At 43.2% G+C, this 72,089-nt stretch overlaps 1 long non-coding RNA gene across 1 annotated transcript; it reads left to right on the top strand.

The window, feature by feature from the left end:
• The first annotated feature begins 37,629 nt into the window (after positions 1-37,629).
• LOC143784952 (uncharacterized) lies at positions 37,630-38,219 on the top strand. Its single transcript, XR_013217929.1, has 3 exons — positions 37,630-37,785; positions 37,883-37,942; positions 38,052-38,219. It is a non-coding gene; the product is annotated as an uncharacterized LOC143784952 (long non-coding RNA).
• The last annotated feature ends 33,870 nt before the right edge of the window (positions 38,220-72,089 follow it).

The following is a 72,089-nucleotide window of genomic DNA, read 5'->3' as shown; positions in this document are numbered from 1 at the left end:
TCCCCATCAACCAACACAGGGGTCGGAGGATCAACAGAGGGAACAACGGGCACCACATATTTCCGCAATAAAGATCTATGGAAGACATTATGGATAGCAAAAGAAGCCGGAAGGGCCAATCGAAAAGACACCGGATTAATAATCTCAGAAATCCTATAAGGACCAATAAAGCGAGGCTTAAACTTAGGGGAAGAAACCTTCATAGGAACATGACGGGAAGACAACCAGACCAAATCCCCAACCCGAAGCCGGGAACCAACACACCGACGACGGTTAGCAAAACGTTGAGCCTCCTCCTGAGACAATACCAAATTGTCCACCACATGAGCCCAAATCTGCTGCAACCTGTCAACCACAGAATCCACACCAGGACAGTCAGAAGGCTCAACCTGCCCCGAAGAAAAGCGAGGATGAAAACCAAAATTACAAAAGAAGGGCGAAACCAAGGTAGCCGAACTAGCCAGATTATTAAGGGCAAACTCGGCCAATGGCAAGAAAGCCACCCAATCATCCTGATCAGCAGACAAAGCATCTCAGATAAGTTTCTAAAGTCTGATTAGTTCGCTCAGTCTGGCCATTTGTCTGAGGATGAAATGCGGAAGAAAAAGACAAATCAATGCCCAGCCTAGCACAAAAGGCCTGCCAAAACCTAGAAACAAACTGGGAACCTCTGTCGGACACAATATTCTCCGGAATACCATGAAAACGAACCACATGCTGAAAAGACAACGGAACCAAATCAGAAGAGGAAGGCAATTTAGGCAAAGGCACCAAATGGACCATCTTAGAGAACCGGTCACAAACAACCCAGATGACCGACATCTTCTGGGAAACCGGAAGATCAGAAATAAAATCCATAGAAATATGCGTCCAGGGCCTCTCAGGGACTGGCAAGGGCAAAAGCAACCCACTAGCATGGGAACAACAAGGCTTGGCCCGCGCACAAGTCCCACAGGACTGCACAAAAGAATGCACATCACGTGACAAAGAAGGCCACCAAAAGGACCTACCAACCAATTCTCTGGTACCAAAAATACCAGGATGGCCAGCCAACACAGAACAATGAACCTCAGAAATCACTCTACTAGTCCATCTATCAGGAACAAACAGTTTCCCCGCTGGACAGCGATCAGGTTTGTCAGCCTGAAATTCCTGAAGAACCCGTCGTAAATCAGGGGAAATGGCAGAAAGGACCACCCCTTCTTTCAGAATGCCGACCGGTTCAAGGACCTCAGGAGAATCAGGCAAAAAACTCCTAGAGAGGGCATCAGCCTTAATATTCTTAGAACCCGGAAGATACGAGACCACGAAATCAAAACGGGAAAAAAACAAGGACCATCGAGCCTGTCTAGGATTCTGCCGTCTGGCAGACTCGAGGTAAATCAGATTTTTATGATCGGTCAAGACCACAATACGATGCTTAGCTCCCTCAAGCCAATGTCGCCACTCCTCAAACGCCCACTTCATAGCCAACAACTCCCGATTGCCGACATCATAATTGCGTTCAGAAGGCGAAAACTTACGGTAAAAGAAGGCACACGGTTTCATCAAGGAACCAACAAGATCCCTCTGAGACAAAACGGTCCCTGCCCCAATCTCAGAAGCGTCAACCTCAACCTGAAACGGAAGAGAAACATCTGGTTGACGCAACACCGGGGCAGAAGTAAATCGGCGTTTAAGCTCCTGAAAGGCAGAGACAGCCGCAGAGGACCAATTCGTCACATCAACGCCTTTCTTCGTCAAATCGGTCAAGGGTTTAACCACACTGGAGAAGTTAGCAATGAAACGGCGATAAAAATTAGCAAAGTCCAAAAATTTCTGAAGGCTCTTCACGGATGTGGGTTGAATCCAATCATGAATGGCCTGAACCTTAACTGGATCCATCTCTATAGATGAGGGAGAAAAAATGAAGCCCAAAAAAGAAACCTTCTGCACTCCAAAGAGACACTTAGACCCCTTCACAAACAGAGCATTATCACGAAGGATCTGAAATACCATCCTGACCTGTTTCACATGAGACTCCCAATCATCGGAAAAAATTAAAATGTCATCCAAATATACAATCATGAATTTATCAAGGTAAGTCCAGAAGATATCGTGCATGAAGGACTGAAAAACAGATGGAGCATTAGAGAGCCCGAATGGCATCACAAGGTATTCAAAATGGCCTTCGGGCGTATTAAACGCAGTTTTCCATTCATCACCCTGCTTAATACGAACAAGATTATATGCCCCCCGAAGGTCAATCTTCGTAAACCAACTAGCCCCATTAACCCTAGCAAACAAATCGGAAAGCAAAGGTAAAGGGTATTGATACTTGACCGTGATCTTATTCAAGAGGCGATAATCAATACAGGGTCTCAAGGAACCATCCTTCTTAGCAACAAAAAAAAATCCTGCTCCCAAAGGTGAAGAAGATGGCCGAATATGCCCTTTCTCCAAAGACTCCTTAACATAACTCCGCATGGCGGTATGTTCAGGCACAGACAGGTTGAAAAGTCGGCCCTTAGGAAACTTACAGCCTGGAATCAAGTCAATAGCACAATCACAGTCCCTATGCAGTGGAAGGGAACTGGACTTGGGCTCATCGAACACATCCTGAAAATCAGACAAAAAACTCTGGAATTTCAGAAGAGGAAGAAGAGGAGATTGACATCAAAGGAACGTCATTATGAACCCCCTGACATCCCCAACTAGTCACAGACATAGACTTCCAATCCAGCACAGGATTATGTACCTGCAACCACGGAAAACCCAGCACGATAGCATCATGCAAATTATGCAACACCAGAAATCGACAATCTTCCTGATGGGCTGGCGCCATGCACATGGTCACCTGTGTCCAGAACTGGGGCTTACTTTTAGCCAAAGGTGTAGCATCGATGCCCCTTAAAGGAATAGGGTTCTGCAAAGACTGTAAGGGAAAACCACAGCGCCTGGCAAACTCAAAGTCCATTAAGTTCAAAGCGGCGCCTGAATCCACAAACGCCATGACAGAAAATGATGACAATGAGCAAATCAAGGACACAGATAACAGAAATTTAGGTTGTACAGTACTGATGGTAAATGAACTAGCGATCCTCTTGGTACACTTAGGGCAGACTGAAATGACATGAGAAGCATCGCCACAATAAAAACACAACCTATTCTGATGTCTGAATCCCCGTTGTTCCAGTCTAGACAGAATCCTATCACACTGCATTGGCACAGGAATCTGCTCTGAGGACAACGCCACAGCGCGCACAGTTCTGCGTTCCCGCAAGCGCCGATCAATCTGAATGGCCAGAGACATAGAATCACTCAGACCGAAAGGCGTGGGAAACCCCACCATAACATCTTTAACGGATTCAGAAAGACCCTTTCTGAAAATTGCCGCCAAAGCATCATCATTCCATTTGGTCAACACAGACCATTTTCTAAATTTCTGACAATACAATTCTGCCGCTTCTTGACCCTGAGACAGGGCCAACAAGGTCTTCTCCACTTGATCCACAGAATTTGGTTCATCATATAATAATCCTAAAGCCTGAAAAAAGGCATCTACATTAAGTAAGGCCAGATTCCCAGATTCCAGGGAAAATGCCCAATCCTGAGGATCGCCACACAGCCGGGAGATGACAATTCTAACCTGCTGAATGGAATCACCAGAGGATCGAGGTCTCAGAGCAAAAAACAGTTTACAGTTGTTTTTAAAACCCCAAAATTTGGACCTGTCCCCAAAAAACAAATCAGGAGTAGGAATCCTAGGCTCTAAAACTGGAGTCTGAACAATATAATTAGAAATACTCTGTACCCTAGCAGCAAGCTGGTCTACACGAAAAGCTAATCCCTGAACATCCATGCTAGCACAAGACTCCTCAGTCACCCAGAGAAAAAGAGGGAAGAAAAGACAAAGCAGGCTACAGAAAAAAAATGGCTCAACACCTTTCTTCCCTTCTTCTGAGATGCATTTAACTCATTGCTGGCCAGTTGTACTGTTATGATCTGGTGACCTTGGAGCCGCATGGACTTTCTCAGGAGTAGGTGGAACCTGTACTGACCGCAAACCCTAAACTGACACCGCAACTAGAAGTAGCCGTGGGGTGTACCTAACACATCCTAGACACCTCGACACAGCCGGAGGACTAAATATCCCTATAGATGGAAATGGGAATTCTATCTTGCCTCAGAGCTGAACCCCAAAGGATAGGCAGCCCCCCAAAAATATTGACTGTGAGTATTAGAGGAAAAGACACACGCAGGCAGAAATCAGGATTTAGCAAAAGAGGCCACGCTAGCTAAATAGGAAAGGATAGGACAGAATACTAAGCGGTCAGTATTAAAACCCTAAAAATATCCACAGCAGATAATACAAAAATTCCACCATCTAACTAAAGACATGGAATGTACTGTATATCTGCTTCTCCTGAGAATCCAACTTGACTGAAAATATCCTAACACAGTCTAAGCTGGACAAGAAATAACCATGAATAGCACTGAATTGTAAAGCACACAGCATGTGTGCTGTAGAAACAAAAACCAGACACTTATCTTTGCTGATTTGGCAGCAGGGCTGGAGGAACCAGACAGAGATGCAAAACCTCCAAGAACAATGGACAACTGGCAAGGGCTAATGAATCCTGCACACCTAAATATCCCAGTCAGAGCTGCAATCAGCAGGGACACCTGCCCAGGATTGCAACCCAGGGACAATTGCATTACTATCAACAACCACCGGAGGGAACCCAAGAGCAGAATTCACAACAGATATATCCCTCTTGGTGAATCTGAGGGCACTGAACTTCAGATCATGGTGTTTTTTTAAATTAGGAGGTTGCCTGTAACATAGCAAGGGGTCATCCTTGTGTAGAATATGGTGAAGTTTCTTAGCTATTTTTCTCAGTATTTCAAGCTGTGGGTTGTAGGTCACTACTACAGGTACACGATGATTTTCCTCTTTTTTTTCTGTATTGAAGTACTTGACTTCTAGGGTTCTAATCATCAATAAAGGTGGGATGGTAACCTTGATTTAAAAATTACATTTTAAGCTGGGTTAGGTGTTCATCCCTATCCTTAGTACTGGGACAGATATGGTTATATCTGAGGGCCTGGCTGTAGACAATGGACTTTTTAATGTGTTTAGGATGGAAGCTGTTCCATCTGAGGTATGTGGGACGGTCTATTGGTTTCCGATACACTGATGTTTGGAATGAACCGTTTTGGACTTTTATGGTGGTGTCTAAAAAGTTGATTTTTGTTTTGAGTGGTCCAATGTCAAGTTTATGGTAGGATTAAATGTGTTGAATTTGTCATGGAATTTTAGAAGTTCTTGTTTGGGCTCAGTCCAGATTATTAAGTTGTCATTGATGTAACGGAAATAGGCAAAGGGTTTGATGGAGCAGGATGTTTAAAATTCATTTTACAGTTTAGCCATGAAGAGGTTGGCGTACTGGGGTGTCCTTTTACTTCCCATAGCAGTGCTGCTGAGTTGGAGATATAGCTCCTCACCGAAAGAGAAAAGGTTGTGTGTGAGGATGAATATGGTGTTATTACAGACTCGGAAGGGATCCCATTGGCCTCAAGAAACATTAGGCAGGCGGTTAGTCCATCTTCGTGTGGGATGTTAGACTATAAGGATTCGACATCCATAGTGGCTGGGATGGTGCTGTCAGGGAGGGGAACCCACAAGATTCCTATTTTGTTTCTCCAACTGAGAGCACCCTATATCTTTTTTTCTACTGGCTAACACGGTACCAAACCACTTTTTTTCATTTAACTGTATGAGGCTCCGCGCAGTAGGTGCAATCTAGTGAATCAAACACATGGGCTGAATGGTGGAGCAATAGCTCCATCCTCATTCATTTTATTCAACTGTATCTGTGTCCCAAGGATGCAGATACTGTTGAAATCCATGAGTCAGTTGGTGCTGTTTGGCATCAGGCCTCCCAACTCATGAGCCCATAGTGGCCACATGGCCTGCCACTATTAGTAGTACATCACTGCTGTTTTTATATCTGTCTAATTATTTCTTTGCATATGGTTTTATGCGTTTTTGTGAGCATGTATGTATTGTTACTTGTACATGGATGTGGATCAGTCCATAGATAAGAGTAGGTCTTTATATATTTTGCTGAGGTTGCACTTTCCATACAAAGTTTAATTCTTTTTTAATTGAACTAATAAATGGACTTAACTACCAATTTCACTGTTAATTTATGCAAATCGTTGATGCTGAAACTTGCCAATTCTCCTCTCTGCATGTTATTTTCCATCCTGTTGTATTGTTTGCCCACTCTAATTCGTAGTAAAAGCATAGATAGTTATATTAAACATTAATGAACTGATCCGTAGATTGCATCTGTTGAGGGCTTTAAGAAGAACATTTAGAGTTGTATTGATAGGGTGAATTTTAGATGTAATTTATCTTAATGATTCTTCTACTTTTGGTAATATTGAATTTCAAAAGAAAGTTCTTTGAATTGACCATTTATAACCTGCCTAAAGTATGACATTCAGTTGAAGTTAGTCATTCCTGACAAATAATTGGATATCAGCATCCTATGATTTTATTACGAAGAATGCTTTTCCTTACCTGGCATAGTAGAAGTGCTCAGTAGGCATTTATTGGCCTCCTGTACTTTCAAAGCAGTCATAAACTTTAAAATTTAAAAACCTCTGTAATAAAATATTAAAAACCCTAAAGTTAGAAAGCAGCAGACTATGCTGAGCATCTAAAAATTGCTGTTAGTTACTTTGTCATCTGCTTGCTTTAATCTGATTAATTCACAGTACAAAGAAAAGAACAGAAAATAATATATCCTAGAGATATAGTCTAAAGATGACTGTACTGTAGTGATGAGCGAGTGTACTCATTGCTCGGGTTTTCCCGAGCATGCTCGGGTGACCTCCGAGTATTTATGACTGCTCAGAGATTTAGTTTTCATCTTGGCAGCTGGAGGATTTACAGCTACTAGCCTGCTTGATTACATGTGGGGATTCCCTAGCAACCAGGCAACCCCCACATGTACTCAGCCTGGCTAGTAGCTGTAAATCATTCAGCTGCCGTGATGAAAACGAAATCTCTGAGCAGTCATAAATACTCGGAGGTCACCCGAGCCTGCTCTGGAAAACCCAAGCAAGGAGTACACTCGCTCATCACTGCTGTACTGCTCTTTACTTTGCGCATGATTGTCTACTGCTTAATGGTTAAATGTGCTGTCTGGCTTAGAAACCAATTTTCAAATTACCTAACAAAGAATTTACAGAATTTCAGAGGGGATCTCTATTCAGCTCATAGACTCTGCACAAACCAGCTACAAATAGCATCTCTCTCTCTCTCTCTCTGAAGGACCTGGCAGGCCCATGCATTAATGTATGCAAATACAATGCTTTGAAAAAATATTTATATCTTGTGAAGTTTTCCATATTTTTTGATGCTACACACACAAGCTTAAATGCATTTTATTAGACTTTTATGTGATAAACCAAAAACAAGTAGCAAGTGTGACGTGGGGAGAGTGGTGTCATGCTTGGAAGCGATAAAGGATATCTTTCCCCAGGTAAACACTACATACAACACGTTCATTCTCCAGGCCAGAAGGGGGAGATCTGAACCCGGATTAAGGGGAGCTGCCCATATATATTCTGGCTGGAGGGGAAGTTAGTGAGCAGTGAGTGCCTGACAGCAGACTGGAGCAGTCTGAGGCAGAGAGACGGGTTTGGAGCCGTGCAGCCTGAGGTGCTGCAGCTCCAGGATTGAGAGAACTAGGAAGAATGAACAGCTTGTAAGAAGATTGCAGGAGGGAGAAAGTGCAGGAGAATAACACCAGTGGTGCAGAGCTGAGAAGTGGCTACCTCCCTGGCTAGTGCAGATTCCAGTAGCCGGAAGACCATGGCCGTGCTGAACTATATAGTGGCATAGCTGAAACTGGCAGGACAGCTGGATTGTACATCACCTGTCCACATCGATAGCCAGGAGACACAGTGATATCTATAGGAACCGGTTCATGATAGAGACCCTGTAAAAAGGCCCAGTTCACCTGTCGTACGGGTTGTGTCCTAACCTTTATGGAGGACAGTGAGGAACTGTGAGGACCTTATTGGAAGCCTTAGGCAGTAAGGGACTACAACACCACCGCAGTTGGAGGAAAGCTTTGATCTCCACCTGGTAAGGGAGACTCTGGATTTACTTACAAGTCGGCCGGACTCTGCCTCTACCTGTGATCTGGTACCCTGGACTGCGGTTGCCTGAAGCTACAGTAAACCAGGTAAAGACATTGCAAACCTGTGTCCTCGTTCTTCATCACACCACCCACCATCTTCACCATACACTGGGAGCCCTGGGGACCTACTTCACCTGTGGGAAGTTATACCATCTAGCTGCCATACCATCACCCCAGAGGACCCCTTTAAGCAGCGTCGGTCCCTACTGACCGAATACCACAGGTGGCGTCACGAACTTTATTCATAAAACCCCTAAAAGACTTTTCCTTTAATTGGGCGCCCAGGGCTATGGATCGGGTCGCAGCCACCGTGACATCCCCTTTAAGTACCGGAACCGGTACCGAGTGCCCCACGGCCCAGGCGGGCGACTCACAAGTATTTATGAAGTGTTAGGGTAAGTTCACACAGGGCGTTTTTGCTGCATTTTTTAATGCTAATTTTCAGCTGCTTTTTACAGTACCAGCAAAGCCTATGAGATTTCAGAAATCTCATGCACACACATTGGTTTTTTGTATGATCAGTATTTTGTGCTTTGCTGCGTTTTTTGGACATAGAGAATGTCACTTCTTTCAGCGTTTTTGCTGCGTTTTTTTCAGCCTTTTTTCACCCATTGACCTGAATGGCTGTTGAAAAAATGCAACAAAAACGCAGGTATCATTATTTGCTGCTTTTTTGCTGCTGAAAATCCAAGGACATTAGCATGGACAATGAGTAAAAAAAGCGCACAAAAAAACTCACGAAATATGCAACAAAAAAAACGCATCAAAACCACACCTAAACCTGCATTTTTGATGCAGCTTCTTTCCTGCCAAGAAGATCAGGTTTTGCTGCAGAAACAAAAGCAGCAAAAATGCCCTGTGTGAACTTACCCTAAAGGAAATAGTACATGGTTTTCTAATTGTGTTAAAAATATAAATCTCAAAATTGTGATGGGCATTAGTGTTCAGTCCTCTGTAGTCTTATACCCTAGATAAAATCCAGAGTAATCAATCGCTTCTACGAGAAGTCACATACAGTAATTTGTAAATTGAGCCAATCTGCAATGTATTCTCAGTATAACTACAGCTGTTCTGTGAAGGCCTCAGAGGTTTGGGATAAAACAGAATAATGAAAACTAAGGAACACACCAGACATTTATGAGATAAGGTTGTTGGAGAAGAATAAAGAAGGTTTGAGTTATAATAATTATCCCACGCTCTGAATAACTCACAGAGTTTTGTTCAATCCATCATCCAAAAATGGAAGGCGAATGACACAGCTACAAACCTACTAAGACATGGTGGACTACCTCAACTGACATCTCAAGAAAAGAGAGCACTAAATGAGGGCGCAGCCAAGAGGCCCATGGTCACTCTAGAGGAATGTCCGAGTTCTACTGCTAAGTTGGGAGATTTTGTCCACAGGACAACTATTAGCTCTATACTCCACAAAGTTGGCCTTTGCAGAAGAGTGACAAGAAGAAAAACATTTTTTAAAGCAAGCCATATGAAGTTCGATTTGCAGTTTGCAAGAATCCATGGACGGGACACAGCTAGCATGTTGAATGAGGTACTCTGGTCAATGAGACCAAAGTAGAACTTTTTGAGCTTAATGCAAAACACTATGTGTGGAGGAAAGCTAACACTGCACATCAGCCTGAAAACACCATCCCTTCTGTCAAACATTGTGGTAGCAGCAGCATTTTGTGAGGATGCTTTTTTCAGCAGGAACAGGGAAGCTGAACAGAGTTGAAGGGAAGGTAGATGTAAATACAGCGCAATCATGGAGGAAAACCTATTACAGGCTGAGAGGATTACCTTTCAGCAGGACAACAACCCTAACTATACTGCCTAACTATACTATACAATGGAATGGTTTAGATCAAGGCATATTCATGTGTGTGAATGTTGCATTCACAGTCCAGACTAAATATCATTGAGAATCTGTTGCAAGACTTGAAAATATCTGTACACAGATGCCTCCATCCAATCTCACTGAGCTAGATCTAGTTTTCAAAGAATGGGCTAAAATATCTGCCTCTAGATGTTCAAAGCTGGCAGAGATATACTCTAAAATTCTGGTCCTACAAAGTATTAACTGAATAAAAATGCACACCACAATTTTCAGATTTATATTTTTAAAGCATAATTTCCTTTATGCTTCACAAATATTGGCTACTGTATGTTGGTATGTCACATAAAATCACAATAAAATGCATTTAAATTTGTGGGTGTAAGGGGGAAAATGTGGAACATTTATGAGGGTATTAATACTTTTTTCAAGGCCCTGTATACCATTGAATTTAATACGAAATGCTCCAGAGAGGCCTGACGCCTGTGCACTGCAGTACTTTGCTCTGCCCTCAACAGGGCAGACAAAGTACGCCTGCGCAGCAGCCACGGCAGGAAGAAAAAAAGAGGACGTCATCGCATGAAGATGGGAGGCGCCGGACCCGGACCACGACACCCACCAGACCTGAACCAAACCGCCCCTGGGTGAGTATAATCTAACTCGTTTTTCTTATCTGTTAGGGTACATCAGGGGCTTATCTACAACATTGCAGAATGCTGTAGATAAGCCCCTGATGACGGTGGCCGCAGCTCATTCTCGAATTTTGGGGAGACAGGTTCCCTTTAAAGACTGTAGTATGTAAAAAAAAATTACAAAATTAAAAAAATTAACACAAAAATCTTATTTAAACAATCGGCATTTTATTACAGCACCTCCCATTTAAATCAGGCTCAAAGCCTCTAATATTATGTTAGAAGTAATATTTGCCTTATTCAAATCCAGTTTTTTACTTCGTGTTCATTATCTAAGAAATATTAGATACATAATACAAAGTTTAGCTGTTTTGTTGTCCCACTATAAGAATATATTAGAACAGTCCATTATTTCCTAATATTGATATTATCATAATTGTTAAATTTAGTAGCACATGTATTTATGTAACTGCATTCAGTATTGTGAAGGAATTTTCGCAGGTACGCCAGCAAAAGGTTGACATTCACTTTATGTCAATAGCATGAAGAATGTCATATTTGCTGAACAGAAAGCAAAGATAATTTATAATATCTTCTATTCTCCGATGATAATATTTTGTGATAAAAGCTGTAGAAGGAAAGAGCTCACAAAATAGGGTAGATCTATAAGAGGAAAATAAAAAGTAAAATTATGGTAGGGCTCACCTAGGGGATAGCTTGGTAACTAATGGCTTCAAAAGGTCGAACTGCTGCTGCCTCATGGCTGGGGGAGACCCCCCAGGTAAAATTCACCAGAAGGAAAATAAATAAAACACTTTAACCCCTTAACGACCGCCGATACGCCTTTTAACGGCGGCCGCTAAGGGTACTTAAACCACAGCGCCGTTAATTAACGGCGCTGTGGAAAAAGTGTATAGCGCCCCCCACAGTCCGATTTTCTCCGGGGTCTCGGCTGCCGGGGGTAGCCGAGACCCCAGAGAACATGATTCGGGTCGGTTTTTACCGACCCCGCTTTTGCGATCGCCGGTAATTAACCGTTTACCGGCGATCGCAAAAAAAAAAAAAAAATCCGGACTTGCGCTTTCTTTCTCTCCCCTCTAATGTGATCGCACATTAGAGGGGAGAGAAATAGGGTCCCCCGAGCCCCCCACGGTACCTTATGTACCGTAAAAGTCCCCCCTCCGGTCCCCGACCCTCCTCCTTCCTCTCACGGCTCCAAAATGGCGGGCGCATGAGCAGATGCGCCCGCCGAAAGTTAACTCCGGCCGCCAGAACCCAGCCTCCCCGCATTGTATTGGGGTCGGTTTTTACCGACCCCTGGAGCGATCGCAATCCCGGGGGTCTTTACAGACCCCCGGGGTTGCGATCGCTGCATATAGTTTGTAAAAAAAAAAAAAAACAGTGTGCTTTTCATTTCTCTCCCCTCTGATGTGATCGTACATCAGAAGGGAGAGAAATAGAGTCCCCAGAGCCCCCCACCATGCCTCCGGTGTGTCTCCGGTCCACAGCCCACAGCCCACAGCTCCCGGGTCCCCAGCCCACAGCTCCCGGCCCCCCTTCTTCTTCTCTGCTGGAAGAAAATGGCGGGCGCATGCGCAGTACGCCTGCCATGATCTGCCAGCAGAGACCCAGCAACCTGTGAGAATTTTCTCATAGGCTGCTGGGTTTTGATTACTGTGATATGTCCTATCACAGTGATCAAAACCCCAAATGTTTTATAAACATGGCAGCACTTGGGATGTACCTCTCTCTTCTCTCCTTGTAGTTGTTCTGGGAGAGAAGAGAGAGAGACTACATATCAAGCGCTGCCCTGTCAGTAATAAAAAAAGCCATTTCCATATCCGCCAGCATCGAATTTATCCACCCCCGTTCTCCGTAATCCCTGCATCATAAGCAGGGGATTATAAAAAAAAAAAAAAAAAAAAATATATATATATATAATTTTTTTTAAAATTTTTTGTTAGGGTTAGGGTTAGGGTTAGGGTTAGGGTTAGGGTTAGGGTTAGGGTTGGTGTTGGGGTTGGAAATAAATAAAATGGCCCGCAGAACGTTCAGCGCGGAGCAAGCTTACAGCCTGCTTTGCTCCGGCAGCTCCGGCAGTGAAACAGAATCTGCCTCTGAAGCTGAGCAGCTTTCAGACAGTGATGACGACTCTTCCTCCACGGGATCCCCCGGCCCGATGGTAGCGGAGTCGGTCGTCACTGCTGAAGCTTCAGAGGCAGGACCAAGTACCGCAGTGCCCCCACCGCTGTGGTATAATGACACCTCATTTTCCCCTCAAATTCCCCCTTTTTCTGCAGTCCCTGGAATAAAAGTAAATGTCGCCAATTTTACCCCCATTGATTTTTTTGAAATTTTCATTAGCCCCGAAGTCCTGCAATTAATCGTCCACCAAACCAACCTATATGCCCGCCAGTATATTTCCCAAAAACCCAATGCCTTTCATTCCCGTTCCTGGATCCCCACAAATGTCCCCGAAATAAAAAAATTCTTAGGCCTCACCCTGAATATGGGTATAGTCAAAAAACCCACTCTCCGCTCTTACTGGGCAACAAAAGCTGTCCACTGCACCCCTGTATTTGCAGCCATCATGTCCCGAGTCCGTTACGAAGCCCTGATGAGATTCCTCCACTTTAGTGACAATTCCCAAGCCCTCCCAAGAACTGACCCCAACTACGATCGGCTAAATAAATTAAGACCCCTAATTTCCCTCCTAAAAACTTCCTTTCTAAATTCCTATACCCCAGAGCAAAATGTGGCAGTCGACGAGTCCTTGATGAGCTACAAGGGCCGTCTGTCATTCCGCCAATTTATTCCCTCCAAGAGAGCCAAATACGGTGTAAAATTATATAAAGCATGCGAGAGCTCATCAGGGTACACGTCCACCTTTTTAATTTATGAAGGTAGGGACCGCCAAATTAACCCCCCAAACTGCCCCCAGACAATTGGTATCCCAGGCAAAATTGTCTGGGAGCTAATGACGCCCTTTCTCAATCAAGGGTACCACGTGTACACGGACAATTATTATACGAGCATCCCCCTATACAAATCCCTCCATGCTGCAAATACAGGGGCCTGTGGGACAGTGAGGAAAAATAGAGTGGGGCTTCCGTCACAGTTGGTGTCCAGACGCTTGGAGAGGGGGGCGTCATTTTCACTTGCAAGCGACCAACTTCTTGCAGTGAAGTGGAAAGACAGGAAGGACGTCTTCATGCTTTCCACACTGCATACGGACACCACTGTGACGGTCAGAGAGAGGGGTGCCACCAGGGACAAAGAAAAACCTGTCTGCGTCACAGACTACAACAAACACATGGGTGGCGTAGACTTGTCAGACCAGGTTCTGCAACCATACCTGGTCAAGAGGAAGACCAGGGCATGGTATAAAAAGGTGGCAATCTATCTAATCCAAACTGCCACTTATAACAGTTTTGTCCTATATAAAAAATCACAAGGCCCACTTACGTTCCTGCACTTTCAGGAAAAAATTATAGAGAGCCTCATATTTGAGTCCATGGCACCGGGGGAAGCCTTCGACTCTGAGGATTCCCGGAGACTTTCAGAACGCCATTTTCCTCACCCTGTCCCTGTCACTCCCACCCAAAGGTATCCTCAAAAAAGGTGCCGAGTCTGCAGAAAGCATGGCAGACGGAGTGATTCCCGATTCTATTGCCCCACATGCCCATCCCAACCAGGCCTTTGTATCTCCCCCTGTTTTGAGACCTACCACACCACCTACAATTATTAGTTTGGTTTTTTTTTTTCAATAATTTTTATTTTCTGCTTAGTGGCCCAAGTAGTACAATTTGGAACAATTGATAAATATTATTTTAATTAGTAGATCCCATTTTACCCCATTTCATAATTAATTCCAGAACTTGACCAATCCCATACCAAACTACTATCCCAACAAATTCTCATCCACGTACCCACGTCTGTACGCTCTAGAGTGTGGACCCCACAAATGTTCTTGCAAAGTCAGGTCATCTGACAATTCTAGAACTTGATCAATCCCATGCCAAACTACTATTCCAACAAATTCTCGTCCACGTACCCATGTCAATAAGCGTTAGAATGTGGACCCCAGAAATGATCTTGAAAAGTGAGATCATCTGAAAATGAATTCTAGGACTTGATTACTCACAAACATTTTTGACCATTTATCTATTTTTGACCATTTTTTATGACTGTCTTGCTACACAAAACTTTGGCTTCCATTTATATTACTTATATTTATGCTGATGATACGGGCATGATCATTTTATTGTAGGATTTCTAAAAAAATTAGGAAGTTCCGTACTTATACACTATGGGCTTTACTTTATGGTTCTTGCCGAACCTCTGGTACCAGACAATACTTTCTATAGAGAACTGGTTGTTTTGTGCATATAGCGGTTCTGACCTTGGCGGGTGGGAGCTTGCTATGGTGTACCACGTCTATTGGCACATTTGTCCCCATATAGGGATTGATGGAGCTAAAAGGACGTTGTACGACCAGTCTCTGAAAGTGTCTGCTGTGCCATTCTAGCCCTGATGGTGTTCTTTCATCTTTGGAACAAACTCCGCTTTGCCACATAGTTGGCTGCATTTTGCTACACATTTTGCCCTTCATTCCAGTACAGTTTATTCTTCCTGCTACAATATACGCAAATGCGGGACAACTGTTTTGTTAGCAAGACCAATTTTATAGTCAGCCAAAGTGTTTTAGGAGCATGCCTCACTTTGTGAGTAATAATTCCTGGAAGGATTTTCTTTTTTGCTCAATATCTCTAGAAGCTTTGAATGGGTCCTGGATCTTCAATTTCAAATAAAGCCAAATTTGTCACATTGTGCCCCTTTCTGTCCAAGCCCTGCCATTTGTCCAAACAGAACTTTTTGACTACATATGGGATATCGCTGCACTCATAATAAAGTGGGTAACGAATTGTGGGGTCCACTTTTTGATGTTATTTCTGAAAAAGTGAGACATTCAGGTCTAAAACAAGATTCTCGTGGAAAAAAATGAATTTTTTCAGTATGCCGACCTAATGTTATCAAACTCTGTGTCGTACATGTGGGTTCAAATTGCTCAATATACCCCTGATTAAATTCTTTGAGGGGTGTAGTTTCCAAAACAGGGTCAGTTGTGGGGGGTTTCTGCTGTTAGGCACATCTACAAACCCAAAATGGCGTCCGCTCTCACAATTAAGAGATTAAAAAGTCAAACGGCGCTCCTTCCCTTCCAAGCTCCGCAGTGCGCCCAAACAGAGGTTTACCCCCACATACGGGGTATCGACATACTCAGAACAAATTGCACAACAACTTTTGGGAACCAATTTCTCTTGCTACCCTTGGGAAAATAAAAAATTGGGGGTGAAAAGATCATTCTTGTGAAAAAAAAATGATATTTAATTTTTTCGGCTCTATGTTATAAACTTGTGTGAAGCACTTGGGGGTTCAAAGTGTTGACCACATGCCTAGATAAGTTCCTTAGGGGGTCTAGTTTCCAAAATGGGGTCACTTGTGGGGGGTTTCCACTGTTTAGGCACATCAGCGCCTCTCCAAACGCGACATGGTGTCCGATCTCAATTCCAGGGAATTCTATGTTGAAAAAGTCAAATGGCGCTCCTTCCCTTCTGAGCTCTACTGTGCACCCAAACAGAGGTTTACCCCCACATACGGGGTATCGACATACTCAGGACAAATTGCACAACAACTTTTGGGAACCAATTTCTCTTGATACCCTTGGGAAAATAAAAACTTGGGGGTGAAAAGATCATTCTTGTGAAAAAAAAATGATTTTTAATTTTTTCGGCTCTATGTTATAAACTTGTGTGAAGCACTTGGGGGTTCAAAGTGTTGACCACATGCCTAGATAAGTTCCTTAGGGGGTCTAGTTTCCAAAATGGGGTCACTTGTGGGGGGTTTCCACTGTTTAGGCACATCAGCGCCTCTCCAAACGCGACATGGTGTCCGATCTCAATTCCAGGGAATTCTATGTTGAAAAAGCCAAATGGCGCTCCTTCCCTTCTGAGCTCTACTGTGCACCCAAACAGAGGTTTACCCCCACATACGGGGTATCGACATACTCAGGACAAATTGCACAACAACTTTTGGGAACCAATTTCTCTTGATACCCTTGGGAAAATAAAAACTTGGGGGTGAAAAGATCATTCTTGTGAAAAAAAAATGATTTTTAATTTTTTCGGCTCTATGTTATAAACTTGTGTGAAGCACTTGGGGGTTCAAAGTGTTGACCACATGCCTAGATAAGTTCCTTAGGGGGTCTAGTTTCCAAAATGGGGTCACTTGTGGGGGGTTTCCACTGTTTAGGCACATCAGCGCCTCTCCAAACGCGACATGGTGTCCGATCTCAATTCCAGGGAATTCTATGTTGAAAAAGCCAAATGGCGCTCCTTCCCTTCTGAGCTCTACTGTGCACCCAAACAGAGGTTTACCCCCACATACGGGGTATCGACATACTCAGGACAAATTGCACAACAACTTTTGGGAACCAATTTCTCTTGCTACCCTTGGGAAAATAAAAAATTGGGGGTGAAAAGATCATTCTTGTGAAAAAAAAAAGATTTTTAATTTTTTCGGCTCTACGTTATAAACTTGTGTGAAGCACTTGGGGGTTCAAAGTGTTGACCACACACCTAGATAAGTTCCTTAGGGGGTCTAGTTTCCAAAATGGGGTCACTTGTGGGGGGTTTCCACTGTTTAGGCGCATCAGCGGCTCTCCAAACGCGACATGGTGTTCGATCTCAATTCCAGGGAATTCTGTGTTGAAAAAGTCAAATGGCGCTCTTTCCCTTCGGAGCTCTGCTGTGCACCCAAAAAGTGGTCCTTCCCCACATATGACATATCGACATTCTCCGGACAAATTGCACAACAAATTATGTGGTTCATTTTCTTTTTTTACACTTATGAAAATAAAAAAAATTGGTTCTGAAGTAAAATGTTTGTGAAAAAAAGTAAAATGTTCATTTTTTCCTTTCACATTGCTTTAGCTCTCGTGAAGCACCTGAAGGGTTAATAAACTTCTTGAATGTGGTTTTGCGCACCTTGAGGGGTGCAGTTTTTAGAATGGTGTCACTTTTGGGTATTTTCAGCCATATAGACCCCTCAAACTTACTTCAAATGTGAGGTGGTCCCTAAAAAAAATGGTTTAGTAAATTTTGCTGTAAAAATAAGAAATTGCTGGTCAAATTTTAACCCTTATAACTCCCTAATATTTTTTTTTTTTTTTCCAAAATTGTGCTGATGTAAAGTAGACATATGGGAAATGTTATTTATTGACCATTTTGTGTGACATATCTCTCTGATGTAAGGGAATAAAAATTCAAATTTTGAAAATTGCAAAATTTTCAAAATTTTCGCCATATTTCCATTTTTTTAATAAATAAACGCAAGTAATATCGAAGAAATGTTACCACTAACATGAAGTACAATATGTCACGAGAAAACAATCTCAGAATCAGCAGGATCTGTTGAAGCGTTCCAGAGTTATAACCTCATAAAGTGACAGTGGTCAGAATTGTAAAAATTGGCTCGGTCATTAAGTACCAAATTGGCTCTGTCACTAAGGGGTTAAAATAGGCTGCATGACTGGAAGAATACCTTTTGGTGCAAAAATAGTAGATGAAGGTTTTTTTATAGGATGACATGTTTCTACACCGTACTGGTGTTTTTCTCAAGTAAAAAATAAACAGAACTTTTTTAACCCCTTAACGACCGCCGATACGCCTTTTAACGGCGGCAGTTAAGGGTACTTAAACCACAGTGCCGTCAATTAATGGCACTGTGGAAAAAGTGAATAGCGCCCCCCAGAGTCTGATTTTCTCTGGGGTCTCGGTTGCCAGGGGTAGCCGAGACCCCAGAGAACATGATTCTGGGGTTTTTTACCGACCCCCGGGTTGCGATCGCCGGTAATTAACCATTTACCGGTGGTCGCAAAAAACAAAACAAAACGCAATTTCCCATTTAATTTCTCTGTCCTCTGATGTGATCGCACATCAGAGGACAGAGAAATGGGGTCCCCTATCGCCCCCCGATACTCACCTGTCTCCCCCGGTGCTCCTCGTGGCTCCCAATGGGCGCCACCATCTTGTTCCGGTCAAAAAATGGCGGGCGCATGCGCAGTGCACCCGCCGGCCGGCACTTGGAAGATCTTTGGGGTCTTGGCTGCCGGGGTAGCCGAGATCCCAAAGAACATGATCAGGGTTGGTTTTTACTGACCCCTGTTTTGCGATCGCCGTTAATTAACTGTTTACCCGCGGCCGCAAAAAAAAAAAGCGATGTGTCATTCACTGTCCTCTGATGTGATCGCACATCAGAGGACAGAGAAATAGGGGGATTCGGGGACCGTGTTATACTTTCCGGTGTCCCTGGGTCCTCCTGCGTCCCCTCCTGCTCGCCGGCTTCTTCATCCGGTAAGAAAATGGCAGACACATGCGCAGTGCGCGTGCCATGATATGCCGGCCGGCAGCTAGAGGAGTTGGGGCTAAATTTAGGGTTAGGGTTAGGGTTGGGGCTACATTTAGGGTTAGGGTTAGGGTTGGGGCTAAATTTAGGGTTAGGGCTAGGGTTAGGTTTAGGGCTAGGGTTAGGCTTCTTTCACACTTGCGTCGGTACAGGGCCATCGCAATGCGTCGGCCCGACGTACCAACGCACGTTGTGAAAATTGTGCACAACATGGGCAGTGGATGCAGTTTTTCAAGCATCCGCTGCCCAGTGTAGGTCCTGGGGGCAGGGGCAGAGTTACGGCTGCACATGCGCGGTCAGAAATGGCGGACGCGATGTACAAAAAATGTTACATTGAATGGTTTTTTGTGACGACGGTCCGCCAAAACACAACAGATCCAGTGCAAGACGGACGCGACGTGTGGCCATCCATCGCGATCCGTCAGCAATACAAGTCTATGGGAAAATAACGCATCCTGCGGGCACATTTGCAGGATCCGGTTTTTGTCCAAAACGATGGATTGCGACGGATGCCACACGATGCAAGTGTGAAAGTAGCCTTAGGGCTAGGGTTAGGGCTAGGGTTAGGGTTGGGGCTAAAGTTATGGCTAGGGTTAGGGTTGGGCTAGGTTTAGGGCTAGGGTTAGGGTTGGGGCTAAAGTTAGGGTTAGGGCTAGGGTTGGGGCTAAAGTTAGGGTTAGGGCTAGGGTTAGGGTTGGGGCTAAAGTTAGGGCTAGGGTTGTGGCTAAATTTAGGGTTAGAGTTGGGACTAGGGTTAGGGTTTGGATTAGGGTTGGCATTAGGGTTACGTTTGGGATTAGGGTTAAGGTTAGGGTTGGGATTAGGGTTAGGGGTGTATTGGGATTAGGGTTAGGTTTGAGGTTAGGGTTGAGATTAGGATTAGGGGTGTGTTGGATTTAGGGTTTTGATTAGGGTTATGCAACCCTTGTGAAAGTAAAAACTTGGGGGTGAATAGATCATTTTTGTGGAAAAAATATGATTTTTTTTCTTTCCATGGCTCTACATTATAAACTTCTGTGAAGCAGTTGGGGGTTCATAGTGCTCACCGCACATCTAGATAAGCTCTTTGGGGGGTCTAGTTTCCAATATGGGGTCACTTGTGGGGGTTTCTACTGTTTAGGTACATCAGGAGCTCTGCAAATGCAACATGACGCCCGCAGACCATCCCATCAAAGTCTGCATTCCAAGTGGCGCTCCTTCCCTTCCGAGCCCCGATGAATGCCCAAACAGTGCACCCCCACATATGGGGTATCAGCATACTGAGGACAAACTGGATAACAGATTTTGGGGTCCAATGTCTTCTGTTACCCTTGAGAAAATAAAAAATTGCAGGCTAAATAATCATTTCTGAGAAAAAAAATGATTTTTTATTTTCACGGCTCTACTTTATAAATTTCTGTGATGCACTTGGGGGTTCAAAGTGCTCAACACACATCTAGATAAGTTCCTTAAGGGGTCTAGTTTCCAAAATGGTGTCACTTGTGGAGCGTTTCCACTGTTTAGGCACATCAGGGGCTCTCTAAACGCGACTTGGCGTCCGATCTCAATTCCAGCCAAGACTGCATTGAAAAAGTCAAACGGCGCTCCTTCTCTTCCAAGCTCTGCGGTGCACCCAAACAGTGGTTTACCCCCACATATGGGGTATCGGCGTATTCAGGTGAAATTGCACAACAAAATTTATGGATAAATTTCTCTTTTTACACTTGTAAAAATAAAAAAAAATGGTTCTGAAGTAAAATGTTTGCAAAAAAAAGTTAAATGTTCATTTTTTACTTCCACATTGTTTCAGTTCCTGTGAAGCACGTAAAGGGTTAATATACTTCTTGAATGTGGTTTTGAGCACCTTGAGGGGTGCAGTTTTTAGAACGGTGTCACACTTGGTTATTTTCTATCATATAGACCCCTCAAAATGACTTCAAATGTGATGTGGTCCGTAAAAAAAATGGTGTTGTAAAAATGAGAAATTGATGGTCAAATTTTAAACCTTATAACTCCCTAACAAAAAAAAAATTTGATTCCACAATTGTCCTGATGTAAAGTAGACATGTGGAAATGTTATTTATTAACTATTTTTTGTGACATATCTGTCTGATTTAAGGGCATTAAAATACAAAGTTTGAAAATTGCAAAATTTTAAAAATTTTCGCCATATTTCCATTTTTTTCATAAATAATCGCAAGTAATATCGAATAAATGTTACCACTAACATGAAGTACAATATGTCATGAAAAAACAGTCTCTGAATCAGCGGGATCTGTTAAAGCGTTCCAGAGTAGTGTTGAGCATTCCGATACCGCAAGTATCGGGTATCGGCCGATATTTGCGGTATCGGAATTCCGATACCGAGATCCGATACTTTTGTGATATCGGGAATCAGTATCGGGATCGATATTAGTGTGTAAAATAAAGAATAAAAATAAAAAATATTGATATACTCACCTCTCCGACGCAGCCTGGACCTTACCAATTTAACCGGCAGCTTCCGTTCCTAAGAATGAGCGCTTGAAAGACCTTAGATAACGTTGCGGCTTGTGATTGGAAGCTGCCGGTTACATCGGTAAGGTCCAGGCTGCGTCGGAGAGGTGAGTATATCAATATTTTTTATTTTTATTCTTTATTTTACACATTAATATGGATCCCAGGCCCTGAAGGAGAGTTTCCTCTCCTTCAGACCCTGGGAACCATACAGGATACCTTCCGATACTTGGTGTCCCATTGACTTGTATTGGTATCGGGTATACTTTCAAGTATCGGACGGTATCGCTCAACACTATTCCAGAGTTATAACCTCATAAAGTGACAGTGGTCAGAATTGCAAAAATTGGCTCGGTCATTAAGTACCAAATTGGCTCTGTCACTAAGGGGTTAAAATTTTTACTTGAAAATTGCCACAGCATGGCATACAAACGAGTAGTCCAATTAAAGAGCCTTCATTGACTGTTTTTGAACCAAGATACAGTCTTCCAGCCAAGCAGCCTATTTTAAAGTGTTTTTTTTCTTGGTAAGCTTGAGATGGGTTCTCATTTGGATTGAAACGTCTTCACTGCTATTATGGGCACTATGGACCACTAAATATTTTCCTGTTTTCGTTTTTTCTTTTAATGGTGTACTGCTTTTTTTTGGATATGTTTGAATATATTTGGACAGGTTGTGCCTGGAAGCCCTACACCTAACTACTAATTATTTTTTGGCTGGTGCACATCTATCTTTTTCTATCTATCTATCTATCTATCTATCTATCTATCTATCTATCTATCTATCTATCTATCTATCTATCTATCTATCTATCTAAAAAGGAGTAGCACCAAGAGGGTATGAGTGCAGAGCCTCCATGGCTCTATGGCAAGAACCAAACCGAAATTTATATGTATACTATGATAACTTGTATTCTTCTCACCTATATGCAATTTTATGTATGTTCACTTGACTCTTTGTGGACATTTTTTCTACATCTTTTAAATTATGCTTAGGAATCTAACTATTCATCTGTCTATAAAGGTGTAGAAATTGGCGTAGCACCCTTTTGAAAACCCTTGTATTGTGTGCAAATTGTATTTAATGGCATGTTTTTATCCTCCTGTAGACTGCAGTTCCTGTTAGTTGGGAGTGGCAGGGTTAACTTTAGGGTCCGCCCTACAGGTGGGGAGGAGTAATGGGGGCTGGTGTGTGAGTTCCTGGTTTTAGAGTTCGTTGAGAGGAAGCTAGAGGAAAGAAAGGACATCCTCAGAGAAGAGCTGTTATCACTAGTGATGGGCCGTCTGGTTCTTTTTGGTGATCCAGCTCACTTGGCTCCACTCACCAAAAAGAGCCAGCTCTTTTTGGCTCAAAAAATGGCTTTTCTTGCACATTGCACTACGTTTATCACTCCAGTCCCTTAGCTATAAAGCCTGGGCCTAATTAAACACCTGTACAAGTGTCTAGTGAAGGCTTTTTAGCATTGCCATCTTCTCATATTGTAAGCTCCTGGGGCCAGGCTCTCACTCCTAGTCTGTATTGCTGACTTGTGTTATTCTCTAAAATCTATGCACTCACCTGTTCTAATTGTCCCCCTGTAATGCTCTTGACAGCTCATGTGTGGCACCCCAGGAATTCAGGCCAGAAGGGGGAGCTCTAAACCCGGTTTAAGGGGAACTTCCCTATATACATCCTGGCCTGGAGGAGGAGTTAGTTAGTCTGGTGCAGACAAGTTGACAGTTGGGAGCAGACAGTGAAGGAGCAGATAAGGACTTAGGAGCTAGAGGAGGACTGCTACTGGGCCTCTGTAAGCTGAGCACAGAGACCAGGCACTGGGAGCCCGAGGTCGTGAAGAACTATAGGTCCCACGGCAGAACTGGAGGGCTGGAAATTAAAAGAGACTTGCCCACATAATACCTGAGGTACAGCAGCAATCAGAGTCAGGAGTCACCATGTATAGAGACCCCAAAGAGATGGCTCAAGTTGCCTACTGTGCAGGTACTGTCCCTGGACAGGGAAGAAAGAGGACCTTGTTAGAGAGCTACAGGCAGCAAGGGACCACAGACCAGCGCATAGTGGAAAGCTCCCAAATTGACCTGTCAAGGGGATTTCCACCAGTCTTCGGGCTGCCTGGACTCATCTTTACCTGTTGCCGGTACCCTGGACTGAGGCTGTTTAACACTAGTAAGCCAGGTAAAGACTGCAACCCTGTGTCCTCCATTTATTTGCCGGCATTCACCTTCCCTGCCAAGTGCACCGGGAGCCCTGGGGACACCGCTTCATCTGTGGGAAGCGACACCATCTTTGCTGCAGCACCAGTGCCCCCAGAGGACCCCTTTAAGCAGCGTCGGTCACCTCTGACGGAGAACCACAGGTGGCGTCACAAACTTTTTATTATTTCCACAACCCCTTAACAGACCATCCCTTTTACTTGGGTGCCGAGGGCCACGGACAGGGTCGCTGGCACCGTGACCACCCCTTTAATTGAGACTGGACCCATTACAGAGTACGCCACGGCCCTGGCAGGCGACTCAACTGCAGCGGAGCCGGGGAGAATGACGCCTGTAGCAAGTGGGCCCTGGACCTCAGTGAGTGACAGGACACTGCTCGCTAAGTGCAGCAGAGGTCCCGGGCCCGCTCTCTGCAGGTGTCATTCTCCCCAGCTCCTCTGCATGATTGGATTCATGGATTACAGTGGGGGACATTTAAAACAGGTGAGTATAAGGATTTTTTTTATTTTATCCTTATTTTTACAGGTGGAGACAGTGGGAGCAGACTACAACTCTCATCATTATCCCCTGCTGGTGCTGGGAACCATGATGAGGGCAGCATTCAGCACTCGGTGCTTGGGAACAGGGCAAACTGTGCACTGATTCCCAGGCTCTGACATGTGTTGCACGTATGGCATCCATGTGGGGTACCTACGTGTCACATGGACTCATTGACTTGAATGGGTCCGTGTGGTCCATGCTGTCGTCCAAGACACACGGTCCATGGAAACACACTGACATGTGCGCAGACTCATTCATTTCAATGGGTCTGTGTGTGTCACTGTCTCCAGTACGTGTGGAAACTGTCAGCACTATGTTTGTCCGTGTGCCCCACACATAGACATGTCTGTTATTTACCGTCAGAACGGACGGCAAAACGTCCCGCATACGTGCACATGGATGTCATCCGTGTGACACGCATTGGCACCGGGGAAGAAGCGCTACAGTAAGTGCTATGGTAAATAAAGACACAGCCAGAATAAAGTCCTTTATTAGAAATAAAGCAAAACACAGTTTTACTTTTTTATTTAAAAATAACAAACACAGTTATACTCACCTAACGCCTAATTCCACCGAAAACTAAGTAAAAAGCCACACCTGCTGTCATTGCTCTGACTTGAATATAAGGGCGAGATCACACTTGTCAGTTCAATGCAAGTCTCTCGCATCAAGTCCTGGCACTGCCACTGCCACTCGGGAACGGAGAGTTCAGCTCCATAGAAATTCATGCAGCCGCACACTCCGGGCCCGAGTGCCAGCGGCAGTGTCGGGACTTGATGCTCGAGTTTCTTGCAGTGAACTCGTAAGTTTGACCCCGGCCTAACTCTCATTATTCTCCCCTGCTCACGCCGATCGCTGGCAGAGCACGGGAGAATGATGAGAGACGTGTTCCGCACCTGGCACTGGGAAACAGTGTTTACTGTACCGCTTCTTCCCTGCTGGCCATCTGTGTGGTACTGATGTGGCACATGGCTGGCACAGGATTGCCACACTTGTGCCGCAAATATTACACACATGGACACGCATATCTCCGGTACCGTTTTTCTGGAACCAGAAATAAATGAATGTGTAAAACAGGCCTTAGAAGAAGGGGAGGGGAAAATGAAAGAGCAGAAAAAACCAGTAGCATTCCATGATTGCACACTTAAGGGGTTATAGAGGCCATGTGTGTGAGTCAGTGCTGCTTAGGGCATGTTTTCATGGTCTGGAAACACTGAAGATTGGACGCTGCGTAAAACTGCAACGTCCAATCCGCAGCGTCTAGATGTTACAGCATAGTGGATGAGATTTTATGAAATCCCATCTCCATTATGCATTCAAAGACGCAGGTGGCAGACCTGCGTATACGCACATGCGGCACGTCTTTATAGACTGCAGCATGTCTATTTATCTTGTGGAGAAGCTCAGTCTCTGCAAGATAAATTACACAGTCTATGTATACTGTAGGATGCGGTGATTCTGTATGGTTCAATGAACACATGCGGAATCAGCGTGTGTACAAAAGCCGACAGCGCTTTGGACGGAGCTGCGTCCAAAGTCCTGCCAATCCGTATAGCCTTATACTGTTATTTTACATCTATATATAATATAGATGTATATTATTACTTTCCCACTGTAGAGTAGCCAGAAATACAGGAATTAATGAGAGGCATAAATCCTTCTCCTGCCAGTGCCTCCTCACCGCAGTGCCTCTGCTCATCCTGCAGCTGGCGGACATCCACCACTGTCCAGTGTCTGTGACTGCAGATTGTGATCTATCACAGATCATGTGTGCACTCACTACACTGAGCAGCCAATCACAGTAATGTATGAGCTCATGTGGGAGGAGCCCAGTCACCACAAAGCATTGGCAATCATTCCCCACTGTACAGTCTCCTCCTCAGCTCCTCATTACAGCTGCAGTCAGGCAGGAAGAAGCTAAGCAAACAGCAGGGAAAAAAAATTGGCTCAGCTCCCAGTGGTCGTCTTGGATCGTTCACGAACTTCGCATCACTAGTTATCACTGGGTATGCGCGTGGAAGTAACAGATTGGCAAGAGAGCAAGTTATTTAACAAGCAGTCCCACAGTGGCAGCAGTTTTCTCATAGCAGGCAAGTTGGAGCACAGAAAGTCACAGTGTTAGCCAAGCCTGGAGAAAGACCAGACCAGCGTGAAGGAATACAGAGTCAGCCAAGCACATCAGTAATGTGGTAGCTATTGAGAGGTCTCATTGTTCACGAGAGTGCAGTTAGGATGCAGTTAGCAAAGCGTAACATGTTGACCCATGTGTCCCTGTACCGGAAAGAAGGAGGCCCCCAGGGTAAGCTGTGATGCATCTGTAACATTTCTCACAATTAATGTGAGAATGTTAGTGTTCTGCACCATACACACAGCACATATGGACTAGGGCACGTTTTACTTGTGAGGAGCCAGGGTAACGTGAGGCAGCTCCTCGACCATGACTACCGCCCTGTCCACCTTTTAGATAGATAGATAGATAGATAGATAGATAGATAGAAATGTAAGGGGGGAATTCGGCCCACATCTATTTCTGTGTCCCTAAACATCTTAGTTAGGGGTCTTTGGGTTTGTGCCTGCTGTTGTGTTACTGTTATGGACACAGATTTATTTTGGCACCATTTATGTGACACCAGACCTCTTTAACTTCACGAAACCAGATGGCTTTGTAAAAATAAAGTCTTGTTTACTGAGGGTAAAACATATATACAAAGGGTAGCAAGAATAATTCTGGGCTTTTTCTTCTGCACAATACAAAGGCCCACTCTTTGCGGTTTTGGACGTTACATTTCGGCCTCAGGCCTTTGCAGTCTCCAAGCCTCCGAATCCAGGAACAGCTGCACATAAATTAGGGGACACCCGATTCAGCTTAACCAGTTTAACGTTGCTTAACAGCTCAAGTTCAATAGACGACAACATGCAATATGGGCACAACCTTCTTTTCCTCTTAAGCCCATAGCACAGTACACTTCTATGTTCCCCATTTGTTCAGCCTGAACTATCTCTCTACTTACTAGTTCCTTCAGCCCCAGTGATTTCCCGTCTGACTCTGCAGTACTCATGAGATCTGTCACGCTCTCCTTATGCGGTTCCACGTCCGTCCAACTTACACGCTATGCAAGGGTGGTCAGCGCTCCCCATAGCCACTGACTCGAGCCCGAGGCTCTGGATATTACAGGAATGTCACCAGGAATGTCCACAGGAAGTTACCAATGATCCCATACTACAAGATCAATAAGTTATTCTTGGGCCTCCAGACCACTGCCCTTGAACTTCTCTTTTTCTCTATCACTCTCTGATCCAAATCAAGAAAAGCTGTCTCTTTTTGTCTGACCTTACCCCTCTCATGCCAGGCTGATCCCAAACATTTTAACTGTATCCTAACCTATATCTTACATACTAATGGGCCCAAAACCAAACGTATTATCTTTCTTTATTTATGTATTATGTTGCATTCTATTATGTCCTGTGTATCCCAATGGGTGTAGCCAAAGAGATCAATTCCTTGGCAGTGAAACAGCATAAAAATCTCATTCAATTATTCACTTGAGGGTTTGATCTAATTGAACCATCTAAATATACGCTTTGTGTTATAATCCCATACCATCCATCATCTCCAGACCAATATACATGCAGCTTTCCTATGACTGCTGCCTGGAGATATCTATAGCATTTGGACCATTATAAAGTATGGCCTTTTCCTGTAAAGTTAGTAAAACAACCCCTGAGAACCAATACAACATAAATGCAAATAGATTATACCACAGAGAGCAAACTTGGAACAGAAACATTTTTTTTCTATTTCACACCGCAGTCAAGTTTTGAACTGAACACGAGTCCTGGGTCTATTATAAGAAATCACAATTCTGTTGAGTCAGCAGGGAATTCAGCGTATAACAAATCCCTTTGGATACTTTGCAATAAATCATACTTAGCTGTAAACTCCACTAACAATTTAAGGAAGAGATACTATGTCAGTGTTACAAGGGAGAATTTTTCGAGGCAAATAATGTTTTAAAGACGAATACAATAAAACGGTATTAGCCTTTGGCAAGCGGCGTGTTGTTATGTGCTATGGAGTGTGCTGAACAACTGCAATGCAGATCTTAATCTCCTCTGCTGTTTGATTAATCCAATTCTCTTGCTCTGGAAGGAAGGTTTACAGACAGTATGAATGAAATATTTTCCAAATCACTAAAGCTAATTTATCATTCTCCCTTATAATCAAGCATTAATATCCAGATGATCTCCCTATTAAAACTGATTCACTTGTGTACAGCAATTAATAAAGTAAATGCACTGTGATCATTTATTTATATTTAGTGCAATGTCTTCATCATGTTAATTCACTAATTATCATTTACATTCTTATTTATTAGACGTGAATGAAATTTTCATTATCATTTTACCAACATAAATGGAATATACTTTCAGGTGCACTTTGGTGTCAGGAATTTAATCATTCACTCTCTGCAGACAGGTGCGTAAGGCTACTTTCACACTAGCGTCGTTTTGCCTACGTCGCAATGCATCGTTTAGGAGAAAAAACGCATCCTGCAAAGTTGCCCGCAGGATGCGTTTTTTCCCCATAGACTTACATTAGCGACGCATTGCGACGTATGGCCGCACGTCGCATCCGTCGTGCGACGGATGCGTCGTGTTTTGGCAGACCGTCGGCACAAAAAAGTTCCATGTAACGTTTTTTTGTGCGTTGAGTCCGCCATTTTCGACCGTGCATGCACGGCTGAAACTCCGCCCCCTCCTCCCCGGAACTCACAATGGGCAGCGGATGCGTTGTAAAACTGCATCCGCTGCCCACGTTGTGCTACATTTAGCACACTGTCCGTCAGTACGTCGGGCCGACGGTTTGCAACGGCCCGTACCGACGGACTAGTATGAAAGTAGCCTAAGCTGTCTCCTTGTGATCTTTTTTGACTTGGTGTTCACGAAAAAAAAAACATTGGACGTGATCTTAACACACAGGTTTGAATGTAAAGGTTCACTTCAATATGTGATATTTAGACCAAACGATAAATGGGAAATGACACAGATAAATGTATACAGAATAAAGAAAGTGATGTGTGCTCTATTTTCTGAATGGTACAAAATGGACAGGGTACAATTATTTTATACAGCAAGGTTTTAGGGTTGTGCTATGGCCTGGGTATGATTACTACTGTTGAATGACAAAGTGAAAGATAATGTGTTGTCATAAAATTCATATCTATCATTTAAATCAAGTTTTTATGTTTAATAAATTTTTATACAATTTCAGATTTTTTTTTCTTATTTTCCAAGTCCCTTATTTTTTTCATGTCATTTCCATCTGTTTAAAATAAAAAGTGAAAATTCTGTGACTTTGACTCTGGCTACAAAGCCTAATATCACACTTTTTCATCAGGTTATCTAGAAATCAATTTTCAGTAGCCGTTAGTGATGAGCGAGTATACATGTTGCTCGGGTTTTCCCGAGCACGCTTGGGTGGTCTCCGAGTATTTGTTAGTGCTCGGAGATTTAGTTTTCGTCGTCTCAGCTGCATGATTTATGGCTGCTGGACAGCCTGAATACATGTGAGAATTCCCTATCAAACAGGCAACCCCCACATATATTCAGTCTGTCTAGCAGCCATAAATCATGCAGCTGCGGCGAACACTAAATCTCCTTAGCACAATCAAATACTCAGAGACCTCCCGAGCATGCTAGGGAAAACCCGAGCAATGAGTATACTCACTCATCACTAGTAGCCATATCATTATCACACAGGCTGATCACAATGAAAGGCAAGTTTGCAGTTCTGTGCTTTATCTTGAATGCTACTCCTCACCTAGTTGCTCAAATCAATAGCAAAAATGAATGGAACAATATATGATCTTGATTGTATCACTAGAGGGTGGCCCGATTCTAACGCATTTAGACGCAACGGTATTCTAGAATATGTATAGTAGTATATAACACAGCCCACGTAGTATATAGCACAGCTCATGTAGTATATAACACAGCCCATGTAGTATATAACACAGCCAACACAGTATATAACACAGCCCACATAGTATATAACACGGCCCACGTAGTATATAACAGAGCCCACACAGTATATAATACAGCCCATGTAGTATATAACACAGCCCACGTAGTATATAGCACACCCATGAAGTATATTGCCCAACCACGTAGTATAGTGCACAGCCACGTAGTATATAACACAGCCCACATAGTATATAACACAGCCCACGCAGTATATAACACAGCTCATGCAGTATATATCACAGCCCATGTAGTATTTAACACAACCCACACAGTATATAACACAGCCCACGTAGTATATTGCCCAGCCACATAGTATATGGCCCAACCACATAGTATAGTGCACAGCCACATAGTATATAACACAGCCCACATAGTATATAACACAGCCCACGCAGTATATAACACAGCTCATGCAGTATATAACAAAGCCCATGCAGTATATAACACAGCCCACATAGTATATAACACAGCCCACGTAGTATATAACACAACCCACGCAGTATATAACACAGCCCACGTAGTATATTGCCCAGCCACATAGTATAGTGCACAGCCACGTAGTATATAACACAGCCCACATAGTATATAACACAGCCCATGTAGTATATAACACAACCCACGCAGTATATAACACAGCCCACGTAGTATCTAACACAGCCCACGTAGTATATAGCAATGTGGGCACCATATCCCTGTTAAAAAAAATTATTAAAATAAAAAATAGTTATATACTCACCTTTCGGCGGCCCCCGGATCCAGCCCTGGCATTTATCGATGCTCCTCGCGACGCTCCGGTCCCAAGAATGCATTGTGGCAATAACACGTCCGCTACGTCATCATCTCATGAGACCTCGGGTCATTGCCGCAATGCATTCTTGGGACCGGAACATCGCGAAGAGCAGGAAAGGCCCCGGAAGGTGAGAATATAATGATTTTTTATTTTTTTTATTATTTTTAAAATTATATCTTTTTACTATTGATGCTGCATAGGCAGCATCAATAGTAAAAAGTTGGTCACACAGGGTTAATAGCAGCATTAACAGACTGTGTTACACCGCGTTATGCCGCATTGTAACGCAGTCCATTTAACGGACTGCTAAACCGCTATGGGGGCACTGACTGGAGGGTAATAGGGAAGGGCGAATTCCCGGCCAGACTGTGCCCATTCCTGATTGGTCGCGGCCGGCCGACTGCGACCAATCAGCGACGCGGGATTTCCGTGACAGACAAACAGACCAGCAGAAGGAAGTGACCCTTAGATGATTATATAGATAGATATTAAAAATGACAAATGTTACATTCCTGGCACAGGTTGCCTTTTTGGGGCTGAATTAAAAATAGGAAAGTTATGGATAGAAACTGAATCGTCAGACAGAATGAGTGTCAAAATACAGACCAAGGTCAGAAATGGAATCACACAGGCTGTTCAGAAGCTAAATAACCATAGTGAACCAAAGAACCTCCTGGTACATCCCAGCAGTATGTGAGGGTGTGGTCCTTCTGGACAGTACACATAACCTTACTTCCAGACAGGGAGTCACTAAAAGTCCCCTCCACACTAGCATCTCAGGATAGCTAAAGCCTGAGTCATCCAGAGGATCTGGTAACTATGTATCCTACAATGCCCACAGATAAGAATATTGAGGCATCTATTGACAGAAGTAGACATTGCAGGAGCAGCTCCAGGGGGAGATTTGACACTAAAGACTGCAGCAGCACACTATATGTGATAAGCTCAGGACTATTTCTGCCATGAAGTGAGATGAGCAGTTTGTCTCAGGTGGCAGTCTGAGGTGTCTATCAGTAAGACAGGGGATGAGTGGGATTTGGTCAGCTCTCTGTGATTCACCAAACAGTTGTTATGTTAGATAATTTTCATGTATTCATGTACCAATGATGGTTTTGGTGCTGTTTTCATATACTGATAGTGTTTTTTGCTATCGATATATTGATATTAGTTTTGGTGCTGTATTTATGTATTCATGATGGTTTTGCAATGCTGATTGTTCTCGTGTTGTATTCATGTATGGATAGTGGCCCTGGTGGTGGTTCTTATGCTGTACTCATGCACAGATAATTGTTCTGGTGAAGTCTTCATTAACTGGTAACTTTGATGCTGTATTCATGTATTGATGGATGGTAGTTCTGTTACTGTATTCATGTACTGATTATGGTTCTAGTTCTGTAAAAAATATTCTATATATGTTATGTATCACCACAATCGCACCAACCTGGAGAATGATGGTCACAGGTCAATTTTATTATGCAGTGAATGTTGTAAAAGCAAACACAATGAAGGAAATGCATTTACTCATGCAAGTATACACTCACCGGCCACTTTATTAGGTACACCATGCTAGTAACGGGTTGGACCCCCTTTTGCCTTCAGAACTGCCTCAATTCTTCGTGGCATAGATTCAACAAGGTGCTGGAAGCATTCCTCAGAGATTTTGGTCCATATTGACATGATGGCATCACACAGTTGCCGCAGATTTGTCGGCTGCACATCCCAAAGATGCTCCATACAAGGCAGGATGGATCCATGCTTTCATGTTGTTTACGCCAAATTCTGACCCTACCATCCGAATGTCGCAGCAGAAATCGAGACTCATCAGACCAAGCAACGTTTTTCCAATCTTCTACTGTCCAATTTCGATGAGCTTGTACAAATTGTAGCCTCAGTTTCCTGTTCTTAGCTGAAAGGAGTGGTACCCGGTGTGGTCTTCTGCTGCTGTAGCCCATGTGCCTCAAAGTTCGACGCACTGTGCATTCAGAGATGCTCTTAGGCCTACCTTGGTTGTAACGGGTGGCGATTTGAGTCACTGTTGCCTTTCTATCAGCTCGAACCAGTCTGCCCATTCTCCTCTGACCTCTGGCATCAACAAGGCATTTCCGCCCACAGAACTGCCGCTCACTGGATTTTTTTTCTTTTTCGGACCATTCTCTGTAAACCCTAGAGATGGTTGTGCGTGAAAATCCCAGTAGATCAGCAGTTTCTGAAATACTCAGACCAGCCCTTCTGGCACCAACAACCATGCCACGTTCAAAGGCACTCAAATCACCTTTCTTCCCCATACTGATGCTCGGTTTGAACTGCAGGAGATTGTCTTGACCATGTCTACATGCCTAAATGCACTGAGTTGCCGCCATGTGATTGGCTGATTAGAAATTAAGTGTTAACAAGAAGTTGGACAGGTGTACCTAATAAAGTGGCCGGTGAGTGTATATTGCACTGTGGAAAGAAGCACCATTTCATTTTTCTCTTCTGACAGCAGGAATGAATTGGCTCTGGCTAAGATGTGCGGAATGTACAGAAACACTGAATATGTGAAATTTAAACTGCATCACTGCTAAATAGAATATATATAGAATATATATCATGTAGTGCCTTGGAACTGTGGGTGCTAACCAGGTCCCTAAAACTAGGAGCTTCCTAGTCTATCCCTGTCCCCTGATAGCTCCTCAAGGTGGAGACACCACATTCTGGTGCCTTGCTATGCTCCTAAATCATCTCTTATCTGTCCCCTCCCCAATCCAGGGAGGTGAGAAGCAAAAGTATAGGATAACACTAACCATGCAAATAAGGTGTTAGGCAACGGGATTCTCCTGCTGCGCGGGATAGATCCCAAGCAATATCTGGTACCGTGGTATTCCATTCAAGTCCAGCCACTGCGACTGCTGCTCAGCACAGATGTTGGTCCCAGCGTCTGCTCAGGCATGGTTATGAGTGTTTGGGGCAGAGCCTAGCATATAATAGTCTCTCAGTGGTGCACACGGGCGCGCTAACATAATTTATGCTTTGGTGTAAGTGGGTGCTTTCTGCATGTTTGTGGGTCTGTCTATGCTCTAAGACTGTACACATTGCCAGGCAGGCAGCACACTTATGCGGCTTCGTACCCATGGCTCAACACCTTGAGTCTCTAGTCTGCTACATGCTTAGGGTGCAAGTCAGGCACAAGTTCAGTAGCGTCAGGACTGGGATAGTTAGCCACTTGGCTTAGCATCTGTTTCGTTCATGTCTGTGGTTAGCACAGTTCAGTTACAAGCAAGCTCAACCCTTATGCTTCCTCTCAGTGAAAGCGACAGAGTATTGTACCTAGCGTCATAATAGTTCCTTCTGTTGGCACAGCATCTGCTTCATTCATGTGTGTGATTTGTACAGTATAGTTGCAGGGCATCCTCAATCCACGTGCTAGCTTCCCTGTGATGTTAACAGGGTTTAGTACTTAGCATTCTTAGTGCAGTACCTCGCTGTGAAGTAACTGAGCTAGGTACTCAGTGTTCCGTTCACACTGGCGTTAACACAGTGTGTTTGAGGTAATGTTCCGTCATTGTTCACACTAGCAGCAGGTTCATCTGGTTCATCTGGGTTGCGATTGCACTTTATTTTTAATTTTATTTGGTGCAATCTGCCAACCCTAACACAGGGTAAGAAGGACAGGGATAAATTAAAATAGCAATCATACAAAATAAACACGCCAAACAACAGAGTGGACACAGGAAAGTTACAGGAAGGAGAAGCCAAATAGGATAGGATGAAGATGTGCACACAAAAAAAACTCCAAACAACAATCTCAAGAACAAATCTCCAAATGACAACTCCAACCACAAACTACACCTTCAACTCCATACCAGGCAGTAAGAACTAACACTGGCAATTCCGTAGTGCCAGATGCAAACATATATAGCAGAGATGAGTGACCCACACTAAACAGCTAAGACAATCCAGATAGAAATGCTCCAGAAGCTTCAACTGAACAGATTAATCCTTGCACTGCCAGCAAGGAAAAAACTTGCACTGTTTAATAAGATGGTGAAGTACTTCTAACAAGTGCAGATCAGAACATATACATGCAATAACTATGCCTTCCTGTAGTATAGAAACCTGTTCACAATGATCTCTTCCCCCAGGAAAACAACAACATAAACCATCCACCTTAATGTTCTTATCACCTAGCCTATATGTCACAAAAAAGTTGAATCTGGTAAAGAACAATGATCATCCTGCCTGTCTAGGTGTCAGACATTTGAAGATTCCAAATCTAAATTTTTTTTATGATCAGTGATTACCATGACTAATCCAAGAAATGTTGCCACTCTTCCAAAGCTCACTTAATTGCCAAGAGTGTCCTATTACCAATGTCATAGTTTTTCTCAGCGGATAAAAGTTTCTTTGAAAGTATGCTTATGGACATCATTTACTTGGAGATGCACCCTGCGACAATACATCTCCCACCCCCACTTCAGATGCATCAACCTCTATAATGAATGGCTGAGTGTTGTCAGGCTGCATTGGAATCGGCGCAGAAGCAAGACATTTATTTAAAGTATCAAATGCCTTCCAGAAAAGGGATCTCTTGAATGGAGAAAATGCATTTCTCTGGTTTGACATATAATTTATTGTCGCTGAGTATTTGTAAGACCTGCCTGACATGTATCTGATGTGACTTGAAGTCAGGCGAATAAATCAAAATGTCCTCAAGATAACCCACCACAAATCTACCTGCCAGGTGGCAAAAAAATGTATTTTACAAAGTGCAGCATTAGCCAACCCAAATGGCATCACAAGGTCTTCATAGTATTCCTCAGGTGTATTAAAGGCTGTCATCCACTCATCTGCCTCCTTATTTCAAATAAGATGATATGCCGCCTAAGGTCAAGTTTAGAAAACCATTTTGCCCCGATGATCTGGTTAAAGAGGTCCAGAATGAGAGGGAGAGGATATGGATTCTGGACTGTAATCTGATTAAGTTCTCATAAATTTAAGCAGGAGCATAACACCCCATAATTTTTCTTAACAAAAAAAACATTGCTGCAGTGGGAGATGAGGAAGGTCTGATATGATCCTTTGCCAGATATTCTGAAATATAGTCCTTCATGGCTTGTCTCTCCGGACCAGAAATGTTATATAACCTGCTCTTAGGCAACTTGACCCCAGCAATAAGAATAAAGGCACAATCATAAGGATGATGAGAAGGGAGTTCTTGACACCTCTGATCTAAAAGCACATCCTTGAGGTCAGACAGGTATTCCGGTAGAGACTGGGTTGCCGACTTAGCTAACCGGGTGCCCAAGCAATGTCCTTGACAGTACTCGCTCTAACTTACCACAACCCAAGCCCGCCAGCCTACTACGGGATTATGCAGCATAACTCAGGGTAGTCCAAGAACCACAAGACAGGGCAGGTCTTCTAGCACATAACAATTAATTACTAGTGCATGGTCTCTGCCTCAAATGACCTGAGTGAAATACCCCTTGCTCAAAGGTGCAGAGTCAATGGCAATTTTGGATATTGATCTAGACAGTTTATGTGGCTTGAGACCCTGGTCCTGGACGAACGTGGCGTCAATGAGATTAAGCCCCACCCCACTGTCCAGAAAGGCTGAAATAACCACCTTACTTTTGCCAAAATTTGAAGATTCCAAATCTAACATTTTTTTATGATCAGTGATTACATGACTGATCCAAGAAATGTTGCCACTCTTCCAAAGCTCACTTAATTGCCAAGAGTGTCCTATTACCAATGTCATAGTTTTTCTCAGCGGATAAAAGTTTCTTTGAAAGTATGCTTATAGACATCATTTACTTGGAGATGCACCCTGCGACAATACATCTCCCACCCCCACTTCAGATGCATCAACCTCTATAATGAATGGCTGAGTGTTGTCAGGCTGCATTGGAATCGGCGCAGAAGCAAGACATTTATTTAAAGTATCAAATACCTTCCAGAAAAGGGATCTCTTGAATGGAGAAAATGCATTTCTCTGGTTTGACATATAATTTATTGTCGCTGAGTATTTGTAAGGCTGGGTTCACATTGCGCTAGGTGTGTCCGTCTAACAGACTCGTTTTTAAGTAGTAAAAACGCAATGTAACGCACTTACTAACGCGCCCATAGACTTGCATTGTCTAACGCATCGTGACGCATCCCTAAATTGGTATGCGTTTGTCACATAACGTTTTTTTTCTGACGGACCTTCAACGCAGCTTGCAGCGTTCTCGGGTCCGGTCAAGCTAACGCACTACTAACGGAAGCGTTCATTCTGCCATAGAAGGCTATGGCAAACGCAGTCAGACGCAAATCATGAAAAATTTCCAAATAGGACCACACGTTTTAATAGCGTTTGAGGGTGGTCACATGTGTCATGTGACAGGAAATGTGATTTCGGCCATTAAAGGAGGAATATACCACCCACACATAGGACTACTGCACGTGACAGAGTGTTGCAATACCTCTCCTGAAATGTAAGTACATTTCTATATATATATCTCAGTATACATCATGGGAGTCTGTAAAATGTCCGTCGGATGTGTGTGTACTAAACATGTTGCTTTGTTGCACACAGATGTCGGATACAGATGTCAGCAGCAGCAGCAGCGTGTCTGCGATTTTTTCGTCACAGTCGGTAGGCTTGCACTTTAAAAAACCACTATAATGTTGTGTGAAACTCCATTGTATTGAGCTAGGCATAACAATCCTGTTTATTGTTTTATTGTGAATAGGAGTCTTCTGAGCCCGAGGCTGCTAGACCACCCCCCAAAAAACATGCTAAAAACACAAAGGTACATAGCACACATGTTGAATTTTTCAGGCATAAATTTATTGATCCAATGAATGTTAACATAATTTAATGTTAAAATATTTTTTTTTTACATTTTACATACACAATAGGTGGTGCAACACGGAGGACACAAAAGAAAGAAGGTCCCTAGCCGTCTGTCGTCGCCACAACTGCCAGTGGTAAATATCAAATTAGAAATATTCTATCCAATATTTATCAACAATCTATCTATTCAATTTCTATCTACTATACCTATAAAATATCAACTATCTATCGCTCCATCTATTTGTCAATCTATATTTATGTATATATCTATATCCATGTATCTATTTATCTATTTATTTATCTATCTATCAATATCTATGTATCTATCTATATATATCTATGTATCTATCTATATCGATGTATCTATCTATATCTATCTATATATCTATCTATAAATATGTATCTATCTATATCTATGTATCTATCTATATCTATCTATGTATCTATCTATAAATATGTATCTATCTATATCTATGTATCTATCTATATCTACAGTGGGGCAAAAAAGTATTTAGTCAGTCAGCAATAGTGCAAGTTCCACCACTTAAAAAGATGAGAGGCGTCTGTAATTTACATCATAGGTATACCTCAACTATGGGAGACAAACTGAGAAAAAAAAATCCAGAAAATCACATTGTCTGTTTTTTTAACATTTTATTTGCATATTATGGTGGAAAATAAGTATTTGGTCAGAAACAAAATTTAATCTCAATACTTTGTAATATATCCTTTGTTGGCAATGACAGAGGTCAAACGTTTTCTGTAAGTCTTCACAAGGTTGCCACACACTGTTGTTGGTATGTTGGCCCATTCCTCCATGCAGATCTCCTCTAGAGCAGTGATGTTTTTGACTTTTCGCTTGGCAACACGGACTTTCAACTCCCTCCAAAGGTTTTCTATAAGGTTGAGATCTGGAGACTGGCAAGGCAACTCCAGGACCTTGAAATGCTTCTTACGAAGCCACTCCTTCGTTGCCCTGGCGGTGTCCTTTGGATCATTGTCATGTTGAAAGACCCAGCCACGTTTCATCTTCAATGCCCTTGCTGATGGAAGGAGGTTTGCACTCAAAATCTCACGATACATGGCCCCATTCATTCTTTCATGTACCCGGATCAGTCGTCCTGGCCCCTTTGCAGAGAAACAGCCCCAAAGCATGATGTTTCCACCACCATGCTTTACAGTAGGTATGGTGTTTGATGGATGCAACTCAGTATTCTTTTTCCTCCAAACACGACAAGTTGTGTTTCTACCAAACAGTTCCAGTTTGGTTTCATCAGACCATAGGACATTCTCCCAAAACTCCTCTGGATCATCCAAATGCTCTCTAGCAAACTTCAGACGGGCCCGGACATGTACTGGCTTAAGCAGTGGGACACGTCTGGCACTGCAGGATCTGAGTCCATGGTCACGTAGTGTGTTACTTATGGTAGGCCTTCTTACATTGGTCCCAGCTCTCTGCAGTTCATTCACTAGGTCCCCCCGCGTGGTTCTGGGATTTTTGCTCACCGTTCTTGTGATCATTCTGACCCCACGGGGTGGGATTTTGCGTGGAGTCCCAGATCGAGGGAGATTATCAGTGGTCTTGAATGTCTTCCATTTTCTAATTATTGCTCCCACTGTTGATTTCTTCACTCCAAGCTGGTTGGCTATTGCAGATTCAGTCTTCCCAGCCTGGTGCAGGGCTACAATTTTGTTTCTGGTGTCGTTTGACAGCTCTTTGGTCTTCACCATAGTGGAGTTTGGAGTCAGACTGTTTGAGGGTGTGCACAGGTGTCTTTATATACTGATAACAAGTTTAAACAGGTGCCATTACTACAGGTAATGAGTGGAGGAAATAGGAGACTCTTAAAGAAGAAGTTACAGGTCTGTGAGAGCCAGAAATCTTGATTGTGTGTTTCTGACCAAATACTTATTTTCCACCATAATATGCAAATAAAATGTTAAAAAAACAGACAATGTGATTTTCTGGATTTTTTTTTCTCAGTTTGTCTCCCATAGTTGAGGTCTACCTATAATGTAAATTACAGACGCCTCTCATCTTTTTAAGTGGTGGAACTTGCACTATTGCTGACTGACTAAATACTTTTTTGCCCCACTGTATCTATGTATCTATATATCTATCTATATCTATCTAGATCTATGTATCTATCTATTGCTATATCTATGTATCTATCTATCTCTGTATATATGAATATGGCCATCCAGTGAAATTGAAACTATCAACCTAACTTTTTGTGTTTACCTAGTCCAAGTCACCGGCCAAAAAAAAAAGGATTGTCTTTGACGAAGAGCCATTGACTATCCACAACGAGACACTGATCAACCTTGTGGAAGCCAACCCCTCCATATGGGACCAGAGCGACAGCTCCCACCATGACATCGTGAAGAACCGGAAGTTGTGGGATCAAATAATCTGTCACTTTGATCCCCGATACATGGAGAAGTCTACAACCTCAAAGAAAAAAATTGGTAAATATTGGTGACGTAACATCGGAAAATGTAAACAAAAAAAAAAATCTATCCTATCAACCTATCCACTTGTTGTCTATCTCTCAATTATGAACTATCTGTACACTATCTATCTATACACTATTTCTAAAAACTATTTCTTAACTATCTATATACTATTTATATATCAACTATCCTAGCAAACTATGAAAAATGTTTCCTATATCTTCAAACTATCTGTCTACTATTTTTATGTATATATTTTTTTTTTAATTTAAAGCCGATGCTGTCCATACCCGTTGGAAGTCCATCCGCGATCGCTTTGTCCGTGACTACCGGAACAATCACAATGCTCAAAGCGGATCCAGTGGTAAACGGGTGACCCCGTATGTGCATTACGACCAACTGCTCTTTCTTCAAAAAACAGTGTCTCAGCGCTCGTAACTACAAATACGTCTGTGTGCGAGACAAAATTGTTTAAAGGAAACTAATTTACTTTATTTATATTAATTTTTTTTTTGGGTTACAGCACGATATGCAGTACCGCTGCTCCTAGACCGACAGAGGAACTGGAGCCTTCTCCAGTGGAACCAACGCAACCTGAAGATGTGTCTGGCATAAGCGAGCCACGATCTGCGGACAGAAGCACTGTTGCTGCAGGTGTGAGTGCCCGGTTGCAATCACAGCGTGGACGCAAGCGAGCAACACAAAAAGATGAAGCTGATGCAATTATCGTGGATGGACTCCAACGGGTAGAGGACATGTGTCGCAGTGAGCTGAAAGACCTGAGGCGAGAAATTACCGAGCTGCAAGCACGCGAGTCTGTATACTCTGCTAATGAGTGGAAGCTACTTTTCTTATCCTATGTGCCTGTAGCACAAAATATCCCGGCACATAGAAACTTTATGTTTAGACAAAGACTGAACGAGCTTCTAGAGGAATTTGTGGGCCCACAAGAACCCGCTCCATCGGGAACTAGAAGAATGGACTTGCCGGCCTACAACCCTCAATATAGAGGCCGGGGTGAAACGAGCATGGAACCTCATAGACAATGTAGCAGTCCATCATATAGTTGGGCAGACAATACGCCCATGCAGTACCAAAGTCTTTAGTACAGTTCAGTGTCCCCAGCCAGGTGCAATTACCACGTTGCAAGTTTCCCTTTTTTTTTTTTTGTTATGTTTTTTGTTGTGAATTTCTATTTTCCTTTTTTTTCATCCCTATGGGATATCATATGTTAAACCTGTGTACCAAAAGTTTGTTGGAAAAACCCATAAACATTTTGTAAACTGTTTCAAATTTAAGAATCTTGGATGACTTTAACTTTTAACACAACACAACTTTATACACGACATAAGGTAATTTTTTACACGACATCAGGTTAAAAAACTTTTTACACGCCATAAGGTAACTTTTTACACGACATCAGGTTAAAAAACTTTTTACACGACATAAGGTAACTTTTTACACTATGTCACTTTTTACACGACATCAGGGTAACTTTTTACACGACATCAGGTTAACAACATAACTTTTTACACGACATCAGGAAGACTTTACAATATTTTCACACGTATCTGTCTTGCCATGGAACATGGCCTTCATGTGTGAAGTAGTGTGCAAATTGATCACGAATCCTCATTATTTGTGCTGTTGACCGAACTGCATTCGATTCAATGCTACTGAGGTTCGACTCACAATCATCAGGGTCTACCACCTGGGTTTCATTTCTCGCCACAAAATTATGCAGACAGATGCACGCCTTCACAACACGGTCCACATTTTCTGGTTGCAGTTGCATGCAGGTTAGTAAAATCCGCCATTTTAATGTCAAAATCCCAAAGGCACACTCCACATAACGTCTAGCCCGGCTCAAGCGATAATTAAAAATGCGCCTGCTGGAGTCTAGACTACGGCTTGAGTAGGGCTTGAGGAGATTTTGTCCTAGTTGGAAGGCCTCGTCACCAACTAAAACATAGGGCAAACTTGGGCCTTCGGTCCCCGGAAGAGGTCGTGATGAGGGTATGTTTAAACTTTGGCTGTACAAACATCGGCCCATGTTGGAGTCTCTGAATACTCTGGAATCGTTAGTCCGGCCATAAGCACCAATATCCACAGCAACAAAACGGTACCTGGCATCCGCAATAGCCATCAATACTATAGAAAAGTATTTCTTATAGTTATAGTACAGGGAACCACTATGCGCAGGTTTCTGAATCCGTATGTGCTTTCCGTCCACGGCACCAATACAATTGGGGAAATTAGCCACATCCTCAAACTGTTGGGAAATCGCTAGCCACATTTCTGATGTTGGTGTTGGTAGCACAAGTGGTTGCAAGTTATTCCAAATGGCATCACAAGTCTCCCGAACCAGTTGGCAAATTGTTGACTTCCCAAGTCTAAACTGATAATGCAGTGATGCAAAAGTTTCTCCGGTAGCCAGATATCTGTCGACATTCAAAAAAAAAAAAAAAAAAAATTAGGATTTTTAGTGATCATCTAAAGGCTAGTTACAATAGAATATACAATTGCTAAATGAACATTAGGCCACACGATACCGAGATCTAGTCTTTGTCAATAGAATACTAAAAAAAATGTATAATTACCTCACAGTCACTACTAGACGTTGCTGCGCACTGATGCTTTCACGAAAAGTGCTGCGATGATGATGTATCTCATCCTTCACATGCGAGAGCAGAACATCAAAGGTCTCAATGGACATCCTTAGATAGCGTTGGAATTTGGAGGGGTGATCCCGAAGCTGCACATACAGGGTGTGAAAGGCACCATATGTACTCCGCAAGAAATTCACTTCGTGGATCCAATATCTCCTTTGCGAACTACGCTTTCTCTGATGAAGTCGCAACCGCATCAAGCGAAATCTGACGAGCTCAGACACAAACATCTTGCTAGCAGAAGTTCACTCAATGCTTTCAAAATGGAGAATGAGTCTGTGCCCACACCCGACAATGACAAAAGGGAAAAAAAAAAAAAAAAAAAAAAAAGAACAACTTTATTGACAGTGACAAACGCAGACAAACGGATACTTCGTAAACGGACATCAAAATGAAAAAACGCGATCACATGCGTTAACGCTAGCGTTACCGTGACGACGAATTTCACATATTTTTTGCTCCTTTTCTGTACATGCGTTTAACGCATCCGTTTAACGCCATGTACTTGACGCAATGTGAACCTAGCCTAAGACCTGCCTGACATGTATCTGATGTGACTCGAAGTCAGGCGAATAAATCAAAATGTCCTCAAGATAACCCACCACAAATCTACCTGCCAGGTGGCAAAAAAATGTATTTTACAAAGTGCAGCATTAGCCAACCCAAATGGCATCACAAGGTCTTCATAGTATTCCTCAGGTGTATTAAAGGCTGTCATCCACTCATCTGCCTCCTTATTTCAAATAAGATTATATGCCGCCTAAGGTCAAGTTTAGAAAACCATTTTGCCCCGATGATCTGGTTAAAGAGGTCCGGAATGAGAGGGAGAGGATATGGATTCTGGACTGTAATCTGATTAAGTTCTCATAAATTTAAGCAGGAGCATAACACCCCATAATTTTTCTTAACAAAAAAAACATTGCTGCAGTGGGAGATGAGGAAGGTCTGATATGATCCTTTGCCAGATATTCTGCAATATAGTCCTTCATGGCTTGTCTCTCCGGACCAGAAATGTTATATAACCTGCTCTTAGGCAACTTGACCCCAGCAATAAGAATAACGGCACAATCATAAGGATGATGAGAAGGGAGTTCTTGACACCTCTGATCTAAAAGCACATCCTTGAGGTCAGACAGGTATTCCGGTAGAGACTGGGTTGCCGACTTAGCTAACCGGGTGCCCAAGCAATGTCCTTGACAGTACTCGCTCTAACTTACCACAACCCAAGCCCGCCAGCCTACTACGGGATTATGCAGCATAACTCAGGGTAGTCCAAGAACCACAAGAGAGGGCAGGTCTTCTAGCACACAACAATTAATTACTAGTGCATGGTCTCTGCCTCAAATGACCTGAGTGAAATACCCCTTGCTCAAAGGTGCAGAGTCAATGGCAATTTTGGGTATTGATCTAGACAGTTTATGTGGCTTGAGACCCTGGTCCTGGACGAACGTGGCGTCAATGAGATTAAGCCCCACCCCACTGTCCAGAAAGGCTGAAATAACCACCTTACTTTTGCCAAAATGGGTCACAGCTAGTAAAAAAAATTGTGATCAACCCACAAAGGAAATATGTACACACTGGTTGCTAGCCTTCACGCAACCCGGCCTCCTTAGCTTTCTGGTGGTTGTTTGAGGTTATGTACCATATTTTTCAGACTATAAGACGCACTTTTTCCCCAAAAAATTTTGGGGAAATACTGGGGTGCTTCTTATAGTCATAATGTACTTACAATTAGCGTGGTGAAGCAGAAGTCCAGCATGGGTGATATCCATAAAAAATAACTTTTATTCCTTTTTCATTAAAAGCACATAAGTCCAAAATCCATCTTTATATCCAGAGACACAAAAACGGGTAATTCATACCAGTGACAGTCACAGGCTTAAAGTACATTTAAAATCATACGCGTTTCAATGGTCGTGCCGCCTTAGTCATTGTGATAAAACTAAAATAAAAGAGGGCTGCTATAAAGGACTAAGCCCATTAGGTTATGTCCTCTGATCTTGCAGATAACAGAAACAGCGCAACACCTACAGGTAATTAATGAGTTTAGCCTGAAATTGCATGTAGAGATACTATGCTTAAGGCAGGAGATAGAAAAGAAAAAAAATACAAGAATTATAGCTTATCATCATTCATAATAATTCATGAGATCCTGCCGGATATTCATGCCTGGGGGGCTCTGGACTTAAGTTGATACATCCACCATATCTCTCTGTTGGTTATTTTTCTATTTATATCTCCCCCTCGAAATGGAGCTTTAACCCTTTCAATACCGCGGACCTCAAATGAGCTGACATCCCCATTGTTTATGGATGAAATGTTTGGATGCAGCAGAGCTCTTACGAGTAATTTTATTCACTGCATCAGACAGGTGCCTTCCTATTCTGACCTTCAGGGGGCCCACTGTGCACCCCACATATTGCTGGTCACAAGTGGTGCAATTAATCAATACACAACATTGGAGGTATTGGCAGTTATGTAGTGGTAATTTTGTATATCGTTTTCGTGACAGATGAGTGAAATTCCTTAGTGTTCACCAAGGCTAAAAGAAGTAAAATTGGCTCAGTACAAAAGGTAAATACAAGTGTGGGCATAACATATGAACCTGCTGAAAATATGTGGTGAACAGTAAGGAATTTCACTCATCTGTCACTAAAAAGATGTACAAAATTAACCACTACATTAACTGCAATACTTCCAATGTTGTGTATTTGATTAATTGCGGTATTGAAAGGGTTAAAGCTCCATTTTGAGGGGGAGATATAAAAAGAAAAATAACCAACAGAGAGATATGGTGGATGTATCAATTTAAGTCCAGAGCCCCCCCCCCAGGCATGAATATCCGGCAGGATCGTAGGAATTATTATGAATGATGATAAGCTATAATTCTTGTATTTTTTTTTTCTTTTCTATCTCCTGCATTAAGCATAGTATCTCTACATGCAAATTTCAGACTAAACTCATTAATTACCTGTAAGTGTTGCCCTGTTTCTGTTGTCTGCAAGATCAGAGGGCGTAGCCTAATGGGCTTAGTCCTTTATAGCAGCCCTCTTTTATTTTATTTTTATCACAATGACTAAGGCGGCATGACAATTGAAACGCGTGTGATTTTCAATGCACTTTAAGCCTGTGACTGTCACTGGTATGAATTGCCCGTTTTTGTATCTCTGGATATAAAGATGGATTTTGGACTTAGGTGCTTTTAATGAAAGTGGAATAAAAGTTATTTTTTATGGATATCACCCACGCTGGACTTCTGCTTCACCTTCATACTAATTGCAGCACTGCATGATCTGTGCGGTGGGACTGAGAAGAGGTGAGCTGATCTTTTCTGCTTTTTTCTACAATTAGCATGGTGGCAGTAGGAGTCGGGCGATTCTTGTGGTCGTCCGGTGCTGCAGGGCAATGATGTCACTCCCATCCCAGGCTGGTGAGGCAGGTTCGGCAGTGCTCGGTGGTACAGGGGCTATGGTGACATCTTGTTAAAGCCCAAAGCCCCGACACTTCCATTGTCTCGATGCTGTGGCCTCCAGAAAAATGGCCTTCGGAGTCGGCACATGCGGAGATTGAGATCTTGGCAACAAGATCTAGTCCCAAGATCTCTGGCGACCATTTTCCTGGAGGCCACAGCATTGAGGCAATGGAAGTGCAGGGGCTCCGGGCTTTCACAAAATGTTGTCGGAGCCACCGCACCACCGAGCACTGCTGAACCTGCTGCACCAGTCTGGGTCATATCATCGCCGGACCACCAAACAACCCCTGTGACCCCACTCCACCAGTGCTGCTGATCCCCCTGGGATGAATTTGGACTGTAAGACGGACCCTTATTTGGCGCATTAATTTTTTTCCTCCTTTTCCTTCTAAAAATTTGGGGTGTGTACTATGGTCCTGTGCATCTTATTGTCTGAAAAATATGGTATATAGGGACAAGCACTCACAAAATGACTCTTCCACCACAGAAAAAGCACACCCACCTTTTACGCCGAACTGCAGGAGGACCAACAAAATAAGTCGTCCCACTCAACTGCATGGGTTCTTCGGTTGACTCAACCCAAGGTTCTCTTGACCCCGGACCCTCTAAAGACTAGGGTGTCTCTTTATATCTCTGATGAAGAGGGCGGTCCACATGGATAGCCAGAGACATGGCCGCTTGGAAATTGGGGTCTTATGCAGGGAAAAGGCATCCTTTATCTTCAGAGAAAGCCCCTGACCCAACTGACTATGAAGTATGGGGACAATCCATTTTAAGTAATCAGGGATCACCTACGAAACTCGTTTAGATTCAGCCAGAGAGACGTGGTCAGGGTTGTCACATATATGACCCATGTTGGAACTTCTTGGTTTTTTTTTTGGTGTAAATCAGGTTTATTGAGTTAAATAGACAATACAAGATCAATCATTAATAATAAACAATCATATAACTTGGTAAAAAATAAGTGAGTAATAATGATATATCCTTTAAAGTAGATTTATACTTAGTATCTATTTACCATAACCTCTTAGTCATTGATATAACTTGTTTGCAATTACATCAATAAAGGGAGATCCTGAAATATCAACAACAACTTTGATGTATATTCTAAAGGTACCGTCACATTAAGCGATGCTGCAGCGATATAGACAACGATGCCGATCGCTGCAGCGTCGCTGTTTCGTCGTTGTGTGGTCGCTGGAGAGCTGTCACACAGACAGCTCTCCAGCGACCAACGATGCCGAAGTCCCCGGGTAAACAGGGTAAACATCGGGTTACTAAGCGCAGGGCCGCGCTTAGTAACCCGATGTTTACCCTGGTTACCAGTGTAAATGTAAAAAAACCCAAACACTACATACTTACATTCCGGTGTCTGTCGCATCCCCCGGCGTCCGCTTCCCTGCACTGTGTAAACACTGGCCCTAAAGCAGAGCGGTGACGTCACCTTTGTGCTCTGCTTTACGGCCGGCGCTGACACATTCAGTGCAGGGAAGCGGACGCCGGGGGACGTGACAGACATCAGAAGGTGAGTATGTAGTGTTTTTTTCTTTTACTTTTACAATGGTAACCAGGGTAAATATCGGGTTACTAAGCGCGGCCCTGCGCTTAGTAACCCGATATTTACCCTGGTTACAAGTGAACACATCGCTGGATCGGTGTCACACACACCGATCCAGCGATGTCAGCGGGTGATCCAGCGACGAAATAAGGTGCTGTGTTATGGTTCTCAATGGCAAGAGAACATAGCCCAGCATACATAGGAACTAGCTCTTGGAAGGATGGAAACTTAAACTGACCATGAACTAAACCTGCCGCACAACTAACAGTAGCCGGGTAGCGTAGCCTGCGTTTTATCCCTAGACGCCCAGGGCCGGCCGGAGGACTAACTAATCCTGGCAGAGGAAAATATAGTCCTGGCTCACCTCTAGAGAAATTTCCCCGAAAGGCAGACAGAGGCCCCCACATATATTGGCGGTGATTTAAGATGAAAATGACAAACGTAGTATGAAAATAGGTTTAGCAAAATCGAGGTCCGCTTACTAGATAGCAGGAAGACAGAAAGGGTACTTTCATGGTCAGCTGAAAACCCTATCAATACACCATCCTGAAATTACTTTAAGACTCTAGTATTAACTCATAACATCAGAGTGGCAATTTCAGATCACAAGAGCTTTCCAGACACAGAAACGAAACTGCAGCTGTGAACTGGAACAAAATGCAAAAAACAAACAAGGACAAAAGTCCGACTTAGCTGGAAGTTGTCTGGTAGCAGGAACATGCACAGAAAGGCTTCTGATTACAATGTTGACCGGCATGGAAGTGACAGAGGAGCAAGGTTAAATAGCGACTCCCACATCCTGATGGGAACAGGTGAACAGAGGGGATGATGCACACAAGTTCAATTCCACCAGTGGCCACCGGGGGAGCCCAAAATCCAATTTCACAACAGTACCCCCCCCTCAAGGAGGGGGCACCGAACCCTCACCAGAACCACCAGGGCGATCAGGATGAGCCCTATGAAAGGCACGGACCAGATCGGAGGCATGAACATCAGAGGCAGTCACCCAAGAATTATCCTCCTGACCGTATCCCTTCCATTTGACCAGATACTGGAGTTTCCGTCTGGAAACACGGAAGTCCAAGATTTTTTCCACAACGTACTCCAACTCGCCCTCAACCAACACCGGAGCAGGAGGCTCAACGGAAGGCACAACCGGTACCTCATACCTGCGCAACAATGACCGATGAAAAACATTATGAATAGAAAAAGATGCAGGGAGGTCCAAACGGAAGGACACAGGGTTAAGAATCTCCAATATCTTGTACGGGCCGATGAACCGAGGCTTAAACTTAGGAGAAGAAACCCTCATAGGGACAAAACGAGAAGACAACCACACCAAGTCCCCGACACAAAGCCGAGGACCAACCCGACGCCGGCGGTTGGCAAAAAGCTGAGTCTTCTCCTGGGACAACTTCAAATTGTCCACCACCTGCCCCCAAATCTGATGCAACCTCTCCACCACAGCATCCACTCCAGTACAATCCGAAGATTCCACCTGACCGGAGGAAAATCGAGGATGAAACCCCGAATTACAGAAAAAAGGAGACAACAAGGTGGCAGAGCTGGCCCGATTATTGAGGGCAAACTCCGCTAAAGGCAAAAAAGCAACCCAATCATCCTGATCTGCAGACACAAAACACCTCAAATATGTCTCCAAAGTCTGATTCGTCCGCTCGGTCTGGCCATTAGTCTGAGGATGGAAAGCAGACGAGAAAGACAAATCTATGCCCATCCTAGCACAGAATGCCCGCCAAAATCTAGACACGAATTGGGTTCCTCTGTCAGAAACGATATTCTCCAGAATACCATGCAAACGAACCACATTTTGAAAAAACAGAGGAACCAACTCGGAAGAAGAAGGCAACTTAGGCAGGGGAACCAAATGGACCATCTTAGAGAAACGGTCACACACCACCCAGATGACAGACATCTTCTGAGAAACAGGAAGATCCGAAATAAAATCCATCGAGATGTGCGTCCAAGGCCTCTTCGGGACAGGCAAGGGCAACAACAATCCACTAGCCCGAGAACAACAAGGCTTGGCCCGAGCACAAACGTCACAAAACTGCACAAAGCCTCGTACATCTCGTGACAGGGAAGGCCACCAGAAGGACCTTGCCACCAAATCCCTGGTACCAAAGATTCCAGGATGACCTGCCAACGCAGAAGAATGAACCTCAGAAATGACTTTACTGGTCCAATCATCAGGAACAAACAGTCTACCAGGTGGGCAACGATCAGGTCTATCCGCCTGAAAATCCTGCAAGGCCCGCCGCAGGTCTGGAGAAACGGCAGACAATATCACTCCATCCTTAAGGATACCTGTAGGTTCAGAATTACCAGGGGAGTCAGGCTCAAAACTCCTAGAAAGGGCATCCGCCTTAACATTCTTAGAACCCGGTAGGTATGACACCACAAAATTAAACCGAGAGAAAAACAACGACCAGCGCGCCTGTCTAGGATTCAGGCGTCTGGCGGACTCAAGATAAATTAAATTTTTGTGGTCGGTCAATACCACCACCTGATGTCTAGCCCCCTCAAGCCAATGACGCCACTCCTCAAAAGCCCACTTCATGGCCAAAAGCTCCCGATTCCCAATATCATAATTCCGCTCGGCGGGCGAAAATTTACGAGAAAAAAAAGCACAAGGTTTCATCACGGAGCAGTCGGAACTTCTTTGCGACAAAACCGCCCCAGCTCCGATTTCAGAAGCGTCGACCTCAACCTGAAAAGGAAGAGCAACATCAGGCTGACGCAACACAGGGGCGGAAGAAAAGCGGCGCTTAAGCTCCCGAAAGGCCTCCACAGCAGCAGGGGACCAATCAGCAACATCAGCACCCTTCTTAGTCAAATCAGTCAATGGTTTAACAACATCAGAAAAACCAGCAATAAATCGACGATAAAAGTTAGCAAAGCCCAAAAATTTCTGAAGACTCTTAAGAGAAGAGGGTTGCGTCCAATCACAAATAGCCCGAACCTTGACAGGATCCATCTCGATGGAAGAGGGGGAAAAAATGTATCCCAAGAAGGAAATCTTTTGAACCCCAAAAACGCACTTAGAACCCTTCACACACAAGGAATTAGACCGCAAAACCTGAAAAACCCTCCTGACCTGCTGGACATGAGAGTCCCAGTCATCCGAAAAAATCTGAATATCATCCAGATACACGATCATAAATTTATCCAAATAATCACGGAAAATGTCATGCATAAAGGACTGAAAGACTGAAGGGGCATTTGAAAGGCCAAAAGGCATCACCAAATACTCAAAGTGGCCCTCGGGCGTATTAAATGCGGTTTTCCACTCATCCCCCTGCTTAATTCGCACCAAATTATACGCCCCACGGAGATCTATCTTAGAGAACCACTTGGCCCCCTTTATGCGAGCAAACAAATCAGTCAGCAGTGGCAACGGATATTGATATTTAACCGTGATTTTATTCAAAAGCCGATAATCAATACACGGCCTCAAAGAGCCATCTTTCTTAGACACAAAGAAAAAACCGGCTCCTAAGGGAGATGACGAAGGACGAATATGTCCCTTTTCCAAGGACTCCTTTACATATTCTCGCATAGCAGCATGTTCAGGCACAGACAGATTAAATAAACGACCCTTAGGGTATTTACTACCCGGAATCAAATCTATGGCACAATCGCACTCCCGGTGCGGAGGTAATGAACCAAGCTTAGGTTCTTCAAAAACGTCACGATAGTCAGACAAGAATTCAGGAATCTCAGAGGGAATAGATGACGAAATGGAAACCAAAGGTACGTCCCCATGCATCCCCTTACATCCCCAGCTTAACACAGACATAGCGTTCCAGTCGAGGACTGGGTTATGAGATTGCAGCCATGGCAATCCAAGCACCAACACATCATGTAGATTATACAGCACAAGAAAGCGAATAATCTCCTGATGATCCGGATTAATTCGCATAGTTACTTGTGTCCAGTATTGTGGTTTATTACTAGCCAATGGGGTGGAGTCAATCCCCTTCAGAGGTATAGGAGTTTCAAGAGGCTCTAAATCATACCCACAGCGTTTGGCAAAGGACCAATCCATAAGACTCAAAGCGGCGCCAGAGTCGACATAGGCATCCGCGGTAATAGATGATAAAGAACAAATCAGGGTCACAGATAGAATAAACTTAGACTGAAAAGTGCCAATTGAAACTGACTTATCAAGCTTCTTAGTACGCTTAGAGCATGCTGATATAACATGAGTTGAATCACCACAATAAAAGCACAACCCATTTTTTCGTCTAAAATTCTGCCGTTCGCTTCTGGACAGAATTCTATCACATTGCATATTCTCTGGCGTCTTCTCAGTAGACACCGCCAAATGGTGCACAGGTTTGCGCTCCCGCAGACGTCTATCGATCTGGATAGCCATTGTCATGGACTCATTCAGACCCGCAGGCACAGGGAACCCCACCATAACATCCTTAACGGCATCAGAGAGACCCTCTCTGAAATTCGCCGCCAGGGCGCGCTCATTCCACTGAGTAAGCACAGACCATTTACGGAATTTTTGGCAGTATATTTCAACTTCATCTTGCCCCTGAGATAGGGACATCAAGGCTTTTTCCGCCTGAAGCTCTAAATGAGGTTCCTCATAAAGCAACCCCAAGGCCAGAAAAAACGCATCCACATTGAGCAACGCAGGATCCCCTGGAGCCAATGCAAAAGCCCAATCTTGAGGGTCGCCCCGGAGCAAGGAAATCACAATCCTGACCTGCTGAGCAGGATCTCCAGCAGAGCGAGATTTCAGGGACAAAAACAACTTGCAATTATTTTTGAAATTTTGAAAGCAAGATCTATTCCCCGAGAAAAATTCAGGCAAAGGAATTCTAGGTTCAGATATAGGAACATGAACAACAAAATCTTGTAAATTTTGAACTTTCGTGGTGAGATTATTCAAACCTGCAGCTAAACTCTGAATATCCATTTTAAACAGGTGAACACAGAGCCATTCCAGGATTAGAAGGAGAGAGAGAGAGGAAGGCTGCAATATAGGCAGACTTGCAAGTGATTCAATTGAAAGCACACTCAGAACTGAAGGAAAAAAAAAAAAAAAAAATTTCAGCAGACTTCTTTTTTCTCTCCTTTCTCTGCCAATTAATTTAACCCTTTAAGGCCGGTCAAACTGTTATGGTTCTCAATGGCAAGAGAACATAGCCCAGCATACATAGGAACTAGCTCTTGGAAGGATGGAAACTTAAACTGACCATGAACTAAACCTGCCGCACAACTAACAGTAGCCGGGTAGCGTAGCCTGCGTTTTATCCCTAGACGCCCAGCGCCGGCCGGAGGACTAACTAATCCTGGCAGAGGAAAATATAGTCCTGGCTCACCTCTAGAGAAATTTCCCCGAAAGGCAGACAGAGGCCCCCACATATATTGGCGGTGATTTAAGATGAAAATGACAAACGTAGTATGAAAACAGGTTTAGCAAAATCGAGGTCCGCTTACTAGATAGCAGGAAGACAGAAAGGGTACTTTCATGGTCAGCTGAAAACCCTATCAATACACCATCCTGAAATTACTTTAGAACTCTAGTATTAACTCATAACATCAGAGTGGCAATTTCAGATCACAAGAGCTTTCCAGACACAGAAACGAAACTGCAGCTGTGAACTGGAACAAAATGCAAAAAACAAACAAGGACAAAAGTCCGACTTAGCTGGAAGTTGTCTGGTAGCAGGAACATGCACAGAAAGGCTTCTGATTACAATGTTGACCGGCATGGAAGTGACAGAGGAGCAAGGTTAAATAGCGACTCCCACATCCTGATGGGAACAGGTGAACAGAGGGGATGATGCACACAAGTTCAATTCCACCAGTGGCCACCGGGGGAGCCCAAAATCCAATTTCACAACAGTGCTGGCCTTCTAGCTCCGACCAACGATGTCACAGCAGGATCCTGATCGCTGCTGCATGTCAAACACAACGATATCGCTATCCAGGACGCTGCAACGTCACGGATCGCTATCGTTATCGTTGTTAAGTTGTTCAGTGTGAAGGTACCTTAAATCAGATTTCTATTGTTCTACTATCGAGTTACAGTGAGAATGTAATTGAAAATTTATAGAATACAACAAAAACTTTACAAGTTTAATTAGCATAATCTCCTGACAACCCATCAATTAAAAATAGAATGAGATATATTTAAGTGATAATTAAATGGGGATTTTAAAAGAGAAACAAACTATCTATATTGTCCAGAGAACAAGGAAAGAATCTGTGGATAGTTTATTACAAGAAGAATAGAAAAAAAGAAAGAAAGAAAGAAAGAAAGATATAGAGTGAAAAATAGGATAGAAGTAGTTGAGAAGGAGGTATAGTAGGAAAAGAAATTGAGTGACAGCAAGGGGGTTTAGGAGGAGAAGGTGGGGGAAAGAACTGGTTTCTCATCCAACATTTATATTTCTGTAGTTAATACTACAAGTCATGGTCGAAATGTTCACATTAGGGAGTATTAAAAAACATAAGTTAGTTTGTATCCATTAGGCCATTTTGTTTAACCAGATGCTCAGTTCCTCAGTCTCTCTGAATACATTCCAAGGTGTCCATATATTATAAATCTTGTCTGAATTTCCAGTACTTTTGCCTATCAATTGCCCCATTCTGAAGATATGATTAAGTTCTAAAACAAAGTCGGAGCGTGAAGGCAACTTTGTTTCCAATAACGGGGAATTAAATTTCGAGCAGCTGTTAAGAAGTGTCTAAGTAAACTTTTCTTAAATTTGGAGATGGGGATGTCTTATAAAGATAGTAAGGCCAATTCCATTGTGGGCAGAATTTCGTAGAGAGACAATTTATTATATAGGTCAAAAACAGCAGACCAGAAGTTTTTAATAGGCGGACATGACCATCATATGTGTAAATATGAGCCTTTTTCCTTCCAACACCTCCAACATATGTCTGGCTTTGTGGGGAACATAAAATGAATAGTGGATCGGCATCTGTACCAGCAATTTGTAACTTTTTTCCTGGGATGTCGAGCATAACGAGGATCTGAATGTAAAAAGGAGAATCCTGGATCAGTCCTCGGGCCCCAACAGTTTATTTAGTTCGCTTTCCCACTTCGAAAAGAATAAAGGAGGATCATGCTAAGTCAAGTGATTTTCTTGAAACATCTTATATGAATGCAAAAAGCAATATGTAAGTAATATAACTACCAAAAGATCCCACCAAACGAGAGATATAATACAGCATGGGGAGGAATTAAAACATAACTTTTAATATACGCATAAAAGAAATCAAGACAAAACATGTGACCCAAAGTGACTTAAAACACAAGGGATTGTGTCTCATCGTAAAGAGTAAAACGATATGGAAACAACAATCCCCAAAGGATAAAGAGATTTCACTTGCAGTGGCTATAGCAAAATCAAGGTAAACCAGGGTATAATGCATAAATTCGGCATAAATAATGACAGTTATCACATGAAAATCACATGTGTGGTCGGTTGGTTGAAAATATTCAACATGTGAGAAGACAATATATATAAAAAAGAACAATCTCACTAAATCCAAGGACCAAGTGCGGGAGAAAGGGATATTCCTGGGTTAAGGATAATCCATGATACAGCAAATGAGGGAGACAATACCCTGCCAATCCCTATGGGGCTAGCAATAAACTATTCCCCAGACTCCCATCCTTACAAGGACAGTCCACATCTACCCCTATATTTAAGCATGCCCTGCAGTGTAGCATAGAGAGTGGCAGGACTCTATGTCCCTCTATATAGCACTTAGGCACTTTATCTCCTAAAACAAGCTATTCCCCTGATGATTCAGCTTAGAAGAAAGCTTTGGGGCATCCTATTAGGGAGAGTGCAGGGCATGTCCACAAAGTCGCCAGAGGGTTATTTAGTGAGAGCTTCATCTCCAAGTCCACCCATGTTTTGCTATTTTTATGGTGGAATAGGTCTAAAATACAAGTTCCGAGTGAGGTATAGTTACATAATGAGAAATCTGCAAGGCCCAATCCCCCCGCTTGTTTAGATCTACTTAATAGTTAGTAAGACAAGCGTGGACGCTTACCGGACCACAAATCTCGTTATTGCTTTCTTGAGTCTAGAGAAAAAAGGAAGCTGGAAGGAATAAAGGGATAGTTTGGAAAAAATATAAAAGGCGCGGCAAGAGATCCATTTTAATTGTATTAATCCTCCCAAGCCAAGATAAATGTAAATACCAAAAAAGGAGAAAACCAGCGGAAGCACATGTCAAAGGTATCCAAAATCAGCAAAATTTTATTGAATGTTAATTAAAAAGACAACTATCTTTTAATATATAAAACAGTATTCTATACCGTCCTCTGGGGAATACACATACAATATATAACCGCAGGTGCAAGGCTAAATACAACAACCATACTATGTATTAGAAGAATCAATATGCACAGAAACACTTAACATAGTCGATTAATGGACAGAATATATTACTGTTGGAGATCAATCCAGACTATTTACCATATGTCACTTGTTAGTAGGGGTCACCACCCCTTACCATAATATGCATGGACTGATACCAAACACAGATAAGCATAAGGTAAAGTGCTTAGTGCTTTGTAAACTAGTTAACATTGCTGCCAAGAATCATAAAGGTGCTGTGCATAGGGGGCTGGTATTCACACCATGCCCCATGTTAAGCTTATATTAACAATAAAAAAAGATGGATGCAATACATAACCTGCACGTGCAGTCCTGAAGGCCCCAACGCGCGTTTCGCGTCTTGCTTCTCCCGGGGGAAGAAGTGCAAACGCTTTTTCAGCGTCTATTGACAGGATACACATGGGATCACCTCCCCTACCCACTTTATCAATTAATGATATAGACCTTATGGTATTGTCCCTTGCGTCTCGTCCTGGTATGAAGCCTACCTGGTCTTGGTTTATTAATTTCGGCAGGAGACAACAAAGTCTCTTCGAGATGATTTTGGCATAGATTTTAATGTCTACATTTATAAGTGAAATAGGGAGATAATTGCTACACAATGAAAGATCCTTTCCAGGATTCGGGATCACCGTTATGTGGGCAACTAAGGCCTATTGTGGAAAAAAGCCTCCTGAAGATATAAAATTGCATGTTGATAAGAATAATGGCCATAAAAAAATCTGAAAATTGTTTATCAAAGCCAGCTGTGAACCCATCTGGGCCGGGACTTTTGCCTAATTTTAAGTCCTGAACTATAGAGGTGACTTCCTCCAATGTAAATTCATTCTATAAATCTATTAGTGTCTCCTCCGATATTCTAGGCAATTTAGATAGGTAGATAGGATTTAATTTTGTCTTGGAGTGAGTGTGTAGGGAGATCTTTAAAGTGTCCAGCTATATTATGAAGAGATTTATAATAATCAAAGAAACCCGAGAGTATGTCTTTGGTGCTATGGACCTTCTTCCCTTTGATATTTTTTATACTTATATGGTAGAAACGACTTCTGACCCTTTCTCTCAAACAACGTGTTTTCAGATCTAAGATAGTGAGTAATTTTTGCCTAGCTGTAGATAACACCTCTTAGAACACTCTTCAGGGCCTCCCATTTGATGGAGGGGGATGTGGGATCCGCACCATGATCCATAACTAAACCTTCAATAGAACGCTTCACCTCTGAAACACACACCGGGTCTTGTAATAAATTTTCATTTAGGCACCATCAAAAACTAGGTCGCAGGTGTGGATCAAATTGTATAGAAAAATAGATGGGTGCATGATCGGACCACAACACAGCCCCACATCCGCCCACACTCCCGAATCCAGCAGGCTATGTGAGATAAAAAAGTAATCAATTCTGCTATATGTGGAATGTACCTGTGAGTAGAAGCTGTAATCTTTTCTATCTGGGTGGAGAGCCCTCCACACATCTACCAATCGTAAATGCATTTGTTTCTTCACTTTTTGAATAGAGGACAAAGGGTATGAAGACTTACCAGAGGAGACTTCAGTTGTGGGATTCATTGGAAGATTGAAGTCGCCCCTAAGTATTATCGGTGAAGCGCCTGCGAACTCCTCCAAGAGTCTCCTGCATACAGACCCAAATTTCTGCTGACCTTGATTAGAGAAGTAAACATTGGCTATAATAAGTTCACGTGACATCAAGACCACTCGTAAGAATATATATCTCCCTTCTGTATCAATTACCGAATCGAAGACCTCTGGTGAAAAGGACTTGTGAAAGGCTCCTGAAACTCCTTTAGATTTAAAATGAGGGGTCAAACTATGAAACCATTTTGGATAACAGTATGATATACAATTAGGGACTACCCCAGTCTTAAAATGTGTCTCTTGAAGCATTAGTATGGAAACATGTTGTTTATGGTTCGAATCTAAGACCTGTTTTCTTTTTCTGGGATGTTTAGTCCTTTAACATTAAAGGATCAAAATTTTACTTATCCATGAATGTTGTTTTGTTCTATGAGTTGATTATATAAAGTTGAAACCAGATCCAGGGAGATATCATAGATGATTTTTGAATGGGGATAGGTCAAGAGTAGGGTTGAGCGAAACGGGTCGGCCATTTTCAGAAGTCGCCAACTTTTGGCAAAGTCGGGTTTCATGAAACCCGACCCGACCCCTGTGTGGGGTCGGCCATGAGGTCCGCGATCTTCTGAATCTGGTATCGGAATTCCGATACCGAGTTCCGATATGTTTGCGATATCGGGAATCGGTATCGGAATCCATATTTAAGTGTTAAATAAAGAATCAAAATAAAAAATATTGATATACTCACCCTCGGACGCGCCCTGGTACTAACCGGCAGGCTTCCTTCCTAAGAATGAGCGCGTGAATGACCTGCGGTGATGTCGCGGCTTGTGATTGGTCGCGAGCGGTCACATGGACAAGCCGCGACATCATCTAAGGTCCTTCACGCGCTCATTCTTAGGAAGGAAGGCTGCCAGAAAGAAGCAGGGCGCGTCCGAGGATGAGTATATACCTAATAGGAATATACTCACCCTCGGACGCGCCCTGCTTCTTTCCGGTAGCCTTCCTTCCTAAGAATGAGCGCGTGAAGGACCTTAGATGATGTCGCGGCTTGTCCATGTGACCGCTCGCGACCAATCACAAGCCGCGACGTCACCGCAGGTCATTCACGTGCTCATTCTTAGGAAGGAAGCCTGCCGGTTAGTACCAGGGCGCATCCGAGGGTGAGTATATCAATATTTTTTATATTGATTCTTTATTTTACACATTAATATGGATCCCAGGGCCTGAAGGAGAGTTTCCTCTCCTTCAGACCCTGGGAACCATAGTATCCCCTTGCACTGCATTGGGTTTCGTATTTCGGCTGACCCCGACCCCGACTTTTTTATAGGATCGGCCGATTTCACTCGACCTGACTTTTGAGAAAGTCGGGTTTCGTGAAACCCGACCCGATCCTATAAAAATAAAAGTCGCTCAACCCTAGTCAAGAGGATAGAATAGAGGAAAGGGAAAAAAGAGAGAAACAAGAAGAAAAAGAGACAGAATGAATGAGTGTAAGGTGAATGGACACCTAGTGTTAGAAATCATGGTGCGGTAACTTCGTGATGAAACCACCAATTGCATCGGCAAGGGTGAGAGAAAGCCGAGGACGAGTCCTCACTTCCAATTATCTCCCCCGCAGCCTAAACAACAAAATTCAAAAATAGGCATACAGAAACTGTCCTCTGGTCTAAATTAAACCAGTTTCAAACTTAAACAGGAGAAAATGAGTAACTTAATGAATAAGGATCATACTAGCAATTTTGTTTGATATTATTCAATATAAAAGATAATTACATTTTTATAATCTCTGAAATTATTTCATTAACAGATGACAGTGTTTAAACTTAAAGGGAACCAGTCACCCCCAAAATCGATGGTGAGGTAAGCTCACCATCATCAGGGGCTTATCTACAGCATTCTGTAATGCTGTAGATAAGCCGCCGATGTTACCTGAAAGAGGAGAAAAAGACACTAGATTATACTCACCCAAGGGCGATCCCGCTGCGATGGGGGTCTCAGGTCCGCTCCTGAGCCTCCCATCTTCATTCCATGACATCCTCTTCTGGTCTTTACGCCGCGGCTCCGGCGCAGGCGTACTTTGTCTGCCCTGTTGAGGGCAGAGCAAAGTACTGCAGTGCGCAGGCGCCGGAAAGGTCAGAGAGGCCCGGCACCTGCACACTGCAGTACTTTGCTCTGCCCTTAACAGGGCAGACAAAGTACGCCTGCGCCGGAGCCGCGGCGTGAAGACCAGAAGAGGACATCATAGAATGAAGATAGGAGGCGCCGGAGCGGACCTGAGACACCCATTTGACAGGACCGCAGCGGGACCACCCCTGGGTGAGTATAATCAAACCTCTTTTTCTCCTCTTTCAGGTAACATCGGGGGCTTATCTACAGCATTACAGAATGCTGTAGATAAGCCCCTGATGATGGTGAGCTTACCTCACCATCGATTTTGGGGGTGACAGGTTCCCTTTAAATCAAGCTATGTGCGGTCCACATAGCAACACACGAGCAACCCAGACAGGATAAGTACATACATTTTCAACTACTCCATTGGAATAAGTATGCATCTCAAAGAGGAAGACGAGATAAAATTAGCTTCCAGAGAAAAAGAGGGGGTGAGGGTGTAATTCTCCTCAGGTTATTTCAGAGGGGGAACCATGTTTCTTATATTGTTTGGCATGTAGAAACTTGAGCCATCTTGGAGGAATATCTGGGAGTTGAGGGGAACGTGGCCAATCTGGAAGATCAATTAGCAGCAACTCAAAAGTTCCCAAAAAGTTGGCAAGGTCACCCAAATTGTGAAACATAGCTGCTTTCCCTCCTTTGAAGGTGATCAATTGAAACGGAAATCCCCACTTATGGGAGCGATAATAAAGGTCTCAATGCTCTTCTTAGTTGTAACGTTTGCCTTGACAGATCCGAAAGTATTAGAATCTGAGTTCCACAGTAATCAATAGTGCCTTTTTGTCTAACAGCGAACATAATGGCTTCCTTGATTTTATAGTAGTGCACCATACATATGACATCTCTAGACCTTGACTCTGATGATGGTTTGGGACCGAGAGACCTGTGGATGCGACAAATTCTATTGAAACCGCTTCTTCATCATTTAATATGTCCAGGAACATTTTTTGAACTGTACGCTCTAATTCGGATGTACTTATAGATTCAGGAAGACCCCGGATTCTGATTTTGTTCCATCTATTACGGTTTTCTAGGTCTTCCAATCCTGTAGCAATTTCCTCTAACTTCAAAGTATGGCTAGTAGTAATGTCTCTGTGAGTTTGTAGTTCTTGTAGAATGATTTCTTGAGATTTCTCCACATCCTTTACTCGTGAGGTGAATTCTGTTTTCAGAGCATGAAGTTCTTTTTTGTATGAGTTTTCTTTTCTGCAAGCAAAATCTTCCAGGTCTTTCTTGGTGGGGAGCGCTCTAATATATTTGCTAAGATCATTTACATTCATGTCTTCTGTAACTTCATTATCATCTTCCCCCTCATCTATTGTTCCGTCAGAAGCTAATGAATCATGCAATGATGAACATTCTCCAGGGATCTTGGATGATGTTTTGGACCTTGTACTTCTGTTTTGATTATTTGTGTTTAAAAAACGATCCATGTTATCTGGAAAACACTCTAGATCTGTAGTTTGTCCAGTGCGTCTTCTGGGTTTGCCCATATGAGCCAATGAACCTTAAGTATATGTAGCTGCAGGGGGACATGTGAAGCGAGGGCACCTACTCCATATATCTTACTCCTCCATCAGCAAACACTCCCCCTCAATTTAAAGATTTCTTTTTTTAGTGAGGAATGTGACCTGGGATCCTATAAAGTCTGAGCAAACTGAATCCCCTCTTCACAAAAGTAAAGGTACCTTCACACAAAATGACATCGCTAGCGATCCGTGACGTTGCAGCGTCCTCGCTAGCGATATCGTTTCGTTTGACAAGCAGCAGCGATCAGGATCCTGCTGTGATGTCGCTGGTCGCTGAATAAAATCCAGAACTTTATTTGGTCGTCCAATCGCTGTGTATCGTTGTGTTTGAAAGCAAAAGCAACTATACCAGCGATGTTTTACACTGGTAACCAGGGTAAACATCGGGTTACCAAGCGCAGGGCCGCGCTTAGTAACCCGATGTTTACCCTGGTTACCAGCGTAAAAGTAAAAAAAACAAACAGTACATGCTCACCTGCGCGTCCCCCAGCCTCTGCTTCCTGACACTGACTGAGCGCCGGCCCTAAAGTGAAAGTGAAAGCACAGCGGTGACGTCACCGCTGTGCTGTTAGGGCTGGAGCTCAGTCAGTGTCAGGAAGCAGACGCTGGGGGACGCGCTGGTGAGCATGTACTGTTTGTTTTTTTTACTTTTACGCTGGTAACCAGGGTAAACATCGGGTTACTAAGCGCGGCCCTGCGCTTAGCAACCCGATGTTTACCCTGGTTACCCGGGGGCCTCGGCATCGTTGGTCGCTGGAGAGCGGTCTGTGTGACAGCTCTCCAGCGATCAAACAGCGACGCTGCAGCGATCGGCATCGTTGTCGCTATCGCTGCAGCGTCGCTTCGTGTGAAGGTACCTTTACAATAAACTCTTTTAACTCTGTTTCCGCCACTGGGTAGTAGAATAAAAGGAGGGGAGTGGTCTTAATTAAGTCAGATGGATGTGATACAGGTTATAATTGTTAGTTATGTCTTTTGTAAATTGTTATGTCCCTGTCGTTGTCTTTTCCTCTTTAAAGATGGCGATTTTTGCACCAAAAAAAAAGGACCAGGGATGTCTGCACCCAAAGATAATCTCCGGAACACCCTCTAACAATAAATGAGGCTGGGGTGGATAAGAAAACAAGTTGCGTGAGGGGGCAACAATGAAGGGGAGTAGGAATGTACCACATTAAGCCCGGGCTCTGTACCGCTCAAATCTCAGCAGCTCTGGTGTCCTGGAGCTAACTGCAGAAAAGCAATATGGCCGCTACGGCTGTAGCAAGTGTCCTCCTCCCGACTCCGCCGGAGCTCTCACACTCAACCGACCTCCTCTGCTCCGTACCTCAGACATCTCTGCACCTCATGCGCTGATGCCGCTTCTACAATTCAGTCGTCTCGGGTGGCTAGGCGAACCTCCTCTGAAGGTTAAGGAGGAACAGGAGCATCAATGGCGTCCCACTACTGCAGTGTCTCCGGTATCCGGTGTCAGACGTCGGCAGGATCTCTCCTGTGGTAAGGATTGGGAAACCTTTATGGACTCAGGTAGTAAGAACTATTGTCCTTATTGTGGTTTTTGGTCCTTAAACTGAGAAATCCTGAGGAGCTCTCACAAAACACGTCTGCTCAGCTTGGGATTCAGGCCACGCCCCCATTCTTAGATTTATTTTAACGAATAAATGGTTAAATGAGGGATTGTTTATTCAAATAAAGTATTTTTTTCCTGTTTGTCTGTGTTTTTTAACTATTCAATTACCAAGTTAGTAATGGGGGCGTCTCATAGAAGCTGCTTCATTACTAACCTCTGGGCTTGATGTCAGTGGACATTACAAAGCTGACATCAACTCCAAAATAGTATCCCGCTTTCCAACGCACCAAGGAAAGTGGGAAGAGCCAGGAAAAGCACCAGAATTGGCACATCTAATGGATGCGCCATTTCTGAGGTGGCTGGGAGCTGCTATTTTTAGGTTGGGGAGGGCATAATCATCATGACCCCTGCAGCCTAAGAATACCAGCTCCCAGCTGGTGCTTTGCCTAGCTCCTCCCACTTGCCCTGTGGTGGTGGCAACTTGGGTTCATATTTGTTGACTTGATGTTACCGGACAATACAAAGGTGACATCAACCCCACAAATATGAACCCCATTTGCTACAACCACAGGGCAAGTGGGAAGAGCCGGGTGAAGTGTCAGAATAGCCGCATCTAATAGATGTGTCTTTTCTGGGCAGCTGTGGGCTGCTATTTTTAGCCTGGGAGGGGCCAATATCCTTGGTCCCTTACCTGCCTGAGATTACTAACCCTCAGCTGTCTGATTCACTTGACTGGTTGTCAAAAATTGGGGGACACAACGCCGTTTTTTAAAACTATTGAAAATAACAGTGTCTGGATCCCTCTATTTTTGATAACCAGCCAAGATATACCTGTTCTTGTTACCAAAAATAGAGGGGATCCCACTTCTTTTTTTATTATTTTTCTTCTCATGCTGCGGCAGCCAATCACAGCCACATACTATGTTATCCATAAATACTCTCATCATGTATCAACTTGAATTTGCCTGATCTGTTTTTTTGGACACTTATAAGAAAATTGTTTTAATCAAAAGATACCACAAGTTCTAGCTGCTAGAACGCACAATGTGCAGAGGAATCTTTCATGGTGCCAGAATTGTGTGTGTTTTAACACATGCTTCTGATGGGATCAATTAAAAGGCAGACTGACTGATCGTCTCTATGGATCTTTCTCTTAATAAAAGCTCAGTAAATGCTCCTGAGTATCTTCCCATGGGTTACGGGAAAACGTGTTGAGCTAAAGATTCACAGATAAGTTAGTTAATTAAGTGGGGGGATTTTCTTAGCATTTTATATTACCTTGTTCTATATATATGGTATATTATGTATCAGCACTGGGAGCATTTCTTCACTAGTATATTACATTCACTTATGGGGTGCTGTATGTTTGTATGTCCTTTTCTGGCCATTTTTTATCACTTAGTGGTTAAGGGTCAGCTAGGACAATAGGGTTAACCCATGTTTAGCAGGGCATCATTTTCTGTTTATCAGGGTGCCAATCTCCACCATAAGGTCAGGCAAGTATAGAGATTATTAATAAACAGGGACAAACAAGGCTCTCTCTTTATATGTATGAACAATAGTACACACATGTTCTTGTTTTACATGTATTTTAACTCCTTAGTGACCAAGCCAATTTTGACCTTAATGGCCAAGCCAAATTTTACAATTCTGACCAGTGTAACTTTATGTGGTTATAACTATGAAACACCTCCCACTGTTTCTGAGATTGTTTTTTTCATGTTATATTGCACTTCATGATAGTGGTAAAATGTCTTCTATATGACTTGCGTATGTTTGTGAAAAAAATGGAAATTTGGCTAAAATGTTGAAAATTTAGTAATTTTCAAACTTTAAATTTTTATGACCTTAAATCAGAGAGATAGGTCACACAAAATAGTTAATAAATAACATTTCCCACATGTCTACTTTACATCAGCACAATTTTTTATACATATTTTTTTGTTAGGAAGTTAGAAGGGTTAAATTTTGACCAGCAATTTCTCATTTTTCCAACAAAATTTACAAAACCATTTTTTTGGGGACCACATTACATTTAAAGTGACTTTGAGGAGTCCATATGACTAGTGTTGAGCGATACCGTCCGATACTTGAAAGTATCGGTATCGGAAAGTATCGGCCGATACCGGCAAAGTATCGGATCCAATCCGATACCGATACCCGATACCAATACAAGTCAATGGGACTCAAGTATCGGACGGTATTCCTGATGGTTCCCAGGGTCTGAAGGAGAGGAAACTCTCCTTCAGGCCCTGGGAACCATATTAATGTGTAAAAGAAAGAATTAAAATAAAAAATATTGCTATACTCACCTCTCCGAGGGAACCGGCAGTGTTGTTTGCTTAAAATTCGCGCTTTTCTTTCCTTACGTGAAGTCCCGGCTTTGTGATTGGTTGCGTCGCAGTCACATGGGCGACGCAACCAATCACAGCAAGCCGTGACGTAATTTCAGGTCCTTAAGGATTTTAAAATTACGTCCCGGCTTTGTGATTGGTTGCGTCGCAGTCACATGGGCGACGCAAACAATCACAGCAAGCCGTGACGTAATTTCAGGCCCTTAAGGATTTTAAAATTACGTCCCGGCTTTGTGATTGGTTGCGTCGCAGTCACATGGGCGACGCAACCAATCACAAGCCGTGACGTCACGGGAGGCTGGACACGCGCGCATTTTAAAATGCGCGCGTGTCCAGCCTCCCGGCTTGTGATTGGTTGACCGCGATGCAACCAATCACAAGCCGGGACGTCACGGGAGGCTGGACAAGCGCGCATTTTAAAATGCGCGCGTGTCCAGCCTCCCGTGATGTCACGGCTTGTGATTGGTTGCATCGCCCATGTGACTGCGACGCAACCAATCACAAAGCCGGGACGTAATTTTAAAATCCTTAAGGGCCTGAAATTACATCACGGCTTGCTGTGATTGGTTGCGTCGCCCATGTGACTGCGACGCAACCAATCACAAAGCCGGGACGTAATTTTAAAATCCTTAAGGACCTGAAATTACGTCACGGCTTGCTGTGATTGGTTGCGTCGCCCATGTGACTGCGACGCAACCAATCACAAGCCGGGTCTTCACGTAAAGAAAAGAAAAGCGCGAATTTTAAACAAAGAACGCTGCCGCTTCCCTCGGTAAGGTGCAGGCTGCGTCGGAGAGGTGAGTATAGCAATATTTTTTATTTTAATTCTCTCTTTTACACATTTTTACATTAATGTTGTTTCGATACCGATACCCGATACCACAAAAGTATCGGATCTCGGTATCGGAATTCCGATACCCGATACTTGCGGTATCGGAATGCTCAACACTACATATGACAGAAAATGCCCAAAAGTGACACCATTCTAAAAACTGCACCCTTCAAGGTGTGTATTAACTCTTTAGTTGCTTCACAGGAACTGAAGCAATGTGGAAGAAAAAAATGAACATTTAATTTTTATCACAGAAAAATTTTCTTTAGACCCAAACTTTTTTTATTTTCATAAGGGTAACAGAAGAAAATAGACCACAAAATTTGTTGTGCAATTTCTCCTGAGCAAAACCAATACTCCATTTATGTGTTAAATCTGCTGTTTGTATGCACAGCAGAGCTTGGAAGGGAAAGTGTGCCATTTGACTTTTTGAATGTAAAACTTGCTGGAATAATTAGCTGACGCCATGTCGCATTTGGAAATCCCTGATGTGCCTAAACAGTGGAAACTCCCCAAAAGTGACCCCATTTTGTAAATCACCTCCTTCAAGAATTTTATCCAAGGATATAGTGAGCATTTTTAACCCACAGGCATGAAACAGAATTTGATTAAATTAGGTCTTCTTCATATTGAATATATTCTTATTAATATTGAGCGCAAGTGCTCGCTAGTCTTGTTTGCATCAGATGCTCGGGTATGCACTGAGTATTGCGGGTGCTCGAATGACATGCTCAAGTCCCCCCCCTGCATCCTTTGCAGATGTTAGACACACAAAGAAAACATGTGGGCATACCCGAGCACCCTATGCAAACTCGAGTACCGAACACTTGAACTCAACACTAGCTGTCATGTCGTCATCATTCTTTTTTTTCACTTTTGAAAAAGGCCTAATTCTAAACCCAACCCAATACCCAACCCTAACCCTTACACCAACACAACCTCAACTCTAACCCCAATTCCAACCCTAACCCCAACCCTAACCCCAAATACAAAGAGTGGAAAAAAAAGTATTTTTTTTTATTTTATATTTTTTATCTAACTTAGGGGGATGGCAAAGGGGGATTTGATTTACTTTTTTTCTTTTGATCACTGTGATAGGGTTTATCACAGTGATCAAAAGGAACCAATAGGAAACATTTCCTATTATTGCCGGGTACTGGCCGGCATATTTTGGCGGGTTCGCATACACTTGCCACTTTTTTCAGGAAGATGACCTGGGGGCCCAGGGGACAGAACAGGAGGTCTCAGGGATGGTAGAGATATCAGTTGATGTTGAGGAGCATCATTTCTCTTTCCTTTGACATGTATACCATGTCACAAAGGAGAGAAATCATTGTAACAGCTGGCACACTTTTTCATTGAATAGTAGTGATCAAGGAGATATTCTGACTCTGGTGGGCACTATAGCCTTATTCCCGATAGCCGATTTGAAACGGCAATGAGGGAATAGTACCCTTAGCGGCTGCCATTTTAATGTGTATCAGTAGTGGTTAAAGGGATAAGAGTACATGGCATTTTAACCCCTTACCGACATCGGTCATACATTTATGCCAATGTCGGACTCCTTCCCTTTCATATGGGCTCCGGCACTGAGCCCACATCTTTCCGGGGACAAGTCAGCTGTTTCAAAAAGCGAACATGTGACCGCATTAGCCGCGGGTGGATTGCCATCCACCTGAGGCTATTAACCAGTTAAATGCCACTGTCAAACTCTAATAATGCCATTTAAATCTCGCTTCCGGCCATCAGGCCGAAAATACGCACACCGGTGACCCCAGTCACGTGATCGTGGGTCACCGGTGTGTTGGCATGACAACCTGAGGTCTCCCGGAGACCTCTATGGTTGTCAGTGTCGGATTGCTGTGAGCGCCACCCAGTGGTCAGCACTCATAGCAAGTGAGTAATTCTGCTATATAGAGGTGATCTGAACCTCGCCTCTATACAGCAGAGCCGATCGGGTTGTGGCAGCTTCTAGTCTCCTATGGAGACTATTGAAGCATGCTAAAAGTAAATAACAAATGTTTTTCAAAATATTTAAAAAAATGAACAAAATATTTAAAAGTTCAAATCACCCACCTTTTGCCCCATTCAAAATAAAACAATAAAAATAAAATCAAACATACACATATTTGGTATTGCCACATTCAGAATCACCCGATCCATCAATAAAAAAAGATTAACCAGATCGCTAAGCAGCATAGTGAGAAAAAAGTCAAAATGCCCAAACTACGTTTTTTTTGGTCGCTGCAACATTGCGTTAAAATGCAATAATGGCCAATCCAAAGATCATATCTAGACCAAAATGGTATTAGTAAAAATGTCAGCTAAGGCATGCAAAAAATAATCAGTCACCCAATCCTAGATCACGAAAAATGAAGACGCTATGGGTATTGGAAAATGGCACAATATATATTTTTTTTAGCAAAGTTTGGAATTTTTTTCACCACTTAGATAAAAAAGAACGTAGACATGTTTGGTGTCTATGAACTCGTAATGACCTGGAGAATCATAATGGCAGGTCAATCTAGCACTTAGTGATTCTAGTAAAAAATCCAAACTAAAAACAAGTGTGGGATTGCACTTTTTTTGCAATTTCACAGCACTTTGTATTTTTTCCCGTTTTGTAGTACATGACATGGTAAAACCTATGATGTCCTTCAAAAGTACAACTCATCCCACAAAAAACAAGCCCTCACATGGCCATATTGATGGAAAAATAAAAAAGTTATGGCTCTGGGAAGAAGGAGAGTGAAAAATGAATATGCAAAACCCAAAAAAGCTCCGGGGTTAAGGGGTTAACATATCATATGGTGTGGTATCATTATAGTTCATAAGTGCAGACAATTTAAATGGTATAGTTCATAAGGATGGATGGTGTAGTGACAATATATTATAGGAGATGACATTGTGGAGGCCAACTAATATAAAAAGGACAGTGTTTTAGTCAAATTTTGTCCATGGGGTGCAGTAAGGGGCATTGTATTTTTTCAGGAACATTATGATGACTGTTATGATCTGGTAACCTTGGAGCCGCATGAAAGACTTTCTCAGGAGTAGGTGGTACCTGTACTGACCGCAAACCCTAAACTAACACCGCAACTAGAAGTAGCCGTGGGATGTACCTAACACGTCCTAGACACCTCGACACAGCCGGAGAACTAAATACCCCTATAGATAGAAATGGGAATTCTATCTTGCCTCAGAGCAGAACGCCAAAAGATAGGCAGCCCCCACAAATATTGACTGTGAGTATAAGAGGAAAGACACACGCAGACAGAAAAAACAGGATTTAGCAAAAGAGGCACTTCTAGCTAAATATAACAGGATAGGACAGAATTCTAAGCGGTCAGTATTAAAATCCTAAAAATATCCACAGCAGATAATCCAAATATTCCACATCTAACTAAATACATAGAAAGTATATCTGCATCTCGTGAGAATCCAGCATGACTGAAAAATCCAAACAAAGTCTAAGCTGGACAAAAACACAATAAATTGGACTGAATTGCAAAGCACACTGCATGTGTGCACAGAGACAAAAAACAGACACTTATCTTATCTGAATTGGCAGCATGGCATGAGCAGCCAGAGAGAGATGCAATCCCTCCAAGTACAATGGACAACTGGCACTGACTCATGGAGCCTGCACACCTAAATACCTAATAGAGCTGCAATCAGCAGAAACACCTGCCCCGATTACAACCCCAAGACAACTGCACTACCACCAACAACCACCGGAGGGAGCCCAAGAGCAGAATTCACAACAGTACCCCCTCCTTGAAGAGGGGTCACCGAACCCTCACCAGAGCCCCCAGGCCGATCAGGACGAGCCAGATGAAAGGCACGGACCAAATCAGCAGCATGGACATCAGAGGCAAAAACCCAAGAATTATCCTCCTGGCCATAACCCTTCCATTTGTCAAGGTACTGAAGCCTCCGCCTCGAAAAGCGAGAATCCAAAATCTTCTCAACCACATACTCCAACTCCCCATCAACCAACACAGGAGCAGGAGGATCAACAGAGGGAACAAAGGGCACCACATATTTCCGCAATAAAGATCTATGGAAAACATTATGGATGGCAAAAGAGGCCGGAAGGGCCAAACGAAAAGACACCGGATTGATAATCTCAGAAATCCTATAAGGACCAATAAACCGAGGCTTAAACTTAGGGGAAGAAACCTTCATAGGAACATGACGGGAAGACAACCAGACCAAATCCCCAACCCGAAGCCGGGAACCAACACACCGACGACGGTTAGCAAAACGCTGAGCCTCCTCCTGAGACAACACCAAATTGTCCACCACATGAGCCCAAATCTGCTGCAACCTGTCAACCACAGAATCCACACCAGGACAATCAGAAGGTTCAATTTGCCCCGAAGAAAAACTAGGATGAAAACCAAAATTACAAAAGAAGGGCGAAACCAAGGTAGCCGAACTAGCCCGATTATTAAGGGCAAACTCAGCCAATGGCAAGAAAGCCACCCAATCATCCTGATCAGCAGACACAAAGCATCTCAAATAAGTTTCCAAAGTCTGATTAGTTCGCTCGGTCTGGCCATTTGTCTGAGGATGAAATGCGGAAGAAAAAGACAAATCAATGCCCAGCCTAGCACAAAAGGCCCGCCAAAACCTAGAAACAAACTGGGAACCTCTGTCAGAGACAATATTCTCCGGAATACCATGCAAACGAACCACATGCTGAAAAAACAACGGAACCAAATCAGAAGAGGAAGGCAATTTAGGCAAAGGTACCAAATGAACCATCTTAGAAAACCGGTCACAAACCACCCAGATAACCGAAATCCTCTGGGAAACCGGAAGATCTGAAATAAAATCCATAGAAATATGCGTCCAGGGCCTCTCAGGGACCGGCAAAGGCAAAAGCAACCCACTAGCATGGGAACAACAAGGCTTGGCCCGCGCACAAGTCCCACAGGACTGCACAAAAGAACACACATCATGCGACAAAGAAGGCCACCAAAAGGACCTACCAACCAAATCTCTGGTACCAAAAATACCAGGATGGCCAGCCAACACAGAACAATGAACCTCAGAAATCACTCTACTAGTCCATCTATCAGGAACAAACAGTTTCCCCACTGGACAGCGGTAAGGTCTGTCAGCCTGAAATTCCTGTAGAACCCGTCGCAAATCAGGGGAAATGGCAGAAAGGACCACCCCTTCCTTCAGAATGCCGACCGGCTCAAGTACCTCAGGAGAATCAGGCAAAAAACTCCTAGAGAGGGCATCAGCCTAAATATTCTTAGAACCCGGAAGATACGAAACCACGAAATCAAAACGGGAGAAAAACAGGGACCATCGAGCCTGTCTAGGATTCAACCGTTTGGCAGATTCGAGGTAAATCAGATTTTTATGATCGGTCAAGACCACAATACGGTGCTTGGCTCCCTCAAGCCAATGTCGCCATTCCTCAAATGCCCACTTCATAGCCAAAAACTCTAGATTGCCGACATCATAATTGCGTTCAGCAGGAGAAAAC

This window comes from Ranitomeya variabilis, chromosome 7 (assembly GCF_051348905.1).
Source record: "Ranitomeya variabilis isolate aRanVar5 chromosome 7, aRanVar5.hap1, whole genome shotgun sequence".
Classification (NCBI taxonomy): Eukaryota; Metazoa; Chordata; class Amphibia; order Anura; family Dendrobatidae; genus Ranitomeya; species Ranitomeya variabilis.
Note: the sequence above shows the minus strand (reverse complement) of the source record. Positions and strands in the feature narration are given on the sequence as shown.